Here is a 72,089-nt window from a genome sequence, read left to right on the forward strand (position 1 = left end):
CTGTGTTAGTACAGTACATAGATGATCTTTTAATCGCATCCAAAACAAAAGATGCATGTGTAAGCGACACAGTGGCTTTGCTAAATCATTTGGCAGAAGAAGGACATAAAGTGTCTCCGTCAAAATTGCAGTTTTGTCAGAAAGAAGTGCAATATTTAGGCCATAAAATTGCAAAAGGAATTAGACAAGTCACAGCAGAAAGAATCAGAATGATACAAGGAATGCAACCGCCTAGAACCCAGAGACAGGTAAGAATGTTCTTAGGAATGGTAGGTTATTGTAGACAGTGGATTGGTGGATTTTCATTGATTGCAAAACCATTGCAGAGACTGACAAAAGCAGACATCAGAGATCCAATAGTGTTGATCAAAAATGAAATGGAAGCATTTATACAACTGAAAACAAAAATTGTGTGAAGCACCAGCATTGGGAACGCCTGAATATGAAAAAGAGTTTGTACTATAGTGAGGGAAGGATGTGCTTTGTCAGTATTGATTCAGAGATATGGAAGAATGAGAAAACCAATTGCATATTTCTCAGCTGTTTTGGACCCTGTTGCAGAGGCTTTGCCAGGATGAATGACAGCAGTAGCAGCAATCAGTGTAAGCCTGGAGCAGAGGGAAGGAATTGTGAGGGGATTTCCTGTGAGTTTATGTACCTCATTCAGTAGAGATTCTCCTCACAAGAGCAAAGACCCAATACATGACCAACAGCAGAATGACCAGTTATGAAAAAGTAATTTTGGGAGCTGAAATGTGACAATTGCCAGATGTGTGAATGTTAATCCTTCTACATTACTACCCGACACTATTGAAGCAGAAGAGAACGGTGACCTTGATCATAAATGTTTGGATGTTCTGGAGTACTGCACAAAACCTAGACCAGACATTAGGGACGAGCCATTACCTGAATCAGATTATGTGATGTTTGTAGATGGATCGTGTCTGAGAACAGAGTGGCATTTTGAGTGCTGCTTATGCCGTTTGCACAGTAGCAGAAGTGTTGGAAGCATCTTGTCTGAAAGGAATTCATTCTGCTCAAGTAGCAGAGTTGATTGCTTTGATACGAGCATGTAAACTAGGAAAAGAGGTGAAAGTAACCATAGTGACTGATAGTCAGTATGGTTATGGAGTTGTTCATGATTATGGACAGCTTTGGTCTCAAAGAGGTTATTTAACTTCTGCTGGAACACCCATTCGAAATGCTGAATTTGTGAGAACACTGATTGATATAATTCAGTTACCTGCAAAAATAGCTGTGGTAAAATGTTCAGCACATAAAAAGAATGAGGATTATATTTCTAAAGGAAATAATTATGCGGATGCCATTGCTAAGTATTGCGCGAAAAATCAAATTTCAATCAAGACAAAAGAACATGTTCCGAGTCCTTTAATGCTAACCACTGTAGTTGAGGCATGGCAGGAAGTGAAGCAGATGCAAGAAGAGGCAGAATCAGAAGAAAAAGATATTTGGTTAAAGGCAGGATGTGGACAGCGAGAAGATGAAATCTGGCTTTACAAAGATGAAAGACCAGTAATGCCTGATAGCATGATTTCAGACATGGCACCAATGTACCATGGTCAAGCCCATATTGGAAGAGATGCCATGATTCGTCTTTTTAGACAAACTTGGAATAATCCTAAATTCAGAATGATTGCTGAAAGTTTGTGCCAAAGGTGCCTAGTGCACCAACAATTCAATCTAAACAGAAGAACAGTTGTGAGTTTGGGAACCATAGGACGGGAGGGTGGTCCATTCACAAGAGTACAGATGGATTTTGTAGAATTGCCCCAATGCAATAGGCTTAGATATGTGCTTGTGATAATCTGTATGTTCTCCCAGTGGGTTGAAGCTTTCCCCACCAGGAGGAATGATGGAATAACTGTAGCCAAATTGTTCTTACGAGAAATTATACCACGATTCAGTTTCCCGGTATCCATTGAATCGGACCCCGGACCACATTTTCAAAATGAGTTGATGCAGATGATTTGTGAGGCTCTGGATATTCGCCAGAAAATGCATTGTGCTTACCGACCTGAGGCTTCAGGGGTAGTAGAGCAGGTAAATGGAACCATTAAAAACAGAATTGCAAAGATGTGTTTGGCAACATGACTCAAGTGGCCAGATGCCTTGCCACTTGTTTTGATGACAAAGAAGTATTCCTGACAGGAAAACTGGATTAAGTCCACATGAAATTTTGATGGGCAGGGTTATGAGACAAGCTTATGTACCTGTTAATAAATTGCTAACAATAAATGATGATATCATTTTAGACTACTGCAAGAATCTGTCTGATGTAGTAACTTCTGTGCTCCACCAGGTGGGAACTGAATCAAACTCTAAAGGGAGAAATCCATCTCATGATCTAGTCCCTGGAGACTGGGTTCGAGTGAAAGTACATCGCAGAAGAAACTGTTTGGTACCTCGGTGGCAAAAGCCACAACAGGTAATCCTGGTCAGTACTAGTGAAGTGTGCTGGATTAAAGAGGTGGGTACATGCTAGCCACACCATCCGTTTGCCTGCACCTGAATACCCATACGACGGTGAAAGTACAACTGACTGATTCTGAAGCTGAATCAGAAGAGAATCCAGATACTGAAGATCAAAAGGAACGTCAACATCTGGAAGTATCAGAAGCCAGTTCCGAGTCTGAAGGTGAAGGGGAGATTGTGGAGATACCAGATTCCGAAGATCAACTTGAAGGTCGAGAATCGGTAAAGACAGACACCAGTAAAGATGCAAGAGCAAGCAGAGATAGAATCATTGAAGAAGAAGCTGAGGAAAAATCTGAACACTCTGAAGGCAGGAACGGAAATCCTGAGACTGGGAAAGAGGAAGTGACTCACGAAAAGGATGAGATTCAGAGTACCAGTTATGAAGGTGTTCCTAACAGAGTAACAGAAAAGGCTGAATCAGATGAAGATAAAGACATTGTGAAAATCATAATCAATGACACAGCTGAGGATACAGAAAGTGAAACTGGGGACAGTTCAGATGAAATTGTGTTAAGGAAGAGTCCAAGGAAAAGAGCTTGGAGAGTGGAGCATAACACAATAGAGCCAAAGACCAAGAGAATCCGCAAGTGAAATATTTGGCCTAAAGAAACTGGTGGATTGAGATTTAAGCTTGTAAATAAAGCAAAAGAGATAGAAGAGCAGGTGAATAAGATTACCAGCCAGAAAGAAAATAGAGGTTGTTCAAAGGCCAAAGTGAGTAAGATGACCAAACCAAAAATACAAATCGCCTGAGTGGACTTGTATAGTTCTACCACCCTTTGCTGCTGAGGTTAATAGTAGTCAAGAAGATTTGTACTGCCCAAAAGCAAATGGGAAAAGTGAGTAAAAAGGTCAGCATAAGAGAAAATTGATTGGTATTTAAAGTATATGATATTAAGAAAAAGCCTGTAGTCCTGTGAGACGGATATTGTACATATAGAAGAGGTCGGAGTTGACATAAGGTCGAAGAAAACTTGTTAGAGAAATAACTTATAATATAGATTAAAATAGGTGTCACAAGGTCGAAGAAACACTGTTAGAGAAAATGCCGATAAATAATCATAAAACAAAGTGTTCTATTTTTAGAAAATGGTGTAGATGTTGCCCGATTTGTATGGGATTACTGATATTATGGATAATTTTAGCTATTGTGATTCCTTTCCAGGATAATTTGACAAAATTAAAATCAAATGCAAGTTTGAATAAGCTAAGTGAGAAAGTGGAGGTTCATGATACTCATGTGTATAAACCAGAGTTTCATCAAGATAGGTCTATTAGTGACTATTCGCGAAATATGTTTAAGGTTATTGCTTGAATATATCCACACTATGAATGTTGATGACTTATGTTTGTGTAAAATTGCCTGCATCAGTGTCAGAAGGTGTGATGTATCATCATCTTCCACTTACATATGGAGTAACTTGTAGTGTAATTGCAAGCTTGTTTTATCAGATCGGAAGATTGGAATGTCATTATTCCAACACAGATGAGATTTTTGCTAAGTTAAAGATTGATAATACATGGAACAAAAAGAGACCTGGAAAAGTTGTGAGAATATTTTTTGCAAATGGAATTCTCTCACGACTTTGTTTTTAAACATAATTTGACATGTAAATTAAGAGCAGAGGAAAGGACTTTCCTAGATATGGTTGGAGAGGAGAGTGGCTTATAAGAGAAGTGAAAAAAGTTAAACATGAAAAATCAAAATATTGGACATTTAATGATGAAAATCTGGATGATCAAAATTAATGCGGCCATAAAAATAGATACACCGTTGTTAGGGAAATTTTGTATAAGGAGAGACAATACTGTGTATGACAATTATTTTGTGGGTGCAAGTCAATGCAAAGACCTATAGAATTATAGGGGGTTGGGGATTTAAAGGAGGAAAAGATCCTGTTTTCCCAGGTGTTTATTTTATTTGTGGGAATAGAGCTTACTATAAGCTGCCTGACCACTGGTATGGGACTTATGTGGGCTGGTCTTTCCTAAACATTCTCATGTAGATAGAAGTACTAATGGTAAACATGAGATAGGCAAGGTTCTTAGTAGAAAGAAAAGAGAGTGTATTAGAAATAGGTGATGTTTTTGGAGCACTGATACCAGCAGTGGGAATTGCATTCAATGCAAACAGGAACCATATAGGTAACAACTGTTGCCAGGGCAAGACTGGGAAACCAAAAGCAGGCCTGGGAAACATGCTCCAAGTGGCACTGCTCCCTTAGTCTCCTTGTGGAATCCCCTTCTGTCTATCTGATCACAGAGCTCTACCTTCCCATTCCCTCCTCTTGAAGCCTCACTTTGCCTGTTCCCATTAGTCTCAGGAAGCCGGGAAAGTTATAGGCACCAGGACTCTGAAAACCAACCTCCAAGGGTTCCAGCCCACCGATAAATGTTCAGTGGGAATAAGAGGCCTGTCTAGCCAGATTACTGCTCACTTTGGGTAAAGGGCCCTCTCTACAGTAAAGGGAGAGCAAATGTTACCAAGCCACCAACCCCACATGAAATCACAAATACCACGGATGTGAAATAAAAGATTGAAGGGACTCAAGTGAATAATTTATTAGAAAAATAAATGTTTAAATAATCAGTCCTTTAATAAAAGGGCCTGCTATACCGAGTTTTTATTTATATAAATAAAATGTTTATAAAATATATAACATCAGTTCAAATTTTACTTTCGCCCGTGGTCCTGGATCAGTGAAGCTCCAAATTGCCATGGTGCAAAACAAACTTGTAAAATCAGCAAAGAACACTCAGTTTTGCTTTGATCGCTGCCTCCATAGCTCCTCGAACTGTTGCAACCTAAAATAAAGAGGACAAAATAAGCTACATATTCTTGTATACACCAACATCACAGCTCAAGGGCAGGACAAAACATCCTGTTGTCTAAAATTCCATGAATAAACTAGAGTATCGAAACCATTCTGAGAGATAAGATTCACACCAGTCCTCTTGTAGCTCACAACTTCAGGCAGGAGGAAGATAGCAAGCAATTCTCTTTAGATAACACCAGGTTACAATAATTCATGTAAATTTGAAATTGCTGACCAAAAGTTTAAGTCACATACAATTGCAAACCTTGCTGCATTTCAATTTTCTTCAGCCGTTACACATCTCAAAAGGAGAGCTGTAAAACAGATTTTTCTAGTTCTCCATGTGAAAGAATGCAGCTGCTTTGCACAGCGGGCCACAACCAGAGGTCTCAGAACCATCCATTGGATCAGATTAGCAGAAAGGGACCTCAAATATACCTGCACGGAAGGGCCACCACCCAGTTCCAAAACCATGGACATAAAGGGAGCAGTACATAAAATCTTGATGCCATGAAGGCCCGGAAGGCTTCCTTGGGCGCTCTACTCAAAGTTGTGACTTAAGGGCCAGTATCAATACAGGTATTTTAGGTGGCATTGCTTATTGTGTGGAACTAATTCCAGTTTTCCGCAGAAACAAAAACAGCTGATGGTGGGGTCTTAATTTGCTGTGCAAAGAGCTTCAGATACTGGTAGAAAAGCAGAACTCCAAATATACCTTCTTAAAATCCTTGATGAAAACGAATGTGGGCATTGCTTCTATTCTGTATCTTTCGGCCAACACATGTTGGTAAGACAATTTCAAGATACATTAGTTTAATGGCAAACGCCGTTATAATGCAAATGATATCATGACACTACTTTAAAACATTCTACACACTGAGCCAAGCAAAACGCGACTCCAGGAGTCACTGTGAAACCAATCTATGCCTGCAGACTGCTACAAGTTCAGAATGTTACCCTCATACATTATATTAGGCTAATGGAGGTTGATGCTAATGTATCTTCAAAGTACATGCGTATATAGGCCGGCGTATGAAAATCAAGTTGTTGAGACTACAGAGTCAGCCAATAAAGGGATTCAAATGTTCCGGGTGTAGAATTAGGCAGCACCCTCTCGCCAAGTCAGCCATTTCAACATTCAGACAGTACCACCTGTACAGGGATATTCAATGAAACAAAAGATAAGTGTGCTGTTCAGAAGGTTCTCTCATTACTGCTCTGCTCCATTTGAGAATTCAGAGAAGAATAGTTCTAAACAAAGACAGGGACAATTTTATACTAAAGATCAAACTAAAGCCAATTTACATTGTTACGGCCTGAATAAGATTTCTCTGGCTAAGGGAAAACAAAAGTGCCAATGCCAGGTTAATTAAGTGACTTAACTCTTGTGAGAGGGGAATGTGCTTCGGAAAGTGAGGTCTACTGACCATAGTAACAGCGTTGAGAAGTGCCCATTTCACTTACCGGGTTGTCATCAACATCCACTTTCAGAAATACTACGCCACGGAACTCCGTGCTGAACTTCTGAAGAAAGTATATAAAGAAAAAAACAAAGTTATACACGTCATGGACACTCCACCTGCTAAGAAGCATGTGTCAAGCCACACTACACACTTCATACCTTTGAACATACTAATAAAGCAATTTCATGCTTGACATTCACCATTAAACACCAGCACGAAGTAGGATGCACAGTGAATGAGTAAAGAATTTCAGAATACTAGGAAACAGACATGCAAGAACTAATACAGACTCAAGACTATCCAACATTCAACACTTAACCAGTTCCATCAAAACCAATTCATGACAGTCAGACCACAGTAGAAATGGCCCTTTTCCAAAGGTGCAGCCTCTCAGCCTTTAGTTGTTTGACTTTGGGCGCCCTTAATAGTAGTTGCAATCAATTGAGCCTCCCTGCCCCGCTCCAAGTATGCTCCTCATGTTTGAATTGGCTCTTAAACTGTTACCTGGAGACGACCAAGAACAGTGCACTACTGAAAAGACCACACGAACTGAGACGTGCAAGAAAGCGTAAAGAGTCCAGTCATTTGTCTGCTCTATCTTCCGGTGCTCCCCACTTCCAGAAGAGTAAAGTGATCAAAGGTTTCAGGACGGAAACCAAGTTAATATGCTGACCTGCAAGACACAGGAAAGACTATTGGAAGTACTGAAAAAGTATACAGATATTGCTGCCTTATGGCTACAGCACAGAAGCATGAAGGTTGGCACCAATACACCTTACTATAGCAAGTTTTTGGAGATAGCAAACAAATCCTCAAAATACAGAAGATAAATACAAAACTGTTAATTAGCGTGGGAGGAGGATTTATTTTTATGTATTGCAGAATTCTTACAGCCTTTAGAATGAATGGGTTGCAGTACCTCTCCATCTGTTCAAAACTCATCTACACATCCTTTTAATACACTAACTCACCGCAACTGGTCTAGGACACAGCCACCAAGGAAAGCTGCCATGGGTCTCAAAGGGTTTAAACAAACTGAGGACCTCCGGAGATAACGGAGAACTGTCCTACCAGGATACAAAAAACAAATTCACTTTAATTTAGCCATAAAAGCACAAAGTCATAACCATTCATCACTTAAAAATCTATACAAAAAGTGAATACAAGTTGGATTAAAAAACCTAGTAACTTGCAGTCCTCTAATTACATGAATTATTCACGGGTCAAACGCAGTAAATTCCACAGACTTATTTAGCATAGCAGGTTAATACATATACAGGCATTGTTGAAAATCACAACATTGGTACAATAAACTGCGAATAACTTCCATATTGGGTTAAAACCTTCAAGTTAAAACGTTCGTGATTTTAGTTTACTATTAGCACTTTAAAAAAGATGTTAACAGTTGAATTGAGACTAGCTGGTGCAAATACACCAGGGATATTCTAGAAGTTCTAATCCTCGTTAATGTATAGTCTGAATTGAGAATATTTCTGGGAGATCAAAAAATTATAAAAGTAAAATGAAACCGGATATATCACATGGAAATATCAGAAAGTGAGGGCTCAAATTGGCCAAATGGGAAACAACGTTGCCACCTCACTAATCCTAACCTGAACATGGGGATCAGTATCCCATCTAAAGTGCCATCAACCCACTCTAGTGTTGGCTCCGGGGATGGAGCAGAAGAAATGTAATTGCATTTAAATAGCGCTTTCTACCCCTGACGAGGTGTCAAAGTGCTTTTTTGGTGAGTAGCACGCTACTTAGGAACCCACAAAGGATTAGTGTTTAATTAGTATAGTGAAATAGCAACGTAATTTGAAAGGTGGATATTAGTCAGTTATTTGGATTGAGAAGGATAGTGGAGGGATAGAAGAGGGGGGAAAAAAAAGTTTGCATTTATATAGTGCTTGCTGCCCCTGATGAAGTGTTGAAGTGCTTTTTACGGCAACTAGCACACTACTCCAGAACCCATTAAAGGATTCGTGTTGAAGTGTGAATGTCTCCATACTTCGACAAATCATTCCATTTCATTGCAGTCCTCCCCCAGGGCTCTGGACCTTTCCTTAAATGTGGATTTAACTTCGGATACATCAGTTTTCTATATGGTGGAAAGGTTGAGAAATAAAGGAAAAGAAAAGTTGGTACGCCCAGATTTGAAGTAAGCAAACCAGGGAATGTATGCCATTCTCTAACTTGAGGCAATCATGGATTGCTCTATTCAATGAGGCATGTGGGGTAGCCCAGATAGAATACTACAAAGACAGGGAGACAGCTAGATTGTATCCTCTGCATACTCCATCCATGGCTCAAGTTATATAATATAGGTAGAGCAAGCAAGGGGCACTCCCAGAAGCCACCTAAGCACCATTATTTACACCACCTGCAGGGGGTTTGTATTTGAGTATCCCCAAATGCCTACACCCTAGGCGAGGACCAGGTCACACTTCCTCTTCCAAACTTCTAGGAGAGGGACTACATGTTTTCCCCCCTGCATTTGGGCAAGTTGAAAATGTAACCCACCGAGCCTAAAACGTGGGCCTCACACGAGTGATACAAGGTCCTCAATTACTCCTAGCATCCATACCTACTCCCATATATGAAAAATCCTCAATCTGAGCAACAGGCTGACCATGCAGATGGGCACCCCTCACCTTTACGATTCTGGGCTTGCAAACAATGATAAACATGTTAGTTTGGGTAGTAACCAGGCTCGCTGTCCCCATAAAAGACAAACTTGGAATAAAACATTTAAAAACCACAGGAGTTCTAGATAATAAAAACACATCCCTTGTATAATCCCACTGGGACCCATTCACTGCGACTTAAGGAATCTGATACAGCATTTGAAAGTGATGCACCAAGGCCATTTAAATACAAAATAAACAATGCAGGAGCCAAGACACAGCCCTGCTGCACCCCTCTCCCTAGATTATAGCTATCTGTCCATTCACCTGACTGGCCATTCCACAGACAGATCTTAATGAAGTTCTCTCAAGAACTGCACCAGATTGTCCCTGACCCCAAATTCTGATAAAGCCTCCCGTAGTTTGGGCCAGACTACGCTGTCGAAGACACGAGAGCTCCACGAAGGCCAGGCAGGCAGTACCCTGCCTTGCAACAGTAAATTCACTGACCAGTAGAAGTAAATTTAGGCATTGCCCCATGGTGCTCAGACCCACACTGCACATCCGACCGCATGTCCTTCACCTTGACACATGAGGGGAGGTGCTCTAAAACAACTCACCACCAAAAATTGGCACCATTACAGCAGAACGCCATGTCTGCATGAGGCCCACTTTACAGACAGCATTAAAAGAATTACAAATGAGGGAAAGCACAGATTACTGGTGCACATTTAGATAGGTCCATAGGGATACCATCGGGTCCCTGGGCTTTGTTGGGTAGGCTCTTAATTGCCCCTAAGACTTCAACATGCACAGATTACGTCTACGGGGAAGTCTAACTCTTCGCAATGATTGGTGGCCCTCAAACTATAAAACTATTCAGACTGTCAACCCAGTCTTAGAGGCGGATGGTAAGTGTTCTGCTTGACATATTCAGATCTGGTCTTTTTTGCCTCCATCCAGAAGGCCCTGGTATCTTTCAGCCTACATGCCATTATGAGTTTACCCCGAGATTGGTTGTGCAATTCCTCGTTTCCGTAACAAGGACTCCACTCTACATCTTTGTATTTTACAAAAACCCTAGGAGACTCCTTCAGGCAGTCCGGGCTATGTCAATGCCTTCCTACAGGGCATTATCAAACTACTTGGCCTCCGAGGGATCTGCTGCCAAGTATGCTTCAGTAGCAGTCTACCAACCACCAAGTTTCAGTGTACAAATGAGCTGTCCCTCACTATGCGAATGAGGCAGCAAGGCAGGTATTCACCAGGGTGGAACGGTTTCAACACAATTGATCTGAAAGGTGTTTCTATCCACATTTCAGAAATATTAAATGCAAGCCATGGGACTTTAGCGGTTAGTGAAAGATGACACTTATTTCTCCAGCCTCCTAGATAAGTAAAGGTCTATATTTGCAGAGCTTATGGTCGCCATAAGCACTGGAAACATTTGATGCCCTTTCTACACTGCTGCATTCAAAAGTGGTTTTGTCTGAAAAATGAGGGTCACAGGCTTCATCCACATTGACCAGATCAAATCACAATCAACTGGGTGAGTGCTAAGCCTCACCAGTCCCAAGAAGCGTGGGTGGAGGTAATTCTCTAAACCAGTGTACACGAGATAAGGTCATTTTCCACCCGTCTACCACATTGTGATTGTGTACTAGCCCTTCCTAGCACTCAAGATAGTTAGTCGGGGGGGGGGTTAAGAAAGCTTAATTGGTATGACTGCCACCAGCTGGGTTTCAATAGGCTCACGTTTGCCTGAAATGGGGTCCTTAAGATCCCCATAAAGGGTGTTTCTTTGCCACTGGAGAATACCCCAATCTGCTATCCCCTTAGTAAGCTTTGTAGTGAGTTTATATATTCAGGGTTTTTTTTAAATTGAGCTTAATTCACTCCCTCTTCCATTTGTCCGTCTGGCACCTATGCCACTATTGCTTTTGGATACGTCCCCCGCTGTTGATACTAATGAAGCACCACTAGTTATTCCTCAGATGTCTCTGGCTTGACTGCACATTTAGGCAGTGGCGGCTCCTCCGCTATGGCGAAGGAGCATCACCTCACTTCTTTTGAGCAGTGCAGATTAAAGGAAATATTAAATTATAATTTTGAATCATCATTTTAGGTTTCCTTTGGGGCAGGTGGGGTTGGCCCACACTTAAGTGCACAATAACTTCGGTTGGCCTTCTTGGGCCGCCCAAAACAGTCATGCACACTTTCCCTGTTCTCCATGCATGCTACATTCCAGCCTGCATGGATAACATGCCCAAGCCCCATTCCCTGGTTGAACGTTGAACTAGGATGCTCAACGTGGTTTGTCAGAGGAGCCTGGGTGTTTTTTTCTGTTCCTAGAGCCCCACAAGGAGACCAGGAGCAGAGACTCGGGACCCAGGGACAAGGTAAGTTTATACACATACAATTATTTGCCCCCCTCATCTCGCGAGTTATGCCACCCACCACTACAGTGTCGCTCCAGAAGGAGCCACAGTGATCTTGTGCTCTACCATATTAAACAGAAAACACCGGGAATACAAATTTACTTTTACAGTCCCTGTGGAGGACAAAAGAGTAGAGCGTGTTCCAGCATTATCAGGCATATCTTTTAATAATGTTTAAGAAGCACTGCCCCTCCTAGGCATGGTGAGGGGGGGGGGGGTTGTAGCCCACTATTGTAAGTAGGTAGACTCGTAGGCAGATATGGTTCTTCAAGTCTTCTTTATTAGCATAAGTAGAAGGCAATACAGCGACGCGATCACAGGTACATCCTCCGCCTTCCCTTCCAGTAACCGACTCCCTCCTACTGCATTGTACCAAGCATACATTCCACGCACTCCACACGAGCACACACATACACGCGCCACACACACATACACGCGCCACACACATGAGACACACACGCGCACAACACGATACACAAACCAATACCACACACCCTCCTCCTCAAAAGCTTAAGTTCCCGCAAAAGGAATCAACCTAATTTGAAATCAGAAAACCGGACAGGCAACTTCCTTACTCTATCACCACGGCGCAGGCATTCACCTCCAACACCAACATTAGGGCGAGATGGTCTAACATCATCAACATCTCTAACACCATTTCCAGGCTCACAGTTAGTGCTACAGCTACCTGCATTGCTGGTCAACGCCAACTCTTTTACTAGGCCAAAATCATCACCTAACAAGTAACCACTACAAGACCCACCGTCGGAATGTGCACCTACCACACCACTCCTCTCATTACAAAAACTCAATTGGCGAAAATTCCACCTTTTACCGTCTTCCAATTCAACAGCACTACCAAACACCTTAATTACCCTTAAAGGTTTGGACCATACACTTTCGCCTTTCAATACCTTCCTAGGATTCTTCACCCTAACCATCTGACCAATCTTAACTAAGGGCCAAGCATGTCTATTACCATGATACTGCTGATTACGGTCTTGATACTTCCTAACCTCAGATCTGACTTCTTTATCAATATTCTTAGCATTACATTGCATTTTATCATTTCTCTTCCTCAACCACCAAGGAACCAACCCAGTAAATGGTTTCCTACCTCTCAAGATTTCGAAAGGTGTTTTCCCTGTAGCCGAATGAGGAGTCACACGATAAGCAGTCAACCTCTCTTGCAAAGCCTTCCTCCAGGGTAAACCTGCACTCAATGCCAATTCAACCACCTCCTTAACCACTCTGTTGAAGCGCTCAACTTGGCCGTTACCTTCTGGGTGATATAATGATGATTTAATGTGCTTGATACCCATCACCAGTAAAAACTCTTCCATCTTCTGCGAGACAAATTGGGGACCATTATCCGAAACTAGAATTTCAGGAACACCCTCTCTTGAAAATACATCCTCTAAAAATTCGATAACCACCTCCGTAGTCATCCCACTTACCATTCTTACCTCGGGCCATTTCGAATAATAATCTACTAGTACGATGGCATAACAGTCCATAGATGATAAAGCTGAAAATGGCCCCATGAAGTCGATAGCCACTTTCTGCCACGGATATTCGGGTAGCTCCACCATGGTTAATGGCACACTTAATGGTTTAGCCACTTTATCACTAGTGCCACAAATCCTGCAATCCCTTACTAATCGATCCACCATGGAATCTACACCTGGCCACCAAAACCACTCTTTGACCCTCCTTTTTGAGCTGGACATACCACCATGTCCTAAATGGCTTTTTTCAGCAATGTCTTTCCTTAAACCAACAGGAGGAACAATCCTGTCACCTCTTAGAATAATATCATTGACAATACACAATTCATCCTTAATCTTAGAAAACGCAACACATTCACCACGTAAGTTGGATTCTCTTGGCCAACCCTCAACTATAAAGCGTTTAACCTCTTTCAAAACTACATCATTCTCCATCTCACTCATCCAAGATGCCTCATAAATACTACTAATAGCATCCTGGGTACCTATTAGGAATACATCCTTAGCAGTAAATGCTATTTCACAATCAGTATTGGTTTTAACCTCATTAGAATCCACATTGGGCAGTCTGGATAAACCATCCGCAACCACGTTGTCTTTACCCGGAATGTATTCTATGTCAAAGCTAAACATCTGCAGCTTTGAAGCTAAACGAGCTAATCTTGGAGTTAAATTCTTTCCACCCTCAGGTCTTAAAATATTCACCAATGGTTTGTGATCGGTGCAAATTTTAAACTTCCTCCCCCACACATACATCCGAAATCTCTCAGCTGCCCATGAAGCAGCCAACAATTCTTTTTCTATTACGGAATAATTCCGTTCCGCTTGGGTCAAAGTGCGTGAAGCATACGCTACCACCCATTTTTCAGACTTAACCCGTTGGGAAAACACAGCACCAATTCCATAACCAGACGCATCCACAGATAACACACATTCAGCCGTTGGCAAAAAAGTTTTCAGACAAGGTGTTGTAACTATCTCCTTCTTCACTTTCTCGAAACATGTTTTTGTTGCTCACCCCATGTAAACATTACACCTCTTTTTAGTAATGATCTCAAAGGTTCAACCTTTGAAGCGTAGTTCTCAATGAAACGTGAATAAAACTCTGTTAGTCCAAGAAATGACATCAATTGTTCTCTACTAGTAGGCTCTGGAACACCTAAAATAGCATCTACATGACTAATTTTAGGTCGAATGCCATCCTTAGATATGACATGTCCTAAGTATTCTACTTCAGATTTCCCAAATACACACTTCTCATTTTTAATAGTCAGTCCACTTTTTCTCAATGCATCTAGAACAGCAAATAAACTTTTATCGTGACATTCTTTGTCCTTCCCATATATCAAAATGTTGTCTTGAAACACCTTAGCATTTTCAATACCTTGTAAAACCCTGCACATTTCCCTTTGGAACACCGCAGATGCACTGGCAAGGCCAAATGGCATACGTTTATACCTAAACATTCCTTCTGTGGTAATGAAAGCAGTGCAGTGTTTAGAATCGTCCTCTAACACAATTTGATGGTATGCACTAGTTAAGTCTATCTTGGAGAACCAAGACGAACCACCAACAGAAGATGTGAGTTCCTGCAAGTTTGGAAGAGGAAATGTGTCAACCCAGATGGCTTCATTTAAACATCTTAGGTCCACGCACAGGCGCAAATCGCCATTAGATTTAAGCGAAATCACGACTGGCGAAACCCAATCTGAACTTTCAACTGGTTCAACAATACCATCACTACACAGCTTTTTAAGTATTTCACCCAATTTTTCTCTATAGCTAATGGGAACATTCCTAAGTTTCTGTCGAATGGGACATGCACCGTCTCTTAATATTATTCTGTGCTTAAACCCAACCATTTTACCAATCCCATTAGAAAATACATCGGGAAATTTTTCTTGTAGATTTGAATAAGAATTCTTCTCAACACATTCGTCCTGAATAGAGTAAACAGGACATTCCAGTCTGGGGTCAATTTTCATGCCCAAATCAAAAATGTGTGGCCACCCCAAAATAGTTGCACCTTTGTTGGCCACATAAATCTTACCCTGGCATGAATTACACCCAAAACTTATTTTAGCAATTATGAAACCTTCTAAAGGTATCTTGTGCCCAGTGTAACTACCAGGATGTACATCAGGACCTAATAATGGCCTGTTGGGCCAAAGAGATTTAAACAAGTCCATGCCCATAATGGTATACCACGCACAAGAATCTACCATGACCTTTACTTCTAAACCATCAATATTGACAAGGCATGATGGTAACTTTTTAACCTTTTTTGTCCCTTTAACTGATTCATCATGTATACTGCATACATCACCTACAACGTGGAAAACATCGTCTTGATTTCCCACTTGGACACAATTAATGTCATCTTGCTCATCATCTTGTAAATAATTAACTTTAAAATTCCGACACACTCTAGTAAAGTGTCCCTTTTTTTTACAATTAGTACATATTTTATCGAGGGCAGGACACCACTTATAGTTTGCTAGATGAGTGGAAGACCCACATCTAAAACATGCAAACTTTTTCAGCTCATTACCTTTCTCAAAAAAAAATTCATTGCCCTTTTTATTAGAATAAGATGAATAGTTAGTCATCTTACTATCACTCTTGAATTTAGATTTGTCACCCTTATTTACCACATTAATTGAGGTAGAGTTAATATCATTTTTTTCATTTCTAACCTCACGAATGCATTGATCTGAAATTTCTACACCTCTAGCAACCTCAATAGCATTTTTCAATGAAGTACTCCCAGATGACCATAATTTCTCCTGAATTTTCTTAGATTTGGTCTTCATAAGGATCTGGTCTCGCAAAACCTGATCATACGTCATACTTTCAAATTCGCACGTGACCGCTAAACCCCTCAAGGCTGAAACATATTGGTCAATTGACTCATCACTTTTTTGAGCTCTTGAATAAAACTTAAACCTTTCCATCACTACGTTAATTTTCCTTCCAAATCTCTCCTGCATTTGTTTGACGGCACATTGATAAGCACCCATATCACCAGCATTTTCAATTTTAGGTAAATTTTTGAACTCCCTTAAACCTACAGCACCTAATCTATGTTTAAGCAAAGACACTTTCCTATCTTGAGAAGATTCTTCTTCAGCTAAAACTTCAACATAAGCTTCAAACATATCAAGCCATAAGTCCCATGCAATAGGAGGTTCACCAGACTCCGCTAAAAAAAATGGCGGTGGATGAATCGAAGACATTTCAATTATTATGTAAGTTAATACAGCTTAAAACTGGGAAAAGGAAAAAGAAAAGAAAAAAAAAATTCCTTTGTAAGTACTTTGCGCAAAAAGTTCACCAAAGTCCAAATTAATATGTAATTCTTCTTGTAAATACCTTGTACAAGAAGTTCACCAAAGTTAGTATTGAGTAAAATTGTTCATCAATGTTGCAATTGCAATTTTAAATATAGGTGTTAATACCATCAATGCAGAAATCAACTGGTATGGCTGGCGTTGAAATTGATATGCGTTCAAGAACAATAAAGTTAAAAACGCAGTAAATTATACCCATTCAAAGTTGAAATTGGCATCTAGATCGTAGCTTCGTTGACGTGTTGCTCGTTGCAGCGTTACTTCATTTCCGCGTTGCTTCGTTGACGCGTTGCTACGATGCTAAAATATATACAAAATGGCCGCACGCTATGCGTGATGCGTGAAGATGGTGTCACGTGATGATCATTCAGCGTGATGACAACAATCGGCTACGGAAAGTCAGAAGGTTCAGGATTGAACAATAACAATCCGCACGCGCAGAACGTTCACTCACGAGTCCAATTTGAAAGATGCAAGATAGCGTTGCCGAAGGTAAAATTTCTTAAGCATACCAGCTAGCGTTGCCGAAGGTAGAATTTCTTAAACATACCAGTTTGCTGCACACAAGTCGTTAGACAATCTCTTCATAGTAAAACAAAATTTAGTTGCAAGCAAAAAGTTGAACGATGATAATCCAAACAGAAAAAAAAAATTCACGAAAAATTAATATTCAATGTCGCTGCTGCTGCCAAGAATCCCGCTCGTCGCCATATATTGTAAGTAGGTAGACTCGTAGGCAGATATGGTTCTTCAAGTCTTCTTTATTAGCATGAGTAGAAGGCAATACAGCGACACGATCACAGGTACATCCTCCGCCTTCCCTTCCAGTAACCGACTCCCTCCTACTGCATTCTACCAAGCATACATTCCACGCACTCCACACGAGCACATACATACACGCGCACACACACATACACGCGCCACACACACGAGACACACACGCGCACAACACGATACACAAACCAATACCACACCCACCACTGCCAGGAGCACAGGGTCCAAGGCAAGCAGAAGGGTGTGGGTAGGGAGACCCACTTTATAAAAACGGGGATGGCTCGCTGGTGGGTGTCTGTTATAGCTGTAGCTATGAACCTCGCTCTCGTTGCAGAGCCTCAGTGTGTAAAAAAGTTCCATTTTATATAGGGCCAGTAACACTTCTGGGGAAGTTAAGTATTTATTTAACCACAACTTCAACTGCTTAATGTGTAATTGTGCTCATTTGGAGGCCCAATTTGAACAAATCAAGACTCGTCAGGTTCATATAGTGGGGGTGATGCTACACCTCTAAGAGTAGACACACTTTGAGTAGGCAGGTTACCCATTGGATGAAACAAGAATGTGGCCTAGTCCAGCCGCAGATCACCCTGCCTTTGTCCCCCACTGTGGAGAGACAGGTATGCTTTGAGCACTTGTGGGCAACTCTTCGCTAGCCTTGCAGCGCCATCAAACGTGGAGGATTGTAGGGCTGGTGGTCCTATTTCCAGGGGGCTGGTGATGTCAGAGCTCCACTTCAGATGCAGCAGGGTACAATGCCAGGCCTAGTTGAGGTCCTTTATCAAGAAGGGACCCCACAAAAGCAGTATTAAAGAGGTTCTTACATACCTGAAACACAGGTGCGATCGCTCTGCATGGCCCACACCAAGACGCAGTGAAGTCTATGACGATCAGCTTCGAGTGGGACTTTACGAGGATATCATAAAACTCCGCCTGGAAAAAAATTACAGATGCAGAAAATACACAATCCCTGGGAAGTTCCGAAAATGTCAGTTACCCTTCTAGGTCATCTGGCCAAGAGCCAGGGCTTTAAGTGGGATGAAAAAACTGGGGGGGTCTCTCAAAGGGGCGGGCCAGTGCAATTAGGGGCGTGGCTTTAAAACACTCACACGAAAAATCTGTGCTTAGCATAGTGTGCTGCCCGACTTGTTTTTTGCTGTTTCGGTCATGGCATCCAGATATGTGATACAACAAGTAACATCATACCTACAACAAGTAAGGACTATTTGCTTTGTCAATGGTGATTAGTTGCAGAAGATAAATAAGCTGCAACTATGGCGTGTATATAATAGTGAAAAAGCTTCCAATTTAAGCCCTGGTGACCCTACCACAATGTTGCTGCTCTTGCGTTTCAGAAAGAGAAGGGAAATCCAGAAAGAAAATGACTCTTTAAAGGATTTCCCTTCCTCCACAATGCTCATCTGGCATGACGTCATGCCGTAACTTCTCCACTTAGTGAGAAGTGAGCAGTGTGGGCAGCGCACATCGATGTGCAAGCTGTCTCGGTCTTTATCGGGCTTTGTTTTGCATCCTGTAATTTTTCCCGGACTGCAGTGACAGCAAACTGCCGTCACTGCAATCTGGGGGAAAAAACGGACCGCCTGTGCCAGGGCTCAAAACAGAGCCCGATAGAGACCCGTTTCGAGGCCCCCTGAAAAAAACTGCCGGTGCTCAGACCCCTTGAGACCCGGCCCACTTAAAGCCCTGCCAAGAGCCATGACAGATGCCGCCTCTTACCCTACAGAGGGCTCACTAGCCAAGGTTCATCGTTCGAGCTGCAACTAAGTGATGCCAGGAAATAACCTTGGATTGTTTTACATACGATTTTTAACCCGAGACAGATTGCACCCGCACTCTCTCTGTATCAATTTACACTATCTAGTTCGGATATAAACTAGGCCCTGGTGAAGTTCTCAATATTACGTAATCTTTTACGAATTCACCTAGGGCTAAATTATGGCTTTCCATCATGTGGCGCACTTACACCTGCAGCAAGCTTTGAGCACGAATAACCAGAAAATGATAAATTTCTCAGTATTACGTAAGGAGATTTATTTACGTTAACATAAAGCAGATGATCGTGATGGCAAACGTGTTTACTAAGGAGCAAGGCCAGACCAATTTAACACAAAGCGTCTAGCAGCAGAGGGGAGGTCAGAAAGAGAAACACTTCAAATTGGCCATTGACTGGCAAAATATCGGATGCAATTATCAGCCACACAGGACTATATAAAAAACGCATTAACTTCTAACTTGAACTGTTAATTACAATTATCAACGGCCGTACTCGATTAGACACCAGGTTGGATTATGTAGCCGGGGGTATTGATTTTTAACATTTTAAGTACTGGTACGGAAATTGAATGTTTCCATTGGCTAAAAAGCAATTGTGCCTAAAAGGCAATAGCTAGTTGCTTGCCTGGAGCAGCTGGGTCTAATAGAGATGGGCGAGCCAATATATTAACAGGGAGAGCCGAGCCAAGGGTCTGGCGCTGATCTCAGCACGAGCCGAGCCCTGAATATTTGATATGTAGAGCATGTAACAAGCACCACGTAAAATATGATACCGTCTTATCAAAATTCAAATAGTACATTTCGTCAACATGTGGAAGCTTTAAAATAAATAAGTCACATGACACTGCACCAGTAAGGATTTATTAAGAGTGATAGTTCTCTAGTGGTGCATGTTTAAATACTAATTGATTACAACACTAATACAGGTCACTCGTTATGTAAACCCTGTACTTAATTTACTTACTGGGCCCAGATTATACATCACATCAACCACAGTTTTATCAAATCATAAATAGCTCTTTGTACAACTGTTACTCTGAATCCACTTTTCAAAATGCGATAACGAAGACAGGATCAAAGCGGGGAAAGCCGTGATTTAGTCAGGTTTTCTGACATTACCTTGCAGAAACAAGCCAGTAAATGGGCATCCATCTGTCTCACGTTATATCTTTGCTTTAACCTCCGTGCTGGTTTTTGGAATTTCTGTTTAGCGAGAATTTAGCGTTCTTAACATGAACACCGGTTACATTAAGTCACATTCATTGCATAAACACAGGGGAGATTACGGCTTTGAAGGGAGTCACAGGATGTTGAGCCCACACTGAGGTTCGAACCGGGTCCCCCAGCTCCAGAGTCGGCAGCGCTGGCCCCAAGGCCACATCCTGGGTAGATAGAGGGAGGAAGTGAAGCCGAAGCCACATGAAAACTCGAGATTTCAACCATAGGTACCAGAGCCGGGCTTCAGCTTTCAGTGGCTTGCCAGTCGCAACCTCTACTAATTAATACCAAATTAGAGGAAAAGTGTTTCTCTGACCAGGACTCACTTCAGGGGAAAACCTGGCCGACTGAACAGTAACGTCCCTCTCGCTTTTCATGGATTGTTTTCTGTTTGTACAATCGGGAAACATCATTAACAACGAAGGCAGTACTACGCGTAACGTTTACAACGAGGCACTTACCACGTAAACGTCTTTCCAACGCGTAGCCGTGCCGAAGAAAACAGTGTCATAAGAGAGGAAGCGGAATAAACTTCCGCTTCCTGGCAGAGAAAACAAGTGCAATAGAAAATCTACTTGCGAAGAGTCCAGACAAATGCCGCGGAAACCGACAGCAAATACAAGAAGAGTACTATGCACGCGCTACCCGAGGGGCTTTTAAACCTGCGAGAGTGGGCGGAGCCGCGTCACGGTGCCTTCTGTGGGGGAAGGATTTAGTTTTGTCTTTAAAATAAAAATCAACACTACTTTTTTTCCACCGACCTAGACTTTGGAAATTGAAAAGATAAAACACCCCTTCGTTGTTGACAGGAAGGGCTCCAGAAGGGCACATGTGCTAGCAGATTGAGTGAAGAAAGTTGCTGCCTAGGTGAGAGTGTTTCCAGGCACCTTTTCCAACTGCATTCTGGTACTCGTTGTTTGTCTTTCACCATCATTAATCCAGGCCTTGAAGTCCGGTGGCTTCGGCCCCTCAGAACAGGACACACGCACTTTAAAATGACAGGGCACAATCACAGAATGAAGACAAGCCTTTGCAAGACAATAGGTCCCGCATTTGCGAGAGTTTGAGCTATTGTAAATCAGAAAGCCTTTTATTTATGTGTTTTGAAAACTTGCAAGCGGTACATAAACACCCACTTTATACTTATAGTCCTTCCCTACGAGATGCAAGGCTGGTGTAGGGTTTTGTGAGGGCGCTAGGCCCTCATTCTGTGGAGAGGTGAATGAGACACGGACACAGTGATAGGGGATAGGTAATGGGCCCAGAGCACGTGCGCTCGGCCCCTTTTATTGACCAGGGTCATGTGCTGTATGACGCCTGGTGGTGGGTGGGTGTTAGGTGTATTGTTACAGCAGGAACTCAGACACTAGACCGTGTCTTCCGACAGTACATCCCTCCCAACCTTAGTTAATAAAATTACACTAACTAAAGTCCAACCTGTGGGGAAGAAAATAGAGTTCACACAAAAACTCATAACTAAAATCACGACGACTCCCTCGTAGTCTTCTTTACCGCCGGTCACTTCAATTGCTGGCAATGGTGTCTTTTCCTGCCTTGGCAGACTTGCGGCTTGTAAGTGGGCTGTACAGTCTCTCTCGCTCCGTTTCACATCCTGTGAATGCGTAGAGGTATAAATAGCAGGTCTCGAGTGTGTTACTTTCCACAGGACCGTCTTGGTCAAGGTACTTGGTTCAAACTGGTGTTGGTTCCTGACAGGATCTTCGGCTGCAGGTTATCCCTCTCACGGATACACCTCTCTCGTGGGTGTCACCTCTCACTGGACGACCCGGAGGCCTTTCTGCCAGGCTTCCACTTGACCGGTGGACATGCCGCCTTGCCTCTTCAACATGTTAAAGGACGTCGCTACAGGTCCTCTACTCCGTGTCCAAGTTCCACCTGAAAGGGTGCTGTTGGCGCTGGTTCCGTCTTGTGCGACCTTCAATCATCCAGGATCTTCAGCGCAAGCTTCAACAGTCCGTCTCTCGTTGAGGACCCGCTGCCACCGGTGTCCCTGAGGCCTCTGCCCCTGGATTTCCATTGCCCTTGTGTCCGTTCCATCCCAGAGGTGGGTGTTGCCAACAGACCGGCTTGCTCGCTTCCGTCATTCCTGGATGACTGTCGGGTTCGCACGTGGATGCTTGCTTCCAGTGATGTTACGTGTGTCCTGGTCGTGCGTGTGGACTGTTGTGCACCTCTCACGTCCTCCTTGGTGTTTCCCCTTTTGAGTGTCGTAGTGTCTTGGTCCACACTCTTAGTTCTCTTCTATCCTCTTGTCTTCCTGTCGTCGTGCTGCTTAGACTTCTTCTCCTTCTCCTTTTGTCTTTGGTGTTGGCAGACGTGCCAACAAGACCTCTTCTCCTTTCTTCTTCTTTGGTGGCGTCGTGCTAGTCAGACCTCCTCTCCTTTTCGCAACACAGTCTGGTCACCTTGCTGTCTTCCTCTTCCTGGCCAGACTTCTCCAGGCAGCGTGCACTCTGCCTGCTTCTATCCGGTCTTGTCCTGGTTCACGGACACTGTCTCTTCCCATCTGTGACTGGACCGGGCGTTGCGATCTTCTCTCTCTCGTTAGACGTTATGTGTTGAATTGTGGTTGTTGAAGTTCGTTAGTCGCTGATCGTGGACTGTGTCTTGATGTTCGAACTTCTTGGACCTCTTGCCGGTTCACTCTGCCGAGGCTGGCAGGCTACCTTCTGTTCTCTTGTGGGATACTTGCTGCGCTGTGGTTTGTTGACCCTTGCTTCGGTCACCTCCTTTCGCGACCCCCGGTGGGTCGGCTTTTGGTGCGGCCATCTGGCTGGCCGGCTTCTTGGGTGCGTCACGTCGTGTGACCGTTTGAACTCATCGTGCGACCGTCTGAGGGGTCGGCTTTGTGGGGTGACCATCGGGGTGGTCTTCTGCGTGAGTCCTCACGCTTCGCTATCTTCAGTTTTGTCGCTGTTCGCTCCGTTCCGGTGCTTTAGCGTTGGCGCGCTTTTGTCCGCGCTCTTCTTGTGCTTGTTTGGGTGCGGAGGGTTACGTCATCGCTCCAAGCTTTTTCGTGTTCAGGTCACTCCCGTTACTTCACGGGGTGTGCTTGCTCTCGTCTGGGGACCTTGGAGCAGTGTCGGCGGTCGTCGCGCTTCCTCAGTGTCGCACTTGCTTGGTGGGGAGTCTTGGAACCGCTGTACCTTCATGTGGTGGTGTTCCTTTACACTTCTTCTGGCAGCAGTGACAACATGTGGCCACTAGGCGTCACCGTGCTTTCCGTTGGTGAGGCGTCAGTGCTTCTGGCGGACTGTGCTTCAGCTCCGTCGTCCTTCTGGCGCGTGGAGTTCCTTCACTCCTTGCTCTACCCTGCGCATCGCAGTGCTGTCCTGGTGGGGTTTACTTGCTGTGGTGTGGCGTTCCTGTGCCATCACTTGTCGGTGGCTTGGCGTCTCTCTGACTGTGTGGCGTCAGTGTGCCAGTCTTGCGCAGTAGTGTGTGTCCTGTGGTGCTGGCGTGACGCGTTCCTGCACCCTCACTTGCTGTTACAGTCTTGTGCTGTTGCTTGCTTTGGGTGTGTGCCTTACTGCATGCGCGCTCCGCAGTCTGTTGCCTCTTGACACCTCAGTCCTGTAGCTTGCAGCAGCCTAGAATTGTCTCTGTGCCTCCTCAATATTCTCCAGGTACTCTGCTCTGATCTGCTGCCCTGTACTGAATTGCTGAGTGCATCGTTGGGAGATGGCCACTAGGTGGCAGCACTGTCTCGCCTTTCACTGGCTCCCAGCAGTTTCCTCAGTTCCTGGAGGGGCACTCAGCCACAGGGATCACCGGGGGTCACTTGCGCACACCGGTGAGTGTCCCTTCCTTCTTTTCTATTCACCTTGGGGGGGCATGCATGTGGAGAGGTCAGTTTTGTCCTCAGGACGCCCGGCAGCTCTTCATACGCTGCGCGGGCGGAGGAGGGTCGGCGCTGCCGGGGGCGGGCTCCTTCCAGGGCTTACAGAGGCGGCTGGACGCCTTTGCCGCTAGTCACGGGCGCCTGTGAGCGGGGGAGGGGTTTGCCTCGCTGCCTTCTCTCCCCTATCTCTCTCCCCCGCTACAGCAGCTTCTCCCAGTTGGGGTGGGGGGGTTGCTTCTGTTCGCGGTGGCCTGATCAGCTACGGGCCGCTGGCTGTGTCCTTGTCCCTGTACCCTCCCGTGGCAGCTTCCTTGTACATTCGCTGCGCGGGTGGGCGAAATGTGAGTGCCGTTGCTGGAGCGTGCTCAGCTGTGAGGGAGTTGGGCGTTGCGGCTTCCGTTGACTCCGGCCGCTGTGATCGGCCGCACGCTAGCTTCTTTCCCGGTGTCTTCTCCCCATCCCAGCAGCTTTACTCGCTCACACGCTTCGCGGGGTGGGTGTCCGGGCCGCAGATGCGGGGTGAGCTCCTGCTTGGGCCGTCTCGTGCGCTGGCTCACCTTCTGGCCGGCTGGCCTCGCGGGTCGGCTCCGCTTGTCCTCCACTTGTGCCCTGCAGCTCTTCACACTCTGCAGGCCATTACACCCTACCGCCTCAGCAGCCTCTGTCACAAGCTGCGCTGCGGGGCAGGGATCGTTGCTGGCTGGTCGCGGGTGGACTCCACTGGCCGTGCTTCTCGGGGTCGCTTCTCAACTGCCGGCGGACCTCTTCAACCACGCGGGTGGGCACCGCGTGGTTCCTTCATTTTTCCTTCAGGGCGCTCAGTCATCACCACCACTTATTTGTTCAGGGGCGGTCGCGGTCGACGCGTTTGCGCTTCCCTCGAATCGCTTTGCCTTGGGGCACCCCTTTATGCTCGGCGGCTCTCTTCTGCCACACGGGTAGGCTCCGCAGTGGTCTCCTCACGTTGGGGCAGTCAGTCACGGCCCGGTTTTGGCCACTGCGGTTGGGCTCCGCGCGGCCCTCTCTTTACCCCACGCAGGGGGGGGCAGCTCACGATGTGCTCACGAGGTGCGGGGTCGGCTCCTGGTCACCTCCTCGGTCGTGTCGGCCCGGGGCTTGGCTCGCGCCCCGCGTGCCTCTCAGCGCGTCACGCCGTGTTGCAGGGGGTGCCCCTCCAGGCGGGCAGCTCTCTTCCCCCTTTTCATTAAATTTGGGTAGTGGTACGCATGGGCGCACATACCGACCTCGTCGCCATTGTCGGGTTTTGTGAGGGCGCTAGGCCCTCATTCTGTGGAGAGGTGAATGAGACACGGACACAGTGATAGGGGATAGGTAATGGGCCCAGAGCACGTGCGCTGGGCCCCTTTTATTGACCAGGGTCATGTGCTCTATGACGCCTGGTGGTGGGTGGGTGTTAGGTGTATTGTTACAGCAGGAACTCAGACACTAGACCGTGTCTTTCGACAGTACATCTGGCAGTAACTATGACTCTTTTGCTGTCAGCCTTGCTTCTTCTAAGCAAGGATTAGAAGTACAAAGTGCGTATTTACGCACTGCTTGCAGGTTTTTAAAAACACAAATAAAAAAGCCATTGTCATTTACATTGCCAATAGCTCAAACTCTTGCAAATGTGAGACCTATTGCAATCCAAATGCTTTTTGTTAGTGTACACACACATAGTACCCAACTGTGTCGAATAGTGATGTGTATTTGTCTACATGCTGTAGTCCTAACTATTTGTTTAATATGCCTGGGTCCCCTTTTAGACCTCCAACATACTAGGGCCTTATAAATATGTTAGATGTTTTTGGGCACTATTGTCTTTTTGCACATTTAAATACACCTCTTCTTAGTATAATTCACGAGTGCCACCCCAATGAGTTAGAATGAATGGTTTATATGATTGATAGTTTTTATACTTGAATGAATGTGGATGTGTCCACCCTAAACCTAGGTCTAAAAAATGACTTTGTGCTTCCCTATCCTAGGGAAGTCTGATCTATGAGGAGTGATCCTCTTGATTAACAGAACCGTGACTGAACCACAAGTTTAAATTAAATGATAAATCGGAAAATAAAAGCAAAATGTTGATTATCTATGTGCATTGTATCAAATGTATTATCCATAAGATATTGAGAACTGTTTTTTTATTCACAGCCTATGTGTTTCCTTCCCTGACTATACACTCCTGCCCTGAAGAAGGTGCTGCCTAATAGGGCCAACACCGAAACGCGCGTCAGCGCTACATAATGGACGGCAACTTCTGGGTCCCCATAAAAATCTTTTCCCACTAGTTTAATCCGCTCCGTCCACCCTTAACCTTTGCAACTATTTTACATCTGTTGTTGCAGGCACGGTTGTACTTGTTTGTGAGTGAATTTGAATGAATGAGGAAGTGAATGAGTATTTTGAGTGATGATGTATATATATAAAAAAATGTTTTTCTTTTGGAGTGCTTGGGAATGTGAGGAACGTTTTTGTGTACTGTATCTAATTTCCCTTTATCTTGAATGAAATGTGTCCTTCTCCTAGATGTAATCATTTTTATATGAACTATGTATCAACAGTATTTCTAATTAAAAATCATCGCACTGTGAAAAGACAAATCATCTTTTAAGAAAAAAATAAAAATATCATGTACTAAAAAAAGAGGAATGGTGAAGTCTATGGCTCTGGTTTTCATGTTCACCCCATTTGTTTACTGATTGGATCCTGTAATAGGACCCCTTATATCTGTGTGGCAGGGTTAATCTTGTTCTATTTTATATGCGTAGTCCTAACTATAATCTGAGCACCTATCTTGCACATTTCTTTTTCCATCATTCTGCTTGGCATTGTATCCTAAAACAAAAAAACCTTCGTGCTGGTTTTCGGAATTTCTATTTAGCGAAAATTTAGAGTTCTTCAGGTCGCTCACAAATGACATTGAATCTCACATCAGATCACAACAATTACAACACTCTGTCAGAATGTGTGTTTTTGTGCCCCACATAGACTTTTGAAGATCTGTATAAATGCTACAACACAATATTAATTGAATTACAGCTTACGATGATTCAATCCAGGGCCCGTCCTAGGATATGTGGGGCCTCGGGCAGAATAGGAACTTGTGAGACCCCTATAATTTGCATAAGATTTAACCTCACAGGAAATGACATCATAGGAAGTAATATCAATTGACCATTATTTATATGGCATTGATAAAGCTGCTTTGCAAGAAGCTGGTTACCTAGTTTGGCTATCAGTAAAATGGTTAAAATAGTATTAATAATCCTAATTAAATATGTGCATGGATATTAAATCTCTATTAAGTAGAAATACATTAAACAAATTAAACTCGCGTATTGTTCTACTGAATGGGTTGAATGAAAATGATATGCTAATCAGGCATTCTGCCACTTAGAGATGTCCAAAGGAGAGGTGTAGACTTTACTAATGTGGAGAAAGGACAGTTTTAAAGTTTTTCCAAATGATTGGAGTTACACCATAGGTCAAGAGGGCGATAGTTCCATTCACGCAGAAAGGAGAAGAATCTGCCTCCAATCAGGGCCATCTAAATTTTAGGATGGCACAGGAGTTTGGTTGGCGTAGAGTTTGGGGTTCTGGAATGAACTTAAGGAGTGCTGTAGAAAGAGAGTACCTTTACAACGACAAATGGATACCGCCATGCAGATAGAGGGTTTCGGACCAAAAACCCAGCAGACAGCAGAAAGACGAGAAAAAATGGCACAGCAATTGAGCCATCTCAGATGAGAAGCCTAGCACAATTCTGAATGATTTGAAGGGTACTGAACGCAAAAAGGCAGAAAGCCCCCCAAAAAAGGGCATTTGCATGATCTAGTGAGAAGATTATTGACAGTACAACAGCCTCACGGCTGTGAGAGGGCAGAAAAGGGATGATTTTCTGTTGCTTATGGACGTAGTAAAGGCAAGAGGATGAAGCATAGTTAATGTGTTTTGAAAAAAGAGAAGATGCTGGAAAATGAATCCAAGATTTTTTTGGTGACTCCGCTGATGGGGGCGATTGACCCACTTCCACCAGCACCAAAGAGAACACCCTATGGTATAAGAACCTTTAAAAAGAGTACCCTTGATTTGTCACTATAGGGTTTTAATTAATTTTTCTTTATTCAGAAATCAACTGCTAGCATGCATGTACAAACATATTCTTTGGCAGAGACCTGATTGCCACTGATAAAATTCATTTTAGGGTATATGCACAATATATCAGCAAGATACCAAGGGACTGTATGAGTGAGGCTAACTGGGTATGATAAAGATTAAACAGCAGAGACCCAATAAAATCTACAAGTCAGAGGGTTAGTATGTAACAGAAATAGGTGGCGCATAGGTTTTTTCCAGAGAGGATAGAGCTAAGCCACATCAGGTGAATATCGTCAATTCTAGGTCGTACTATTTATAGCACTGGCTGGGAACCAGTATCAAAAGTGGCACTAAAGTTTAGCAATATTACGGCTCCTCTAACGCCATGATCAAGAGTCAGCCACAAATCATCTGACACAGCATAAAACGCTACTTCAAACCCCTAGAGTTGTCAGAAGCCAACTGGCACGATGTCAATTAGAAAATTTCTTTTTATGAAAGAAATTTGGAAGTTGAATTCTTTTTTCTAGGATGTTCAAGAAAGGTGCAACAACGTATGCCCGAAGATGCTGATAAAGTTTGAGCCAGCAGAAGATTTTTAGAGCATTTTTGCCCCCCCTTCAGACTCTTACTTTTTTGCTTCAGGTTTCTCTTGCTGGTTCTGCCTATCTAACTTCCACTCTCCCATCCTTTGTCCCTTCGCCCAACCTCTTACCATCTTTGGGTGGTTCTGCTCTCTTCTATCCTCCTCTCACCATTACTTCTTTTTCCACTCGGTTTATATTCCCTTGCTGGTTCTGTCTCTCTCATATCCACATGTCTTATCCATTTGCTCCCCTTCATCTCTCTCCCAGCCTCATAACTTCTTTCCTTGCTTTACTTCATTTACAGCCATCTCTCCCCTGCTATCCTCTCAGATCATCTTATCTTTTCTTGTTGATTCTGGCCCTCCTAAAGCCACCTCCCCCTCAATGCTCTACTCTTTTTCTCATCTTTCTCTCAGACTCTTACCTTACCTTGTGTATTCTGTTCCTCTTTTACCCATCTCTCCTATGCCCCCAGGATTGTCCTGTTTTCTACTGATTTTGTCTCTTATAGCCACAGAAGAGCTACTGGAAGAATATAAGCGCCCCTCGATAGCGACACTAGCATCCTGTTGGACTTGGCCCTTTTGGCAGGTTTACCCCAAAACTTTTGCATTCTCCTAGCCTTTTTCTGTGACCTGGTGTTGGTGATTTTAGGCCTCTGAGCCCTTTAGCACTGTGGTCCAGTGTAAAGTGTGTGCGCTCCCTGTGTATGTGTGGTGAGATGGGCCTGCCCTCCCATAGGAAGGAATAGGGGATAAGTGTGTCCATGGTAATCCCTTGTATGAGGGAGTGCAGGGTCGAGTTTAGTATGTATGAATTCATGAGGATAAATGCTACGCAATGGTGTGCACAGATTGTTGGTGACTGGTGGAGTAATGACACTTTTAAAAGTTGGCATTTCTGTACATCCATACCTAAATCAGCACACACATTAGTAATAAAAATGGGAGAGAAACCCCTAACCTTGTGTAGGGACATTGATGCAGCCTCCCAATATAAGCATAGCAGCTATATTATAGACCACCTTTCTAGCTTAATGCAACCGTACTTTGATTTTAATTTGTGGCCTCAGGACAAGACCACGTTTCTGAGATTCAGGTTTTTTGATCTCTCTTTTAAGGCTTTTGATGGTTCATGGAAACTAAAAGGCTGCACTGACAGCTCATGTAGGATATTCAAGTTAATCAAAGAGTCCATTGCACATAATGTGCCTATACCCAGCCCTACTAGACATGCCAAAAAGATTTGAAGCCAAAGTTTAATGCTGAGGGCATAAGAACACTACCCAAAGTTGTATTATTGTGCTTTAAAGGTGATTCTTTAAAAGTGGTGGGTAACCTTGTAAAGTTTGTGAGGCAGACGGTTAAGCTCTGGAAGAAAAATACTTAACTTTGTGTTTATTGTTGTTTTTTTTTAAATGCATCGATTTTTAATTGTGCTTTTGAATCAGTATTTAGTGGTGTCTTTTATGTAACATAATTATGATTATATTTTTATGTAAACGTTAAACAATAAAGTATTCTCTCTCCTCAATGCTGTACACTCACTTCATCTCTCTGCCTGACTCTTAGATTACCCATTGATTCTGGCCTTCTTAAATGCACATTTCTCTAGTCCCTTTCTCTCCCCCTTTACTTACATTCTCTGCTGGTTCTGCCTCTCTGACCATCTCTCATCCATGTTCTACCCTTCATCTTTCACTTCAGCCTTGTACCTTTTTTTGCTCATCAGTCCACTTTAAATTCACCTATCCCCTTTAAATCCACCTCTCCCTTTCACCTCTGGCTTCTTACCTTGTCTCACTGTTTCTGAATCTCTACCATCCATTCCCCTCTTCCATGCTCTACACTTCACCTCACCTCACCTTTCCCCAACTCTGATGTTTCTCTGTGATTCTGCTCCTCTTCCATTCCCCTCTCTCCACCCTGTTGCACTCTTCATCTCTCCCCAGCCTCTAATTGTTTCTCACTTGTTCTGCCCCTGTAACAGCTACTTCTCCCCTGCGTCCCTACCTAGCTTCTTACCTGATCCTGCCCTCTTACATCCACCTCTCACCCTTCCCTCTACCTGCCACTAAAGTTCTCCTGAAGATTCTGCTTTTTTTATATCTGTTGCACCCATGCATGCACTCTCTTGCACCTTTTACTTTTCTCCCCAGCCTCAACTTTTTTGTTGCTGGTTCTGCACTCTTTGGATCCACCTCTTCCCTCCATGTTCTTACTCTTCATGTTTCATCTCTCTCTCTTCCGCCTCTACCCTCCTCTTGCTGGTTTTGACCCTATGACATTTACCTCTCCTCTCCATGTGCTGATCGTTGCCACTTTTCTCCAGAGTCTCCTATCTTATTTTGCTTTTTCTGCTTTACATTCACCTCTACCCTTCCACCGTCCCACTCTCAACAGTCTTTTTACCAGTGGCGGCTGGTGCCTGAGGGCACTAGTGCACCGCTGCAAAGTATCAACAGGCGTACAAAGAAGCTACTTTCAAAGCTTTGTAAGACAAAAGGTATAAACATCCAAACTAACAGCCAGTTTGCATTTTTACTTTCCTCAGTGCTTAGCTCCTTCCGCACCCTTCACACATTCACAAGCCAAAGAGAAAAAGTGCATGCTCTCTGAAAAGCACACCTGCAAAATAGAGGAGCATGCTTTGGTGGTGATGCATTTGTAGCCATGTCACCCCAAGTCCTATTAGAAGCCATGATAGAGTGGGGCTGTAGAAGGGTCAGCCCCATATCAAATCCAGTCTTCTGATAGGGCTGTCAGAAAACTCATGTGCAGAGACACAGACTCCAGTACTGAGTGTAAAAGAAGGGAAGAGCTGGTATCTAGAAAACCATATCAGTTCTCTTTCGGTAAGTTGGACTGTCCGCTGCCTTGTTTTCACCACTAGCCAGGTTTCTGTTTCCACACTAAAGCCTCGGCATGCTGTACAGGTGGTCATACATTGTAGCAGCTTTCTTAGCCTGCGATCAGCACTATGTGAAAAATCTTTGAGCCTGCAATCACCTATGATCATACAGTGTCACATTCCTGAGAAGACTTTCACAGCATGTTGGCTTTTTGAGTGTCCAATAACTTAGCTTTACTGCACCTGTAAATAAAGATGTATTCTCTAAGTAGCAACCATGATTGTACATTGAGTTTATTTAAAAAGCTAGAACAATGGATCAATGTGGTGTGTTGGGACTTTCTCCCATGTACCTTCTGTGTTGCATTATTTCCTATTTCCGAAATTGACTCCTTCCCTGCGGTGCGAATTTAGCCGCGGTGCAGGGACTGAATTAGGGGGCGTAACCCCTTGTGTGCTCAGGACGGCCCGCCCATCCTATGTCACGCTGGGCCTGTGCGCAGGATGGCCAGGGGCCATCCAAACTCTGCCCACTAATTAATTCTCCAGAGCAGGCGCGTAATCCACACCTTGCTGGGGAATCAGTGGCGTTCGGACAGCCCCAGGACGTAAGTGGTTAAACATAAATTTATATATTGTGCAAAACAGTGCGAGCCCTCGATGTAAATCCGACATATAAAAATTTGATTGAACTATTTTAAAATGAAAATGTCTCCCCTTGAGTAGGAACACATTTCAAAGGGTAGGAAGACTTCAAGTGCAAAGAAAAGTAAATGGAACAATAACTTTTTTATTTAGCACTTAATATCACACATTTAACAGTACTAAGCTCTGCAAATATGTTTTATTGATTGCCAACTAAAACTTATGACTTATTGACCATTGCAATTTAAATTTAAATACGTTCAATTCCCTAAATAAACCTGCATTCTGAAGTAAGTTGAAATGTTAAATTCCTGGATGATTCCCATGTCTAATGTAGACAATATACTTTGAGTCCAGATGGAGATAACTTTTAGTATCCTCTTTGGTCCCAAGTATGGCAGAAATAGTTGCACAAAGAATTTTCACCCGATTTAGCAGTAATGTTTACATTAGGACCCACATGCAAATGGCACTTGCTCCTGTTTTGTCCTGTAGGAAGGAAGGAGACAATGCATGTAGGGTACACATGGAGTTATAATGGTGTACCAGGATCTTAGAGAGTAGATTAGACTACAGTATGCAATAAGCAGAGGTGATTACTGAGGGAGAAGGTTGCAGACAGGAAACTGTATTGATTGAAAGGGTAAAATGGACCACATGAGAAAGTAGGAATTACAGAAGGAAGAAGGGAAAAGACAGGAGTGCAGTTCTTATATGAGAATGAGGAATGAGGCACTTGGAAGTGGTGCAGACTGGATAGAATAGATCACCGAATTGGGTTCTTGACCACATTTTATGTAAACTGAGCCACAAATACTATCTTCTGCCACTTTTCAAAGTATTCTTGGGGAGGTTGAAACCCCCAAAGAACTAGGAAGGGTGAGGCTTGCATGGTACACCATAAATTATTGTATGTTTTATTGAGTTCCTCTGCATTTTAAAGTTCACCAGTCTCCTCGCCTCTTACCATTTTGCATGGAATTATCCCCCCTGACATCATTGACTTTTGCATGCAATGCCCTTCACCCAATCTCTCTACCAGCTTGTCTGCATTAATTCTGCCCATTACATCTTTCTTGCTTCTTCCCCAATTACCCTTCCCCCGAGCCCAGTGGGCTGAGAAAAATGGGTGGGTCTCTAAAAGGGGTGTGGACTATGTAATTAAGGGCATAGTTTAAACACAATCTAAATTTCTGTACTTCCCTTAGTGTTCCAACTGACTGGTACTTTTGTTCCTTTCTGTGCTTTCTGTGATTGAATCCAAAATATAACACAACAACTGACATACACCTAAAAACAGCCAAGATTATTGGTTTTGTCAACGGTTGTTAGCTGTTTAAGCTAAATGAGTAACAATAACAATTATTTTACTTTCACCTTGTCACTGTTTGGATCAATGAGTAGCTCCTTCACACACATTTGCACAGAATCAGTACAGGTATACGGGACCATTGCTGTTTTTGCTCTGCAGAGGGGCCATGTATTGAATGATCATGTATTCTGAACACCTTTTTGACTCACAAAAAGCTACAGTGTGAAACTTGTACTGCCTGCAATCTCAATTCCATAGTGCTCAACTGTAGCCTGTTATAAACACCTGGAGGCGACTCAGTACAAAGTGTGCATCATCCAAGACTAATATGCTGTGAAATGAAATACAGAAACACACATCCTGGAAACAGTTAGCACTCTTGGGGAATTCCAGATAAGTAAAGCATGTGAAATATAAACAGGAACCAAATCGCTTCCATGGATTACCCTAACAGCAGGGCCACTGGAATTATGCAACAAGAGAGGGCTAAATTATGTGGCAGGCTGAGTAAAATATGTGGTGAGAAAAGGCAAATTATGCGGCATAATGCTGCACATTTTGAAATAGTTTTACTTCTTTTTTTGTCATTTTTGAACTTGGTAACACTGTCTGAGAATTGGTTGTACCCCATTGGTACCAATTTAACACCAACATTTAGCAATGGAAAAACAAAAAGTTCACTATTCCAGCTTTGAAAAGGGCCTTCAAACACGCGGCAACACGTTTTGCTGCCTTTTTAGTAACCTCTGAACCGTTTGAGCTAGAAACAAAAATGTTTTTTCGTTAAAATCTGTAGATTATGCGGCCGATGATGGATTATGTGCAAATGTATATTTATGAAAAATCACCACCACTGATAATCGCATAATTCCAGTGCCCCTGCCTAACATACAGTTTCAGACTGGGACAGAAAATAGGCCCCAGTACCAAAATAAAAGGGGTTGAAGAACCGAGCCTTAATGGCCTGGCGGCGCAGGGTACGCCTTAAATCTCCGAGTTCACCTGCCTTGTCGGACAGAGACACGAGACACTCTGTTAGGCGTAGAAAAACAGGTTTATTAGCTGCAGCTAAGCACAGTTGTCCCAGAAGTACAGAGTAGGTTCTCAGGAGACTGCCACTTTATTCCATGGCGCACAATCTTTTATAGCACACATATTTACAATGTATACTCCCAATGCATACAAAGCTAACCAATAGGAAAAGTTGGAAAACAAGCAATAAAGTGTCCCAAATACGCCCTTCTTCAGACCCTGTGTGTCACCCCTCCCCACAAGTTAATCAGTGCTAGTGCCTACAATCCAATTTGCAGGTGGCAGGACGTATTTGTGTGTCTCAAAGGATAGTTATGTCACAAGAGAATACAAGGAGAGAATAGCGAAGGCCAGTCGGATAAGATAAAGTAAGGAAAGAATAGGGGAAGCCAAACAATCAGTTGAGACAGGGGTCAATCAACCTACACATGGATTAGTGGACTCGACCAGACCCTGACATCGGTTTCGTAAACAAGGTCAGGGAGTTACTTTTTACCAGAAGAGACACGTAGCAGCTGGAAAAGGCAAAAACACTCAGTTCGCCTTGCTGCCTGAGTGAGGGCAACACAAAATGGCGACGGGACACAAAATGGTGGCCGAATACGGGATGAAGTCGGAAACCAAAGAACCTCAGACCCTCCTTTTGCCATTACTCAGGCAAAACACAAAGGACTCAAGTTAATCTGAGTCGATGTCAAAGGCCATGAGGTTGTCGAGCTGTTGCTGCAACATCATTTTAATGTTCTCTGTTTTCTGTGACACAGGCCTTGGGACACAAATGGTGGCACAAAGACCACAGATGGCAGGGCCACACTGTAAACAAAGACAACAAGAGAAAATGAAGGCCAAAACCATTCCAAGGAAGGTTAATACCTTCCATCCCCATGTGGACAGTTGTCCCCAAAACCATCCTATCACAGACCAATCTCCTATGTCCTGGTGAATAGACTCGGAAATTACATGCAATTTAGAGATGGCTTGGTATACCGTAGGGGCATTATCAGGAATATAAATGCAGCAACTAGACCCAATCAATTTACAGACTCCTCCACGATCTGCAAGGTTCTGCAAAGTCAAAAGGCGGTCCGCCTGAAGTTCGGCTGTTAGATTACTGAAGGCTCCAGAAGTCACATTTATGGTAGCCTCAAAAACACAAACTAACTGTCTAATGTTTCTGCTATTGGCCATTGGGCCCCAGAAAGGAAGAAACCCTTTGATAGTCACCTCCTTCTTGTCCTGCTGTGTCTTTGGAATCGATAACCCCTCTGCCATATCTTTTTCGGTGATGACCTGAAGGAGCAGTGTATGTCGGAGGGAGAAGAAAAGTCACATAACATGTTCCTGAAAAGTAGGTGGGAAGCCACGTGTAGGCTGTCGTGACAAACAAAATATGTGCCTTGAGATGGCACTAACGGTGAAGAAATCTGGGGTGAATAGATGTATGTATGGGAACAAACACTCTTTTCTTGTTGAGTTTTTATATTTTGACCATTTATCTGTAGACATAAATTACCTCGATGAGGTACAGTCCAAATTGGTGGAGATCTCCTTCGTCTAGCCTTATCTGTGAGGCTAGTAACGTAAAAAAGTCACGTTCCAACCATCATATGCTCGTTTCTCATCAACGGGAATCTTACCAATTTCAGCAATTGTAGCCATGGCCACTATTCCCTTTATCAAAGAACTATGACTAAAATCTGCTCCACCACCATATGGATCACCAGGAGGATATCGAAGTTGATTCTGGTATACATTGGAAAACATGGCCAAATAGGCCCAAGTGGAACCTTCATGAGAAAATGGAAGGACTAAATATGGCATCAGTGTTATGGGGCATGAGTCCACAAACCCAACAGTCAGTAGTATTGACTACCAGTTGATGCTGATGCAACAGCTGGATGAATGAATTGTTGCAGTATTCTGTTCTCCTAATTTGTGCTCTGGGAGTGTATGGAACTGATGCGGGGAGGCAGAAGTAGTAAAGGGCTAAGAAACAGAAGTAGGAACAGGTGCTTGTTGCATAGTGTGAACAACCCAACCCACACAAGCCAATAAAAAACATAAACATATTCAAATGCACAAAGTTACGCCACATGGACTAGACAACAATTTCTTATATTTACTTTTCATTTCTTGCTTTTTATCATTCTTTTCCAATTTAATATCCATTCTCTAAAGCGTTGCTCACGGTAATCTTCCTAGATCACTTAGTTGTGGTTATTAGCTGTCCTATGACACTGCAAGTCCTGCAGACCTACTGTCACTACTCAGGTCACAGCCTAAGACTCATACCGTGACCCTGCAACTTGATGGATAGTGAAAAGAAATGTCTCTCAAAAATATAACCAGAAAACAAAAGAGAAAAAGTTCAATTGTTCCTAATCAGTCTAGGTCTTAGGTTGTACCGGGTCTTGCCAGGTACCGTTTGCCCTCGAAGCAAAGTCTCTGAGTTTGTTGTGTTCAAACGCAAATGTGATGGTACAGCTTCTTGCAACACGTCGCCGTCTTCTTTTTCAGACCTTGTCCGATCCAGACGTGCACTACTGAAAGGTACCAACCATGGGACCCTTTCGCTCTCACTATCACCTACACCCTTGCGGACCCACTGGTCAAAAGGCTAAGGCAAAGGTACCCTTTTGCAGTGCACGCCATGGATCCAATTCTTCTTTCCGACGACCTTTACTGCTGTACGTGTTACTAAAAGAACTTGCTGAGGCTGCCCCCAACGAGGTTCCAAATTCTTTTTCCTCTGAAAATTCTTCAGGCAAACCCAGTCTCCGGGTTGGATGAAATGACCTAGATGTGCGGAGGCCTCCGGCAAAGCGTTTTGAACCTGTTGGTGAAGAACATGCAATTTAGTGGTGAGGTCATGTAAGTAGTCAATCAACATAGGATTCAGAGTACTTTTTAGGTCGAGGGACTCCCCAGACGTTAGCTGGGTGCCCAAAAACGATCTCGTATGGGCTGAGTCCTAAACAAGAGCTGTTCTTGTGGATAAAAGTGCCAAAGGTAAAGCATCGGTCCAAGCAAGACCCATGCTGGCCTGAATCTTTCTAAACAAAAGGATTCTATCAGTATGTGATGGTGACTAATTTTTAATATTTTTTTCTAAATGTTTAAGCTTGAGAGTGCCATTATGGCACTCTACCAAACCTGCTGACTGAGGGTGGTTTTCCGCAAGGAATTTCTGCCTAATACCAAGACCTGCACACACCTTCTGCATAATTTGGCCTACAAATTCACTTCCATTGTCCCTCTAGACAATTTGCGGCTAACCAAACCTTGGGAAGAATTCCTTCAAAAGGACTTTGGCAGTGGACAAAGCAGTATTGTCCTTTAGGGGGTAGGCCTCTATCCATCTGGAAAAGGCACACACCACCTTCAGATCATACTTAAGGTTATTACAACGTTCCGTATGAATGTAATCAATTTGTAATACCTCAAAAGGATACGTAGGGGGAGCAAAATGACCTGCCAGTGTTGGGGTTCCCTTTCCTGGATTATGCATCAAATAAACAATACAATGTTTCACCACATTTTCCGCACATTTTGGGATTCCTTCATTCTGCCATACTGGAGCCAGAAGTTTGCATATCCCTTTTGCACTGATGTGGGCTGGACCATGCGCCATAGTAACTACAGGCAGTACATATGCGTCTGGTAACAGCCAACGCTGATGTTCTGACAATTATCGTCCAACACCCTGTCGGGTCCAACATTCCCGTACTTTCTCTCCACTTACTCAATTCCTTCTCTGTAGCCTCTTCTTGAATCATTCTCACACTTTCTATTGTGTCCTCACACATTCCTCCTTCTCTGACCCATCTTGCAGGGCCTGCAACAAACATGCGACTTGTAGCATCTCTTGCTGTTTCTTTCGCTACCTCGTCTGCAAAAGCATTCCCGCGACCCACATCATCAGTGATCCTTTTATGTGTACTACACTTCACTATTGCTATTTGGGTATGCAAAGCAAGTGATTCGAGAAGGTCAGTTACCAACTGACCATGCTGTATTTTAGTCCAATGGGAAGTAAAGAGTCCTCTTTCCTTCCACAAACGACCGAAACTATGAGCCACGCCAAAGGCATATTGGCCATCGGTGTAAGCATTCACTCTCTTTCCCTTAGCCAACACACACGCTCTCGTCAGGGCAATCAGCTCAGCTGCTTGGGCTGAATTCTGTCTAATGCGTGCTGTCTCCACTACTGTATACAAGGTGGTAACAGCATAGGCCACAGTCGTCTCGCCATTGGGAAGCTTGAAACAAGACCCATCCACCAATAGGATCCCATCCGGGTCCACGTGTGGTGTATCTTTTAAGTCTATTCTGCCTTTAGTTTCCTCCTCTGTACGGAGAAAACAATCATGTTGTTCTTGGGTGTCTTTCTCTTCTGGAATGGGTAACAGTGTTGCTGGATTCAAAGTATTACACCACTTGATGTGTATATGACTAGCCAAGAGCGTCAGCTCGTACCCAGACAAGCGGGCACTCGTGAGATGTTGTGTTTTCGTTCTGTTCAAAAGAGTATCCACTGCATGTGGTACCATAACAACAAGAGTGTTATCCAGTACCAATCCAGCAGATTGACGAATGGAGATCGCTGCTGCTGCTGTAGCTTTGAGACAACTAGGCAATGCCTTTTCTACTGGATCCAATGTAGCCGAAAAATAGGCACATGGCCGCTGTTTGTCTCCAAATTGTTGCGTTAAAACTGACAATGCGCAACCTTCTCTTTTATGAATGTAGAGTGTGAAAGGCTTAATGTAATCCAGAGTACCTAGCACAGGGGCAGAACACAAGGCAGCACGTAAGTCAGAAAAACTCTTCTGACATTCGTTAGTCCAAGGAAGAGGTTGGGGTGTGTCTTTCAGAGTAAGTGCCAACAGAGGTTTAGCCAACAAAGAAAAATTTGGAATCCACTGTCTACAATAAGAGGTAATGCCCAGAAAGGCACACACCTCCCTTTGTGTGGATAGCACAGACATTTGTACGATTGCTTGAATACGTTCTGGGTTCAATCGCCTTCCCTCCTTTGACAAGAGATGACCTAAGTAGGTAACCTCTTTGTGGCAATATTGTAGTTTAGAGGGTGACACCTTGTGATGCAAGTCAGACAAATGACGCAACAACGAAACAGTCACATTCTTACAAACATCCTCTGAATCAGCAGCAACTAACAAATCATCCACATACTGAATAAGAGTAGTACCTGGGGGCAAAGTAAAAGCATCGAGCTGAGATTTCAAAGCCTGACTATAAATGAAGGGACTCTCACAATAGCCTTGAGGTGCACGTTTGAATCGGAAACTTCGGCCTCCGAGAGAGAAGCCAAAAATATCCCTACTCTCCTCAGCAATAGGAATGCTGAGGAAAGCATTTTTGAGATCAATAACTGAGAACCAGGCAGCTGAAGCAGGTATCATTGTGAGCAAGGCAGTAATATCTGGAACAACAGGAAACTGTGGGACAACAATTTTGTTGACCTCCCGAAGATCTATCACAAAACGATATACAGGAGGCTGAGAAGGATCAGTGCATTTAAGAACAGGTAGAAAAGGACTATTGCAAACATTTCCTCTTGTTTCTTCGACCACACCCTTCTGAACTAAATCATAGATGATAGCCAACAAAGCTCTTTCTCCATCGTTGGAAATTTTATACTGAGGAATGCGTGGTAATTTAACATTAGGCTTGACAGTGACCATGTAAGGTGGAATTTGGAGCAGACCAACATCATTCGGACTTGTAGCCCAAAGTGTAGCAGGAAGAGAGTGCAATTTGGGTGGGAGTTGGTCCTTAGACAAATACATAGGAGAAACCAATTTCTCACCTACAGTAAGATGTACACCAGAGGGGGAACAATACAATGTTGCATGTAGACGTTTCAATAAGTCCAAACCCAACAAATTCTCACTGCAACCAGTCGTTAAAATGAGCGGAGCCTCCAAATCATAAGGACCAATTGAAAGAGGCAAAGGGCAAGAAACCGGGTTACTAACTGGAGCGCCAGAGAATCCTGCAGAAACGTTTGTTAAGCCATACAGAGGTGCCCCAGGGAGTTTGGATTGAATGATAGAACTTCTCATCGCACCAGTATCCCAAAGAAATGGCTCTGAAACACCCAATGCAACAACTTCAACATAAGGCTCATTCTGATCCACTGGAACCGATACAACTCCCTTGCTTTGTCCATGGCTGTCCTAGCTAGTGTGAAAATCCGGATTCTCGCTTTCAACACAATAGTCGTCATTGTAATATTGCGCAGACTGAGTATTCTGCTGGTCAAAATAATTCATAGAATTCTGAGGGGGAAAGGAACGCTGTCCCTGGGACAACGCACCTCACCCACTACCTCTGGGTGCTGATTGAAAACCACCACGGCCTCGCGGCCCTGGGAATCCACCATTATGCTGCAATAAAACCGGACAGCTATTCTTAAAATGACCTTCCTCTTTACAATAGGCACATTGATTAGGACCTAGCAAAGGTCGCGGAACAAAAGGCTCAGGCTTTTGTAACAACCTCTGGAACTGTGGAGGCTGTTGGCGCTGAGCAGAACAAGGGGGATACGCCTGTTGCAAAAGATCCTTCGTTTTCAATTCTTTAGTCTTTTTCTCCATTTTATCCTTTTCCTCCTTATCCCTATTCTTGTAATACTGAGCAGTGGCCAATATCTGGCCAGACGAAGAAACAGCCCACGAACTTTCGGAGTCTTTCAATTTATGCGATAATTCTGGAAGTAAATTAAAGACAAATTTATCCACGAATATTTGCTTTCCACCCTCAGTACTCATATTCTGACCACTGTGGTCGATGAACGTCTCCTCGAAACGGGTAAAGAAATCGGTGACACTCATCTTTCTTCTGTTTACACACAGCTAACGTATCCCAGTTAACACGTAAGGCAGGCATCATCGTTTTCATTAAAGTGATGATCCTACTGGGCAATTGTGCAATCAAATCATCTGGTTTAGCAACACCTACTTGTGCTGCATTCGCAGCAGTTATAGCAGCCCAATTACCACCTAAAGCTTGGTTGTGGTACTCCCTACGAATCCGAGCCCATAACGCTTGTGGGACTACATTTCCCATCAGCATATCACTATTGGCCAAATTCATGATACACACATCAACAGTCTGGGACAGCTCTTTATAATACCCAGCGGGATTTTCACGAGGGTCCGGTAAAGACTATTTAAGCACCAAAACTTCAGATCGTTTCCAGGGGACATGTACCCATATACGCTGGAAATGAGCAGGGACACGCAGAATATTGCCTGCCTGTGGAACCTCTTCCCTCCATACTGGAGGAGCTTCCCTCATAGGATAATGTTTAATTTTCTGTCTAACTGCAGGATCAGGTTCAAGAACAGTCTGAGAAGAAAATAAAGACCAGAAAGTGACAAGTGTCCTTACCGCGTCCTCAACTTCAGATTCCACAATAAGTCCTTTATCAAATTTAGCCTGCACGTCTAACAAACCCTGGAAGCTTAACCCAAATGCATATCCTCCCATCCTTTGACAAGATTGTCACACATAACATTAAAAACATATCTCTGCGTGGGCGCATTCCACTGGAGAAAGGTGCTCATGATATTGTGCACACTATATTGTGGACCACTCATGATCCATTTGTGAGCAAGAGAGTCCAACGTAACTCGCTCGTCAGAACCTGGAAGTTGACTATGGGATTGCCTTCGAGACAGAGTAGGAGTCAGATTAAAAGACCCAAAGAAGGGGGAGAAAAGACCAGAACAAGCATTTACAATGCAATGGTTTTGCCTTTGTTAAAGTTAGAGCTATTGGCATTGCTCTTGACACTCTGAAGCTCCACTCTGCATTCTGAAGCTCCACTCTGCACTCTGAAGCTCCACTCTGAAGCTCCACTCTGAAGCTGCACTCTGAAGCTGCACTCTGAAGCTGCACTCTGAAGCTCCACTCTGAAGCTCCACTCTGAAGCTCCACTCTGAAGCTCCACTCTGAATCTGAACTCTGAAGCTCCACTCTGAATCTGCACTCTGAAGCTCCACGCTGCACTCTGAAGCTCCACTCTGAATCTGAACTCTGAATCTGCACTCTGAATCTGCACTCTGCACTCTGAATCTGCACTCTGAATCTCCACTCTGCACTCTGAATCTGCACTCTGAATCTCCACTCTGCACTCTGAATCTCCACTCTGCACTCTGAAGCTCCACTCTGCACTCTGAAGCTCCACTCTGCACTCTGAAGCTCCACTCTGCACTCTGAAGCTCCACTCTGAATCTGAACTCTGAAGCTCCACTCTGAATCTGCACTCTGCACTCTGAATCTGCACTCTGAATCTCCACTCTGCACTCTGAATCTGCACTCTGAATCTCCACTCTGCACTCTGAAGCTCCACTCTGCACTCTGAAGCTCCACTCTGCACTCTGAAGCTGCACTCTGAAGCTCCACTCTGCACTCTGAAGCTCCACTCTGAATCTGAAGTCTGAAGCTCCACTCTGAATCTGCACTCTGCACTCTGAATCTCCACTCTGAATCTGCACTCTGCACTCTGAATCTGCACTCTGAATCTCCACTCTGCACTCTGAATCTGCACTCTGAATCTCCACTCTGCACTCTGAATCTCCACTCTGCACTCTGAAGCTCCACTCTGCACTCTGAAGCTCCACTCTGCACTCTGAAGCTCCACTCTGAATCTCCACTCTGCACTCTGAAGCTCCACTCTGAATCTCCACTCTGCACTCTGAATCTCCACTCTGCACTCTGAAGCTCCACTCTGCACTCTGAAGCTCCACTCTGCACTCTGAAGCTCCACTCTGCACTCTGAAGCTCCACTCTGCACTCTGAAGCTGCACTCTGAAGCTCCACACTGCACTCTGAAGCTCCACTCTGAATCTGAACTCTGAAGCTCCACTCTGAATCTGCACTCTGCACTCTGAAGCTCCACTCTGAATCTGCACTCTGCACTCTGAATCTGCACTCTGAATCTCCACTCTGCACTCTGAATCTGCACTCTGAATCTCCACTCTGAATCTGCACTCTGAATCTCCACTCTGCACTCTGAATCTGCACTCTGCACTCTGAATCTCCACTCTGCACTCTGAATCTGCACTCTGCACTCTGAATCTCCACTCTGCACTCTGAATCTGCACTCTGCACTCTGAAGCTCCACTCTGCACTCTGAAGCTCCACTCTGAATCTCCACTCTGCACTCTGAAGCTCCACTCTGAATCTCCACTCTGCACTCTGAAGCTCCACTCTGAAGCTCCACTCTGCACTCTGAAGCTCCACTCTGAAGCTCCACTCTGCACTCTGAAGCTCCACTCTGAAGCTCCACTCTGAAGCTCCAATCTGCACTCTGAAGCTCCACTCTGAAGCTCCACTCTGAAGCTCCACTCTGAAGCTCCACTCTGAATCTCCACTCTGAAGCTCCACTCTGAAGCTCCACTCTGAAGCTCCACTCTGAAGCTCCACTCTGCACTCTGAAGCTCCACTCTGAATCTGCACTCTGAAGCTCCACTCTGAATCTGCACTCTGAAGCTCCACTCTGAAGCTCCACTCTGAAGCTCCACTCTGAATCTCCACTCTGAAGCTCCACTCTGAAGCTCCACTCTGCACTCTGAAGCTCCACTCTGATGCTCCACTCTGAATCTCCACTCTGAAGCTCCACTCTGAAGCTCCACTCTGCACTCTGAAGCTCCACTCTGAAGCTCCACTCTGAAGCTCCACTCTGAAGCTCCACTCTGAAGCTCCACTCTGAAGCTCCACTCTGCACTCTGAAGCTCCACTCTGAAGCTCCACTCTGAAGCTCCACTCTGAAGCTCCACTCTGAAGCTCCACTCTGAAGCTCCACTCTGAAGCTCCACTCTGCACTCTGAATCTGCACTCTGAATCTCCACTCTGCACTCTGAATCTGCACTCTGAATCTGCACTCTGAATCTCCACTCTGAATCTCCACTCTGAATCTCCACTCTGCACTCTGAATCTGCACTCTGCACTCTGAATCTCCACTCTGCACTCTGAATCTGCACTCTGCACTCTGAATCTGCACTCTGCACTCTGAAGCTCCACTCTGCACTCTGAAGCTCCACTCTGCACTCTGAAGCTCCACTCTGCACTCTGAAGCTCCACTCTGCACTCTGAAGCTCCACTCTGCACTCTGAAGCTCCACTCTGCACTCTGAAGCTCCACTCTGAATCTCCACTCTGCACTCTGAAGCTCCACTCTGAATCTCCACTCTGCACTCTGAAGCTCCACTCTGAATCTCCACTCTGCACTCTGAAGCTCCACTCTGAATCTCCACTCTGCACTCTGAAGCTCCACTCTGAAGCTCCACTCTGCACTCTGAAGCTCCACTCTGAAGCTCCACTCTGAAGCTCCAATCTGCACTCTGAAGCTCCACTCTGAAGCTCCACTCTGAAGCTCCACTCTGAAGCTCCACTCTGAATCTGAACTCTGAAGCTCCACTCTGAATCTGCACTCTGAAGCTCCACGCTGCACTCTGAAGCTCCACTCTGAATCTGAACTCTGAATCTGCACTCTGAATCTGCACTCTGCACTCTGAATCTGCACTCTGAATCTCCACTCTGCACTCTGAATCTCCACTCTGAAGCTCCACTCTGCACTCTGAAGCTCCACTCTGCACTCTGAAGCTCCACTCTGCACTCTGAAGCTCCACTCTGAATCTGAACTCTGAAGCTCCACTCTGAATCTGCACTCTGCACTCTGAATCTGCACTCTGAATCTCCACTCTGCACTCTGAATCTGCACTCTGAATCTCCACTCTGCACTCTGAAGCTCCACTCTGCACTCTGAAGCTCCACTCTGCACTCTGAAGCTGCACTCTGAAGCTCCACTCTGCACTCTGAAGCTCCACTCTGAATCTGAAGTCTGAAGCTCCACTCTGAATCTGCACTCTGCACTCTGAAGCTCCACTCTGAATCTGCACTCTGCACTCTGAATCTGCACTCTGAATCTGCACTCTGAATCTCCACTCTGCACTCTGAATCTGCACTCTGAATCTGCACTCTGCACTCTGAATCTCCACTCTGCACTCTGAAGCTCCACTCTGCACTCTGAAGCTCCACTCTGCACTCTGAAGCTCCACTCTGAATCTCCACTCTGCACTCTGAAGCTCCACTCTGAATCTCCACTCTGCACTCTGAATCTCCACTCTGCACTCTGAAGCTCCACTCTGCACTCTGAAGCTCCACTCTGCACTCTGAAGCTCCACTCTGCACTCTGAAGCTCCACTCTGCACTCTGAAGCTGCACTCTGAAGCTCCACACTGCACTCTGAAGCTCCACTCTGAATCTGAACTCTGAAGCTCCACTCTGAATCTGCACTCTGCACTCTGAAGCTCCACTCTGAATCTGCACTCTGCACTCTGAATCTGCACTCTGAATCTCCACTCTGCACTCTGAATCTGCACTCTGAATCTCCACTCTGAATCTGCACTCTGAATCTCCACTCTGCACTCTGAATCTGCACTCTGCACTCTGAATCTCCACTCTGCACTCTGAATCTGCACTCTGCACTCTGAATCTCCACTCTGCACTCTGAATCTGCACTCTGCACTCTGAAGCTCCACTCTGCACTCTGAAGCTCCACTCTGAATCTCCACTCTGCACTCTGAAGCTCCACTCTGAATCTCCACTCTGCACTCTGAAGCTCCACTCTGAAGCTCCACTCTGCACTCTGAAGCTCCACTCTGAAGCTCCACTCTGCACTCTGAAGCTCCACTCTGAAGCTCCACTCTGAAGCTCCAATCTGCACTCTGAAGCTCCACTCTGAAGCTCCACTCTGAAGCTCCACTCTGAAGCTCCACTCTGAATCTCCACTCTGAAGCTCCACTCTGAAGCTCCACTCTGAAGCTCCACTCTGAAGCTCCACTCTGAAGCTCCACTCTGCACTCTGAAGCTCCACTCTGAATCTGCACTCTGAAGCTCCACTCTGAATCTGCACTCTGAAGCTCCACTCTGAATCTGCACTCTGAAGCTCCACTCTGCACTCTGAAGCTCCACTCTGAAGCTCCACTCTGAATCTCCACTCTGAAGCTCCACTCTGAAGCTCCACTCTGCACTCTGAAGCTCCACTCTGACGCTCCACTCTGAATCTCCACTCTGAAGCTCCACTCTGAAGCTCCACTCTGCACTCTGAAGCTCCACTCTGAAGCTCCACTCTGAAGCTCCACTCTGCACTCTGAAGCTCCACTCTGACGCTCCACTCTGAATCTCCACTCTGAAGCTCCACTCTGAAGCTCCACTCTGCACTCTGAAGCTCCACTCTGAAGCTCCACTCTGAAGCTCCACTCTGAAGCTCCACTCTGAAGCTCCACTCTGCACTCTGAAGCTCCACTCTGAAGCTCCACTCTGCACTCTGAATCTGCACTCTGAATCTCCACTCTGTACTCTGAATCTGCACTCTGAATCTGCACTCTGAATCTCCACTCTGAATCTCCACTCTGAATCTCCACTCTGCACTCTGAATCTGCACTCTGCACTCTGAATCTCCACTCTGCACTCTGAATCTGCACTCTGCACTCTGAATCTGCACTCTGCACTCTGAAGCTCCACTCTGCACTCTGAAGCTCCCCTCTGCACTCTGAAGCTCCACTCTGCACTCTGAAGCTCCACTCTGCACTCTGAAGCTCCACTCTGCACTCTGAAGCTCCACTCTGCACTCTGAAGCTCCACTCTGCACTCTGAAGCTCCACTCTGCACTCTGAAGCTCCACTCTGAATCTCCACTCTGCACTCTGAAGCTCCACTCTGAATCTCCACTCTGCACTCTGAAGCTCCACTCTGAATCTCCACTCTGCACTCTGAAGCTCCACTCTGAATCTCCACTCTGCACTCTGAAGCTCCACTCTGAATCTCCACTCTGCACTCTGAAGCTCCACTCTGAAGCTCCACTCTGAAGCTCCAATCTGCACTCTGAAGCTCCACTCTGAAGCTCCACTCTGAAGCTCCACTCTGAAGCTCCACTCTGAAGCTCCACTCCGAAGCTCCACTCTGAAGCTCCACTCTGAAGCTCCACTCTGAAGCTCCACTCTGAAGCTCCACTCTGAAGCTCCCCTCTGCACTCTGAAGCTCCACTCTGAAGCTCCACTCTGAAGCTCCACTCTGCACTCTGAAGCTCCACTCTGAAGCTCCACTCTGAAGCTCCACTCTGAAGCTCCACTCTGAAGCTCCACTCTGCACTCTGAAGCTCCACTCTGAATCTGCACTCTGAAGCTCCACTCTGCACTCTGAAGCTCCACTCTGAAGCTCCACTCTGAAGCTCCACTCTGCACTCTGAAGCTCCACTCTGAAGCTCCACTCTGAAGCTCCACTCTGAAGCTCCACTCTGAAGCTCCACTCTGAAGCTCCACTCTGCACTCTGAAGCTCACATACACAGCTCGGTAAAACAATAAAACACACACACAATACCTCAGAAGCAGACTCTGCTGTGGGGGAGGGGGATAAGATTTAAAGTCGTTTATAAAGTAATCCTTCAAAGATAGCGGAGCAGGAACTGCCGTCTCATACTTGCAAAAAAAAAAAAATGAACAAAAGAACAACATTTCAAAAAGTGAATCAACAAAAAAAGCTGCCTTGAAGGTCACCTTTTGATCTCGCGCACACGGCCCGGTCTTTGCGGGTCATCCCGGCAGGACGGGCACTTCAAAGGGCGAACCTGCTTCAAATGCACTAATTACCGAGGGACATTGCCTGCCTTCCAAAGTGAAATTTATTAAGGAGACCCGCGCCCGAGGATTACAGAGGCGTAAATCACCCCGAAAGGACAGCTCGCTCCGGCAATTTCCAATTTAAGGGGCCGGGGATGTGTCCGGGCTTCAGAAGTGCCACTTTCCGCCCCAACCTCGTGTTTTACTGAATACCATGTCTGGAGTGGGCAGCCCTTTAAAAAGCTTAATTGTGCTTTTGTTCCTTGCAGAGCAGCCCGTGTGCGTGTGGCTGCTTCTTCCAGCGCCTCGAGGCGGGGAGCGCAGTGAACAGTGCAGCACAAGGGACGTGTGCAGTGTCCACCTAACGTGAGTGCAATAATGAACCACTTATTTCTGCTCTTGTGCGACATGCACAAACGAGAGAGGCTGAGCCGGCCGGACACCCAGGCCGGCCGGCCGGACATGCAGCGAGCGGTCTGCAGGGAGGGGGGGGGGGCAAGGAGGGGGCAGGGCCCCGCCGTGATTGAACCTGTGCACTGAAACACTTTGATGTCACCCCTCCCTCCCCGGATTCCTGGCAGCAGTGTGACCCGCACGTATCCACCCTGACCCCCACGGCCAGGTGCGGGGGGGCGGGGAGACACGGAGAGCGGGAGAGGGGGTGGGAACCGGCAAACAAGAATTTCACAAAGCAAGCACTCACCTGGACTTCTTCCGGGTGCCTTCAATGCCGGGACAGATTCGGGGGCGTTCCCGGCGTCGCGTGACGTCGGCAAAAGCCAAAGAATCTCGGGAACGACCCCGTGTCTGGTCCGGCATTGACGGACAGGCCCCTCGTCCAATGGCTAGGCTCCATTTATGGAGCCAGCCAATGAATGACGAGGGCCGACCCAAACCCACACACAGTACACATTAGGTTTGACAGTAAAATAGGAGACAAGGTATTAAGCACAGCAAGAGAGGGGCTGGCAGTTACAAGACAAACCGAGGGTAAAGGAGACTGAGTTACAGAAGTCGTGGCAAAGGAGGCGGGGGTGGCAATACTGAAAGGGGCAATCGTGGAAGAGCCGGACCAACTGGCTGAACAACAGGTTGCTGGACAAGTGGTAACAATGGGGGTGCATTAGCACCTGGTACATAGGGCAGAGGCAATCTCAACAAATGGACATTAAGGGATCTTCGTCAAGATCCTTACTCTGTGGAGAAGTAGGCAACAAAGAGTAACATCTGTCTATTGCCATACGATGCTGTCTTTCTGAGACCTCAATCGCCTGATCAATCTCATTTTCTTTAAACTTCTGGGCAGCCTGTATAATCGTCATACCTTTCGCTTTCTTATCTCTTTTTGCCTGCTTAATTTCTCTCTGTTTGGCTTCCTTACGCCAGAGGCAGAAAGAGTCAAACATTGCAGGCGGGGCTTTTCTTTTGAACAAAATTGCTTCTAGATTGTCTAATATATCAGGCTCAAAGCTACCATTTTGTGGCCACTGCAGAGCACCATCTTTCTTCGTGCAACGGATCCACGCCTCGTTAAAGGCAATGGGGCCAACACCATGTTTCGAATAGAGCTCATAAGTAGGAGTTCCAAATGGAGGAATCTGACAAGAGTACTCCAGCCGTGAATCCCTATCGCAACTAAGACAACAAAACTTCCTAAACTTACTAAAACCAGGCATCTTTAATTCACTGGTCCGTATACAAACTTCAAGGGGTTAAAGCAAATAACACAGCACAAACGTACTCACCCCTTGGCTTCGGCTATTGCAATGGTCGAATAACAAACCCAAAAAGCAAAACAAAGAAGTGGGCGCTACCCACGAATACTTAACTAAGTGTTCTCTCACGCCAATAGAGCTCCTTCTAACGTCTCGCAATACCAATCATCACCAAATGGGCCAAGGCAGGGCAGCAGTCGTCAGCCGCCGTCAGAAAGGAGTAGCCGCGCTGCAAGACCTTTGGTCCACTTCGACATACAGGGGTCGTTTGACGTGGTTCGCGAATCCTCCGGAATTTTCTTGCGAGGCTCCTCACGACCCTTGGGTTGAACCGCTACCACTGAAGCTGCCCCATGTTGGGCACCAGTTAAAGAACTGGGCCTTATGGGCCTGGCGGCGCAGGGTACGCCTTAAATCTCCGAGTTCACCTGCCTTGTTAGACGGAGACACGAGACACTCTGTCAGGCATAGAAAAACAGGTTTATTAGCTGCAGCTAAGCACAGTTGTCCCAGAAGTACAGAGTAGGTTCTCAGGAGACTGCCACTTTATTCTGTGGCGCACAATCTTTTAAAGCACACATTTTTACAACGTATACCCCCAATACATACAAAGCTGACCAATAGGAAAAGTTGGAAAACAAGCTATCAAGTGTCCCAAATATACCCTTCTTCAGACCCTGTGTGTCACCCCTCCCCACAAGTTAATCCGTGCTAGTGCCTACAATCCAATTTGCAGGTGGCAGGATGTATTTGTGTGCCTCAAAAGATAGTTATTTAACAAGAAAATACAAGGAGAGAAAAGCGAAGGCCAGTCGGATAAGATAAAGTAAGGAAAGAATAGGGGAAGCCAAACAATCAGTCGAGACAGGGATCAATCAACCTAGACATGGATTAGTGGACTTGACCAGACCCGGACATCGGTTTTGTAAACAAGGGCAGGGAGTTACTTTCTAACAGAAGAGACACGTAGCAGCTGGAAAAGGCAAAAACACTCCGTTCGCCTTGCTGCCTGAGTGAGGGCAACACAAAATGGCGACAGGACACAAAATGGCGGCCGAATACGGGACGAAGTCGGAAACCAAAGAACCTCAGGGTCCCCAATTAGTGAATTAGGTTGCTAGAAAAGTGTCCTATGTTTGCATACTAGGACAGTTTTTAACTTGTAAAGACATGCTATATAAGTTTTTTGTAAAGTATAGAAGACTGCATTGATATGAGTTTGCTGCAAGGCATGTTTGCTTTAATATCATGAAAATCAATAGTAAAAACCGGCTCACCTGACCAAAAAGCAGTACAACAAATAGCCAAACAAACCGCCTACAAACTGACCTGACAGCAGGGCTTGAAGTGGGATGAAAAAACGTGGGGGTCTTTCAAAGGGGCATGGCCTATGTAATTAGGGACGTGGCTTAAAAACATGGAAACTATAAATCTGTGTTTAGCATAGCGTGCTGCCCGAATAGTATTTTGCTGCTTTTGTCCATTCATCTAGATAAATAATACAACAAGTAACATTACACCTACAACAAGCCAGGACTATTGGCTTTGTCAGTGGTCATTAGTTGCATAAGATGAATCGGCAACAACTCTGGCTTCAATGTACATAATTCTGAAAAAGCTTCAGTGCTGAAATAATTAGACTGTGAAAGAACCATAACGAGTCTCTTTCAAGTTACATTAAAGGCAGTGTAGGGTGCTACCGCTGCAGATTTGAGATTTTTTTACCCACCCAGAGGGTGAGGGTAAAAATGGAGAGCCAGATAGGAACACCTCTCAGGATCTGGCGTACTTAAAGCCCTGCCTGACTGATTAGACCGTCGAGGATCGTAATAAATAACATGCGATCTATGTAACATCTAGCACAGAATAAGTTCGGTTATCAAAGGTATATGTTAGGATGATATTCACGAAACGTTGCCACATTAACATGGCGCCCAAGCTGAGAAACAGATAGCAGACAATAGGACTTTAGTCCGTTTTCAATCCTCATTACCCCGCAACACAGCTGAGCTCGCGGAGTTTTAATGGCGATCGAGCATACTTAAAGCTGACACACTGAGCGAAGGGCAACTGTTACCGGACATGGAGTAAAGATTTGGCACTTCAGGTACGCTATTATCCTAATCACCAGTATCGTTTCTCGGCCTTTTCAAGCGCCGAAACCACAGAGTAGTAAAGAACTTATATTTATTTATTTTTTCGTTTTCACCGAACAGATTCAAAATAGCGGTGAAGACAAGGTAAGGGTCCCTTGACCACTGGTCATAGTATTATAGTTAGTACTCGTTTCCTTTAGGGTTGTAGAGCAGTCTAAACAGATGTTATCTATCTTTTTCATTTCAGAGATTTCTGATCATATATCACAGGTAGGTCCTTGGAGTCCATGGTATTTAACTAGAGTGTTACAGTTAGGTTCGGCAGGGTATTAACATAGGACATTTTTGTCATTATTGTTCTTATAGAGATCCTTACAGGGCACGAGTGTCTGACGCGACACACACAACACCAACCTTTTGACAACAGGTATGACGATAAATAACAGAGCAACACACCCCCATGTACCACTTCAAATTAGATTCTTACATATATTCTATGTTTTTCTTTACAGAGTCGCCCCTGATGAAGGCACAGAGGTGCCGAAATGCATAGGGCTCTTTTGTGAATCAATGATTATTGAATTGAATTGCCAAAGTATTGAAAATGATACAAATGTAAATAAGAAACAATGTTTTCACAAATGTTAATGAAATCAATGATTTTTGTTATGCACAATGTAAATAACAAACACGAAAGAGTATGATATGAAAGAAATGATAATTGCAAAATAAAAGCAATAACATTTGCATAAAATACGAGTGTCACTAGTATTTAAAGGTGCGGAGCACCAAGTGAACAGTGCACGACCAGGTGGGTCCAAAAACCCATCATAACCTAGCAGTATCCCACAGGAGTGACTACCCTGAATGATCGTAGCACCATTGGATAAACGGAATATTATTGATCCTAAAAAACAGGAGTGCTCTTCACGAACCCTATTTTTCTACATTGATTAGACCGTCAGGCACAGCCTGACTGCCCTATAGGCAGTCTGACCTTTCTAATGTATTATACATTCATTTTGCAGCTCCTTGATCAATGTTTTTGCAGGCAAAGTTAAGGACATGAATATATAGGGCCCGATAGAGTTTGTTTTCAATGTCCATTTTAATTTACTACCGGGTCTGAGACTTGAGTGACCTAACACACTTAAGACTTGTTCCATCCACTTTTACATGATGATTCTGTTCCTCTGCCTGCACCTCTTGTCTCACTGCCATACCCACACCTATCTGCTCCACCTCACTTTATTCCGGTTGCTTCCCCCTTTTATTCACCTTTCTTCTCCCATTACCTTCATCCTAGGTGAGCTGAGCTGTTTTCATTGTGATGTACCATCATTCTGTCTTTTGCTGTGTGCCCTGCAGGATATTCTGCTTTTCATTCATACAGGGGCAGGGCACACTTCACACTCAAGGGCACTTTAATTACCTTTCTAATGGCTGCCATCAACATGCAGATGCAGCCATTAGGCCCACAGGGTGGGGGGGGGGGGGCAGCAGGGGAGATTGATTAAAGAAAAGAAAAAATATAAACTCTTAGGGGGCCCCCTAGGCCTCAAAACTCAGGAGTCTGCAGATGTGCTAGGCCCCATGATTGCGAGCAGGCTTGGGGCCCTGGGCAGCTGCCCACGCTGCCCAGTGTCGGCCCTGATTCAATCATAGTGGCCTCAATGTCCCGCCCAATTTCCATCCCACACAGTAATGACAAAAACACACTAAGCATGCCAGGCAAAAAGTAGGCCTGGGCAGTAAATTCCATTCCGCTTGAGAAATTTGGATAATTTTGCGTTCTGCGGAGAACGCGGAATTGCCAAACATTCTGCGATCCACAGCTTTGCGGAATTTGTTGCTTATTCAAGCTTTCAAAATACGTGTTCGTGAGATATTTCCCCCCGAGCACGCAAACAGCATTCGCGAACAGGAAAAAAGCATTGCGAACGGGCAAAACAATCAATTCAGCTTGTTTGCAGAACTCTGTTTGCTCGCAGGTATTTTTTTTCATTTTGCGGAGCTTTGCGGAGCGCAAATTCCGCCCACCCCTAGCAAGTAGTGCTAATATGTGTCTGGCAGAGTTGGACCATTCTTAGCAAACATATTCAATAGCTCCTTAGATTCAAACTCAGAGTTCTGGTATTTAGAGGACAAACTGTCCTGTCAAAGAATAAGCATCATGTGCACAATACAGATGAAAATCAGCCACATATCACTGTGGGTAATTCCTCATAGCAAGCTTTCACAGAGCAACCACAAGGAATTGTAATTCTATTTTTAAACCACATTCACTTGCCGGGAATGTGTAGTATTTCACTGAGGTTGGCTCATGCAGCTCCTAAAAAACGTTGTTTGACTTGGCAACAACAAGCAACCCAAATTGTTCAGATAAAGACTGAACAAAGACACTTAACAATAGTCCATAAAACCTTAGATAGATGAAAGGGTTCCAAAACATACTAAACGGGAAGGAAATGCAAGCGCAGTAAACTACTGCATTAGCAGTAAGGTTCAGCCAGAGCGTGACGAAAAATAAAGCAATAAAACAAAACGCGCCCGAAAAGTAAAGAATGGGCAAGGCTTAGTAAGAGTAAGTTGTGATACTCAAAATGGTGAGCTATTCTCCAGCACACTGTAGTGCAATAGCAGTGTTAGATTAACGTTCATACCAGCAAGGAATGTGGAATGATGACTTAATTCAGAAAAACCAAATCCAAATAGGAGCGTAAAAGCATGCACATGTTAAATACACTTTTTTGAAATCTGAAGAGACTTTATCATATTATACATGTTTTTTTGTGCGAATTACAAAACCCACTTTCAGGCATCGGCTCCTACCTGGGTTCTAAGGTTCGTGCCAGACTGTTAGCTCTGTTCACAGGGTTCACGGTTCAATCCCCGGCTCCGGGGGCAGCTCAGCTCAGGAACCATGTGACTCGGGGCAATAGCTTACTTAATTTCCACGACGGCACCCAGAGCCTTAAAACCCGTAAGGGTGAGTAGTTTGCGCTTTACAAATACGCATTCACATTTTTATTTACCCTAGGCCGGTAAGCCACCTGATCAATGCAGCTCCTACAGGCCTATATCCCTATTACATATGGAAGGTAAAATTCTGGCTCAAGTCCTGGTGGGCCACCTTGTGGGGTCGATCACGACATTGATACACCCCGACCAGTCGGGATTCATGCCGCACTGGGGCACCAGGCTAAACCTCAGACGCCTATATTGCTTGATGAATTTGACCAAATCCCACCCGGGGAGGAAGCGGCGTTGCGGTCGTTGGACGCACGGATGGCGTTCAACAGCATTGAATGGCACTACTTTTTTGCAGTTCTGGACAGATTCGAATTTGGCCCTCGGTTCCAATCCTGGTTCAAGTTGTTGTACAAGAGTCTACTGGCTAGGGTTCAGGTGAATGGTTCGGTCTCCTGCTCTTTCGCCCTACACAGGGGGACAAGACAAGGATGCCCATTGTCTCCCATACAATTAGTGCTGGCGTTGGAACCGCTCGTAGCATGGGTAAGAGGGGACCCGGTGGTGTCCGGAATCACAGGGGGAAAACAGTGGGAAGAGCGAATATCCTTGTACGCGGACGATGTCCTGTTGTATCAACATGGCCTTAGTTTACTATTAGCAGGTTACTACAAATATTCCAACTATTCTGGGGCTACGCAGGGTACCAAATCTATTGGGATAAGTCGCTTCTTTTTATTCCTTTCAATGGGCTGGCACCTGCTCTCCCTGGAGGGATACAGCTCCAGTTTAACCCCTTCGATGCTGATGACGAGCTGAGCTCGTCATCAGCCACGGGTGACGTGTGCGGATGACGAGCTGAGCTCGTCATGTAACGCGGTTATTCGAAAACAGCCGCACAGCGCAAAAATAACCGCAGCAGCGATGCGGTTAAGGACAGTTTCAAATTCTTAGGTACAGCTAACAGCTGGATTTCTGAGAGGTTGTCAGAGGCAAGGCCCCTTTCTCCACCACTCTGCAAACACGCTTCCAGACGCACTACTGGTTGGGGGGAAGTAGTCCACTTCAGTTCTGAGGCCCTCAGGAGTAAAGTGGAATTCATTCCTCAACCGGAAGCGTACCAGGAGGCGCATTTGCAGAGGGGTGGAGAAAGGGGTCTTGCCTTCAAGTACTCTCAGCAATCCAGCTCTCTAGGATTTACTGGAGGTAACAAGAGGGCTTGTTGGCCCACAAAGGTCTCCAGCATTCAAGGGGATTTCATTGCCCAACCATCATTGCATCAGGGGCTGCGTTTGCAGAGTGGTGGTGAAGGGAGGGTGGCCTCTGGTGACTGCCCTTTATATATATTTTTTCTATGGGATGGTGACTGCGCAGCCCCCCTCTCCTGATGCCAATTTCAGCCCTTGGGGACCCATTCCCTGGGGCCAGGCCTTTATTTATGATTTTTTTAAGAGAGAGAGGGGTGGTAATGCAGCCCTCCTACCCAGGCCTATTTGGGCCCCGAGGACCCCATCTTGCGGGGCCAGGCCTTAATTTATTATTATTTTTTTTTAATTTGGAGGGGGCCTACACGGAGCAAAATTGCTCCAGGGACCCCATCCCCGGGGCATGGCCACCTTGTTGGTGACCGTGTGCGGGAGGTGGCATTGCGTTTGAACAGAGGTAGCTGCTGACATGGCTTGGCGGGAGATAGCAAACTGCAATGTCCAGAGGCTATGCACCCCAGGACACTGTCAGAGCCGGGGGTGGCAGTCCCTAGGGCCATCTACAGCTACACTAGTGGGGGTCAGGTGGCCCCCCATACCATTAAGCCCCAGGATGTGGCAGTCCCCAGGGGTGCATGAGGGGGTGCAGTCCCCCTTGCATTATTTCTAAAATAGCTCCAGGAAGGTGGCAGTTCCCGGGCTGCGGGGGCCGCATGGCCCCCTGCATTTGTGTATCAGAAGATGGCTGCCAACCTTTCCTGGTTTGAAGTGTTGGCAGCCAATCAGATCTCAGTCATTAGATCAGGAGGGGTTACCAGTCCACCGCGGCCACAGTTTACATCTGAGAAATCTTCAAACTTCTCAGCAACTATTGAACGGTTTTACACCATTTAACAAAAAGAGTGCTTTCTCGACCAAGAGCTACCTTTTTCCAAATTTGGTGTCATTCCATTCTGCAGTTTGGGCTGTAGCTGTGTCTAAAGTTCTCTATGGAAATTAACATGGAGAAAAAGCATTTGTGACCCCCCTTTTTCTCGACCCCTGGTTGATAGATCACCCTGAAACTTTCAAGACAGCAGTTGAAGTGACTTGCATATTAATTTTGAAAATCTCGCAAGGATTCATCAAATGATGCTATTGGCAAATGAAAAAACGCTCTTCCTATGGAAACTACATACTAACTTTCCTAACATGCATACATACACAATTAAATAGTGTACAAACACAGACTCAATTGTTGCTGTACTTGAAGCTAATGTTATTTATTTATTTTTTATTAGATTTTTTATTCAATATTTCAATAGTGAAGCATGTCTAGGTAAAATAGTTATGATATTTACATATTGTGATAGATTAATAAAACAGGGACCCATAAATATCTAATCAAATAACTTAGAGGTAAATAATGCAGCGACCTATAAACATACTAAGCATAAAGTTTTATATATATATATATATATATATATATATATATATATATATATATATATATATATATATATATATATCTGTGTGTGTGTAATTAATACATTTCTGAAGCAGACCTAAAGAACATCTATATATTTTAAAACTATATTTGTTAGAAATGGGTGTCTCTAGTTGGCAGTGGCTTGCACCCTGTCCAAATAGGAACCCTTCCTTCTAGTTAGGATAGGGGATTACACGCCTAAAATAATCCATGCTCACCCTCTTGGTAGCTTGGAACGAGCAGTCAGGCTAATCTCAGAGGCAATGTATAAAATATTTGTACATAACACACAGTAACAGCGAAAACACTACAAATGGACACCACACCAGTTTAAAAAAATAAGGTATCTTTACCTAAACCAAACAAGACCAAAACAACAAAAACAGAGGAGGTGAGGCACCAGAAAACAAAGTAATGCATCAGTTCCTTACATGCAGGATAAGTGATGCATAAATTTCTTGCTCCCAGGAGAGGTGATGCATTGGTTCCTTACTGTTATGCAGGGGAGGTTATGTGTCAGCTCCTTACTGTGAGAGGATACGATGCATCAGTTTCTTACTGAATGAGGAGGTGATGCGTTGTTTCTCCAGACACACAACCTTGGTTCCTTACTGAAGCCCAGCGTCGATGCAGACTAGGAGCACAGGTGTAATGAATGGAAAATTCAGATGCTGAGGGTCGATGCAGCAGCAAAACAGGCACTGTATTGATTCTCACAGCCACAGAGGGTGATACCTTCAGAAGCACAGCATGGCCTGTGTCGGAGTCAAGATGGTAGTCTCGTATTTCGGAGACATGGTGCACTGATCTTGGGCTGTGGCAGTTTCTTCGGCCACAGGCAGGCGCTCCATTGATTTCTTTGGCTGCATGGTGGCAGTGCATGGGAACTTCTCCTGCATGGCGATGCTGTATCAGAAAAACAGCCGCTGGAAGGGCGATGCATGCATTTTCAGCAGCAAAACAGAAGCAGCAAAGAGGTTAAAAAAAATTAGGAGGTAAACTGCAAAAAGTCAGAGCTAAATCTGAAAAAAGGGCGAGGTCAAACACAACCCCCCACCAGCCTAAAGCCAGGGAAGACCCATCCATACCTTAATGCAATTCCCCGATTAGAGCAATAGAACATGGACCCTGGCCCAAAACAGAAGGGTGACATTCCAGTTCTATGCCTTTCTGAACCCAGATGCATCCCTCTATCCATATTCTCAGGGCCCACTAAGTTAACCATGGTTAACCCTTCTCCTCACCTGTGGATCCCATCTGTGCAGCACCTAGCCTTACTTTGCGCGCAGAGTTCTCTCCAGTAGGCAGACAATACAATCAAGGACAACACAGAGGTGTAGACCAGTCCACTCACGGAGTGTGACTCCTACACCCCCCAACCCCCGGACATCTGTTAGGCCTGGGTGGTAAATTCTGTTCCGCTCGCAGAATCTGGGCAATTTCACGTTCTCTGAGGTACACCGGATTGCCCAAAATTCTGTGTTCCACGACTTTGCGAGATGTTTTGCTTGTTTGCGTTCTCAAAGTGCATGTTTGCGAGATATTTCCCCCCGAGCACGCAAACAACGATTGCGAACAGGAAAAAAGCATCGCAAACAAGCAATTCTGCGTGTTCGGAGATTTTTTACCATTTCGTGGAGATTTGCGTAACGCTATTACGCAAATTCCGCCCACCCCTAATCTATCCACCAGAAACGAAAGCCACCGTGGACAGAGACAGCTGGGTTAGGAGAGCCATGCCCCTGGCTGTTCTGGATGAAGATAATAATCGGGTCCAAGGCCATTTGGGTTACCCCATTATTATAATGTCCTGGCTGTTCTGGGCTCTATTATTTCTGGTGTCTGAAAGTGGAGGGTTGTACCCCAGGTGCTTGGCACCCTCCCTCCCGCCAGGTAAGAAATGGCATCCTGAAACTGGGCCACCAGTCAGCCTCTGTACCCTGAAGCTGGAAGGAACACTAGGGTGGGCTCTCCCACACCCTGTCCTCCCATCTGGGATACAGTACTCTCCACTGTGGAAAGGAACCCCCAGACTCCAGAACTGTCAGGGCACGTGTAGTAAGTGTCTTGCACATTTCTACCACCATTTCAGGAGTGCTATCCTGCAACTGGTCTCCCAGCATAGGGTCAGTACCCTTAGGCTGGACAGGAGTAAAACTTCCCTCCCACCTGGGGCTCTGCCCCATCCCACACAGAGTGGTTTCCCAGGAGACAAAACAGTAGAGACACTACTAGTAGTTGCCATTCTCTCTAGATCAGAGTGACACCCTAAACCTGGCCCTACAAACCAGGACCTGTACCCTGAGGCTTAATCTTTGCCTGGCAAGCCAGGACTTCCTTTGGAGCAACCCTACCCTCAAGGAAACACCTTTCTCATGTGTTTGAGGGTCTGCCTGGTGCAGGTCTCCAGCCTCCTGTTCATCTGACAGTGTATGAAGATTCCCCCGGCCAGAAGTGAGCTCACCAGAGTCAGTCCTGGAATGCTCTGACCTTAGAACTGGCAACCTCTGACCCACTGGGGACTGTATCCCCCTCACCCCTTTCTCTGGACTTCTGTACCCTCCCACCCGGAGTGGTACTGCCAGACACCAGCACTAGTGGGACTTTTCTGACAGCCACCCACCAGCTTTCCTGATTCAAGAGGGTCCCCCTAAGGAGATTCACTCCCAGTACAGACTAGGCCCCCTCCTGGTGCTCCCTCTTGGAACCCTTCAGGTCCTGTGTTTTAGGCAACCTGGGCCTCAGCCCACTCCCAACCCATCTCCTCTGAAGCAGGACATGGGTCCCCCGCACCCATCCCACTCTACTGGGACCTATCTGGGCCACTGCAAATCTCACCAACCTCAGTTGATTTGGTGGAAAACCTGAGCCACCACCCAAAGGATCACTCCCAAAAGGACTACCTCCAGTGCAAGCTCACTGGGATCAGAGATCTCACATTGCATCCGGTGTCGTAATAGTTCTGGAAAACTGTGACTGAATATATGCTCCCCAGCAATCAAATTATTCAGCTCCACACGTTAACCACACTACCCTCGACCTCACCATCCAGTCACTTGGAAATGTACTCCACATCACCCTCCTGAGCCAGTAACTGACTGTTCCTGCCACTCAACCCAAACTCTTCTGGGGTGCCTCCATACTTCCGTACCAGGGCTTCTACCATGGGGGAACCCCTCTCCTTGTCACTCACACCTAGAGCCAATATAGCATCCCTTCAACCACTAGGACTCCCCATGCCAGTTCCCCCACTCCACCTAAAGGACCCTGCACACCTCTGGAGCTACCTCTCAAACCTGAACCCCCTGGTGTATTTTATCACCCTGTGGTAGCGGGGCAGCGGAGGAGCGAAGTAGGTAAACGGCCTTTCAACCACGAGATAACTAGTACGTTTCAGACGTGGCGATACCACCCCCTGCCCTCCGCTGCAAAAGACTATAGAATAGGAGTCTTGACTTTTTCCTCTCATTACTCGCCCACTAAGGTTAGAGTTTTTTCACCATTAGAAAATTCCGCTAACTGGTTGACAAGGAATTAGGATTGGGTGTGCCTTTTAGGGGGTACACACCATCCAGTTCCCTGTTTTTTACGGTCCTGATGAAAACCTGGTATTTCCCATTTTTGGTTGAAACATGTAGACCAGCACACATATAGAGATACTTTTGGCCTTAATTACCCTCACAGTATCTCGCCTCACCCTTTTAATATTGTCCAGTTACTTGTAAATAAAATGTATCTTCCCACTAAGTTAAAACAGGACAATTTTTAACACAATTTTTGCACCCACAACCTGCTCCACTGTATTTCACGTGTTGTAGCACACCCTGGTGACACTAGGCCGCCAGGGTGGACCCCAATGATGAAGCATGTCACCACTAGGCTGGCGAGTGAGGGGGTTTTTAACAAAAGGATGAATTCTTTCCTTTTGTCAGCCAACCACCCCATTAGGAACTCTTTTGATCCTCTAATGGCACCAAGGTTAAGTGTATTTGCATTTCTTCCTCAGTACTGGAATTTACACTTTTGCTGCCACCATTTGAACTGAACTCAGCCTCTATGGCTTCCAAGTCCAGTTCCAAGTCTCATTCTTAGCTCGTTATTCAAAAGCATCTTTTTCTCCTCCATTTTGAGTCAAGCAAGTTCCAACTGGAACTTCTTTTCTTCCCACCTATCTGCAGTCCCTCTGGGGACAGATACGGAGAGGGAAGACTGCTGCCACCTCTGGAAGTGATGGAGCGAGGTGGAAAAAACACAACATTTTTTGTACCCCTCGTGACATTAATGTCCCATAACATAACAGTTACTAATAGTGTGATGTGTTTGATTAATCGACTTTAGAGTAAAATGCATTCACAAACATATGGGGAGCACTAATCTTGCTTGCATGGAGTGAAATAATTATTTAATATATGTTGTCATTGTGATGTGAATTAATGCGCAGCTTAAGTTGAAATAAAACGCAATTTAAATGTGCTTATTTTAAACGTTTTGTGCTAAAAGGGTCGTTTATGTAAGTATAAAATGCATTTATGCGGCTTCCTCGCTAGGTAACAACTAATGGGAAATATTAGAATGGTGGGAGGTAAACAGAATGGGTTTTATTACTATAATTAACATGGATTTTTGTTTGTTTTTATGATAGTCTCTAGTGAGAAAATGGCCGCTCTGAGCTACTGCGAGTGGGTACTGGTCTGCGCAGGCGCGTCAAAGATTTCTGCCAGCGTGAGTGAGCTGACTATGCTTGAGGGAGAGTTCAAGGCTACCTTACCCGGAACCTAGGATGGGTTCCAAGCATGAATGATCGGATGCCCAAACCATGGGAAAAGAGAGCAATATTGCTAAAGTGTGATGCGCCTAGGCCACGAACGGTCTTAAACAAAAGACTTTTATATTTCCGCTGAGTCATGTGAAAAAACAAATGCGGTAATGGTAAGGAAGTGCTCATCTACCCCAAATTTGTCCAATCGGAGTTCAGATTGGAGATGTTAGTTACTTTTTAAATAGACTAAGTTAGAGTGTATAAAAACCCCTGATTTTGGCTAGAAGGGGTTGCCTTTTCGATTTCCTCTGGAGATGCTGCCGGACTGAATATCGATTGCTTGGAACGTAAGAACTTTAACTTTTGACGGTTTGTTATCCTTTGCAGGTCTGTTAGGATAAGATGAGGGTGTTAGCTAGGGATGATAGGAGAGAATGAACATGGAACTATCTGTTCTTTGCTAAACTTCTAAATAAATGTCTATTTTCTGAACTTTAAAATAAATGATCATTTTGAAAATAAAGTTATTTGAATTCTTCTTGAATAAAGAAATAAATTAATGCTAAATGTCTGACATACTAACGTTTGCCTTGAACAATAATTAGATAAATGAAGAACATAAAAGCTGGTCTTTGATTCTTCCTACGCCTAATTTTTGTTCTAGCAGATCCATTGCCATTATGGTGGTGTGTCTGAATAAATAATGTTTAAAATGAAACCATGGTAAAATGCTTTACATTGCAGGGGTAAAAAAATAGTTTGATAGGTTTAGACACTCCGCCAATGTTATAGTAGGACTCCTGGGTTGTTGGCCAGATCTTTGAAGCTGAATTATATGAACAGAGTAAGTATGCAGTGTAATGGGCCCCACTGTTGAATGTTAAGTGTGTTTCTGAGGCTTTAGAGAAATGGCCATGGCAATTTAGAGTTTATTTCTGGAGTCCCGCTGTAGCAGTTATATCTTGGTAGCAGAGTAGTGGTTGCTAAGGAAATTAGCTAGGGTTATATATAAAGTGCTACATACAATTTGATGTACAGAATTATGAACTAACATCTGTTGAGTCCGTATTCTGTTATATGGGGTTTTTAAAAGGCTTCCAAGTGTTGTGTGAAGCCAGTGCCTCTGTCTGCAGACGGAGGAAGTGTGGCAAGGTAAAGTCACACAGTGCATTAGTCTGTTTCAAAGAAGTAGTATTGTCATATACTGCAGTGGTATCGTTGTATATCACTGTTTAGGGATCTTAGGTGTGAAAGTATAAATGTATAGCAAAGGCAGTCTATGAAATCTCAGCTTTCAAGCGTAGGGATCATTGCGTATCCTGACTAAAACTTATTGCTGAAGAAATTAGTAGGTCTTAACCTGAGCTTGATTGAAGGGTAAAAAGGAGCAGCATCTCTTTTTGCTAACAGTAGAGGAATTCTGTGGTGGGTTAGATAGACGCGCTGCCTACTGGTAAAACAGAGTTCATGTATATGTGAATAGGGTTTTCTGTATGAACATGTGTAAATGTAATTGCAATACGCGTTCAAGCGAAACTCTGGGATTGTCTCTAAGGAGGTGGAAAAGATCTCTGTATGTGCTTTCCTAGAGAAGCGAGTTCGTTATTGCCTGATAGAAGGGTAAAGCCAGTAGTGTTGTTTTATCAACAAGTCTAAAAATTCTGAGGAGATAAGCGTCGTCTACTCCGGTTACAGAATACTTGTGTGATTGAAAATTCTATCACTTTATTAGCGAAACAGATTAGTGGAATTGTTTTGTGTAAGTTACTAATTGATTTTGTAAAATCTCTTGTAAATACGGTGTAACGGGGTCAGGAAGGGAGGCCGGGAGGACTGGTGGACCCCTGATTGTACTTCCCCTTCTACCCTACAGACTGGAACAACGAGGGATGATTGGGAGCTTCAGCAGGACACGAGCGAAGAAGCGTCCCCGGGTTCCTTTAAGTGGGCGTGTGGTGACGAAGACGAGTTCCCGCTTACTAATGACGTATACAATCCTGGATGGATGAATACGGGGGAAGTCCTCTACACGCCGTGTGACGACACCGGAATAGCGAGGACCGGACCAGGCGAGGAGAGGAAAACGGAGACGCGAGACGAGGCAGGAGGAAGCGAAAGACCCGACAGTGGAGGAAAGCCAGGAGGCCAACGACCCTACGTTCCGCCGTGCCATATTCCCGAGGGAGGAGTATGGCTTAGCCAGGTACGGCGGCGTTTGGCGGGCTGGCTGGGGAGGAAAAGTGCCCCTGTAGATAGTGTATAGTTACGCTCGTGTGTGTCTGTCCTCCGTATTTCCCAACCCCCTCTTCCCGTTTCCCGTTCCTATTACCTTATTCCTTACCCCTACTCCGCATGACTCTCCACCCTCACCTGAGCACAATAGACTGGCTGTAGTAAAACGGGTGCTCCTTCACAAACACCGGGTCCCCTTTGGGTGATAACTGATAGGAAACCAGCGGCTAACGGCCTCCCTCTGTCCTTCTTCTCTCCCCATAATCGGGTTCCTGAGACCCGACGCCAGTGAAAGACGACCCCGGAGAAAGGGCAGCGACCAGGGACGAAAAGGCAGCGAAGACCACCACCACGGACAACCTAGACTTTGCGAGGGAGAGACTAACCTACAGAACACGTCGAACTATAAAAATAAAGCCCAGTTTAAAAAAGTATTCTAGTCAGCCTATCACTGCTGCGGCTCCCGTTCCAACCCTTGAGTCTGTCCTTAGCACCCCTCCCACGCCTTCTTGAAAAATCCTTGTAAAGGAGGGGTCAGTCGGCGCTGCAGAAGCCGGAGAGCTGGTGACGCCAAAAGAGCCGCGCTGGGATTGGTTCACGTGACCAAGTCAGAGTAGGAGCTGATAGGTTCATCACGAAAAAGCAGCAAAGGGATTGGTTAAGCACTTTGAAAGGCGTACCGTGTTCTAATTGGTGCGTTAGTGTGCACCGCGCTGCTATAGGTTGGTGTACGGAACAGCAAACAGGGAAGTGCGCGATCTTTGGTAAGACAGAGAATTATCAGAGAGATGTCTTATTATTACGAAGAAGAGAAGAAGAAACCTTCATGGTTTAAGAAATTAAAGAATGCTTTTTCAAAAGACAAAGAAATTGTGACTAGAGAGGGAAAATTACTTCCTCCACCGAAAACGCCAGCTTCTTACATGTTATCAAAATATGGTCACCATACCTGTGTTTGGTTAGAAAACTGGGCAAGATATACTCAAGATGATGGGGTATTAGCCTTTCCTGAGGAAGGATCACTTGATGCAGCAGTTTTGAGGAATTTGAGAGACAAAATGATGAAGCTTGAGCCGAGACCGAGAACGACTCAATTTGAGGCTTTAGTTGAATGGGAAGATGAGATGCATAAGCAAGAGAGTGAGAGGCTATGTAGACATATCAGACCGAGAGGTAGAGGTCTAAATTTATGGGAAACTCATGAAAGCAGAATGTGTAGATGGAGAGACAGTAATATGTGTGATGGTATGTATCCAGTTAGATTGGTGGATGAATAAGAGGGTCGGAAATATACAGAAAAGGAAAAGAATACAGAAACAGTGAATCAAAATTATGGTCACAGTGTATCAGAAGATATTGTTTTAGAAGAAATATTAAATAGGAGACCGCCACCATATCAGCTCCAGTAATGAATGAAAGTAATGATGAAACCCCAAGACCATATTCAAGTTTGAGAGATGTGCCAGACAGAGTAGAGGTTAGATATACACCAAATACACCTGTTGCAGAAGCTAGAATTGCAGGTACTCCTGTATCGAGAAATGAACCACACAGAAGTGTGCAAAATAGTGAAAGTAGGAATAATGTGCAACCAAATATTTCTGATTATGAACGTTTTATACATGAATTGATTCAGAACCTTACTAAAAATATGGAAGCAGTGACTGTCCCTGTAACTATAGGACCGGTAATACCAGTGTTTGAAAATCAGAAAATAAAAGAACCAAGCTTGACAATACCGTTACAACAGAGTTTGCAAAAAGCAAGAGAGGATATTTATCCTGATTTGTCAGAAATAAAGCGAATAGTTAATGTGAATCCACCCGAGTTAACTTTTAACCAAAGCTCATTATTCAGATACTTGATGGGTGCGGAATCTGACTCCGCAACACCAGAGAAAAGCCTGGATAAAATAAGTTCAATACAAACTCCTGTAGGACCATCAGACAGAGAGTTGAGTGAGTGGATTAAAACTCTGAAATTAAAAGAGAATGAATCGAGAATATTGGATGTAGCCAAGTTAAAGGTAGATTATGGATGAATTGATGATTGGAACAATTGGTACAGAAAGACTGAAAACGTATCAGGATGATGAACTTATGTTTTTGTGCAAAAGCATTACATGGAGAGCTAAATCAGTAAATGATCAACTGGAGGAATTAGCAAATGAATTAGGAGTGGAATTTTCAAATTCAAATCATTGCAGAAATCACATAGAGTGGATTTTGCAGAAAGAGACATTGAAAACATGAATACTGCAGGGAGGTTGTTGCAGATAAAAGAGCTAATTGTACTATTGCGAAGAAGGGGAGTTGTAAGTAAATGGAGATATAAGTGGGCAAAGAAGAAGGCAGAAAATAGTGACAAATCCACATTAGCTTTTCCGGTCAGGGAAAAAGAGGCAGTAACAGCTGAGTTTCCTATGAGAAAGATACCTGGAGGAGGATATGTGCATGTTCCTTGGAGAAGGCAGGATATATTGTCATTTACTAATGATTTCCCAAGATTAAGAGAAAAACCAGTAGAATGGTATCGTCAAGTAGGCAGATTTGTGAAAGTGTCAAAAGTTCTGTGGATTGATTTAGATGGATTGTTTGGCATAGTAGTGCCAGCAGATTTATGGACAGAATGCAAAATAGCTATAGATTGGCCGAGAGAAGAATTTCCCAGAGACAAAGTTACAGGAGCTCTATCACCGGACATGATGCGGAAATATGATCAGGTAATAGTATGGTTGAAAAATAAAATACCACCAAAAGAAACTGATTGGGTAAAAATAGACAGAACTACACAGGAACCAAAAGAATCAGTACATTCCTTCTATGAAAGATTGTTGTTAGTCTTTAAACAGTATAGTGGTTATGAGGAATTAAATGAAAAAGATACGAGTCACTTCATATACCGATTTGTGTATGGATGAATACCAGAAATTGGAGACATAATTTGTCACAACATGATAGGATGGCAGTCAGGTACTGTTGAGGTTTTGAGAAAAGCGAAATATTGCAGTGAAGAAATTGATGCCAAACAGAAAAAGCTAAAAGAAAAAGCCATGTGGGCACAAGTAAAGGTAGCGGAGCAGCAAGTAGTGCAAATGGAAAATAAGAATGCAGGGAATCAAGGGAATTTTAAGGGTAAACCAAAGATGGTGGGAAATATAGATGATTTAAACAAGCAACCTTGTTTTAATTGCAGCAAGTTAGGGCACTGGAAGAACGAGTTTAAGTGTCCGCCGAAAGTTAATGCGGAAAATAATTCATTGAATTCTCAGGTGCAGTTTGAGATAAAGCCACAACAGCAGATAGCAAAGTCAGGTGCCACAACCGCCACTGCCAGACAGTGTAAACCAGCAGAGATACAGTGCAGAGACAGAATTCAGTGGAGGTGAACAGGTAAAAAGACTGCAAAGAGTGAATGTGTGTCCTCAGTATTGGTTACAAGAAGAGGGTGGCAGTGAGTCGGATGAAAGTTTATGACAGTGCCTGAGAGAGGGAGAAGAGTGTGTGCTTGGAGCCACCCTTGAGGTAGATCAGTCTGGTCCATTTGTGAACGGAAAGGTGAATGATGTGGAAATAACTTTCTTAGTGGACACTGTTGCTACCCGTTCTACTGTAAGATCAATGGAAATTCCAAATCTTCCTCTCTCGGGAGAGTCCATCCAAGTTGTAAGTGTAGCAAATAGACAAATACAAACCCCTTTGACAGAACCAGTTGAAGTAGAAATTGGAAATTACAAAGAGATGCATCAATTTGTGGTGTGTGACAGTAGCCCTGTTAATCTTTTAGGTAGGGATATACTGTGTAAAATAAACTGCCATATATTGCTCGCCAGATGGCATAGAATTACAAACCCCCAATGAAGACAGTTTATACAAAATGACTATGCTTTTGATTGAGGCTGAACAGAGCAAGCTATTTCCTGTTTTTGATCGAGAGAAGATTCCTGTTGAATTGAAAGAAGCAGTGAAAGAAATAGTATGGGATTTTATTGGAAAAATATAGGATTGATGAAAGTTGTTGATCATGTAAAGGTTACAGTGAAAGAAGGAGCAAGTTACCCAAATATACCTCAGTATAAGATGACTGCAGAAATAATTGAGGGAATTACACCTGTGATTGACAAAATGATTGGGAAGGGAATTCTTAGAGAGATAGAAAGCAGTCCTTGTAATTCACTGATAATGGGATTGAAAAAGCCAAACGGAACATTTAGAATTGTTCAAGACCTTGGAAAAGTTAATAAAATTGTTGTCCCATGTTGCCCAATTGTCCCAAATCCAGCAGTGATTTTGTACCAAATCCCTCATGATGCAGAATGGTACAGTGATTGATCTATGCAATGCGTTCTTTACTGTTCCATTGCATGTAGAAAGTCAGCCAATTTTTGCATTCAGATTCCAAAATCATATCCTAGCATGGTGTAGAATTCCACAAGGGTAAACTGAGAGTCCATCAATTTTTAATCAGTTGCTAAAGAAATCATTGGAGAGTCTAAGTATGCCTGGAGAGACTTTGTTAGTACAGTACATAGATGATCTTTTAATCGCATCCAAAACAAAAGATGCATGTGTAAGCGACACAGTGGCATTGCTAAATCATTTGGCAGAAAAAGGACATAAAGTGTCTCCATCAAAATTGCAGTTTTGTCAGAAAGAAGTGCAATATTTAGGCCATAAAATTGCAAAAGGAATTGGACAAGTCACGGCAGAAAGAATCAGAATGATACAAGGAATGCAACCGCCTAGAACCCAGAGACAGGTAAGAATGTTCTTAGGAATGGTAGGCTATTGTAGACAGTGGATTAGTGGATTTTCATTGATTGCAAAACCATTGCAGAGACTGACAAAAGCAGACATCAGAGATCCAATAGTGTTGACCAAAAATGAAATGGAAGCATTTATACAACTGAAAACAAAAATTGTGTGAATCACCAGCATTGGGAATGCCTGATTATGAAAAAGAGTTTATACTGTAGTGAGGGAGAAGGATGTGCTTTGTCAGTATTGATTCAGAGACATTAAAGAATGAGAAAACCAATTGCATATTTCTCAGCTGTTTTGGACCCTGTTGCAAAGGCTTTGCCAGGATGCATGACAGCAGTAGCAGCAACCAGTGTAAGCCTGGAGCAGAGGGAAGGAATTGTGATGGGATTTCCTGTGAGAGTTTATGTACCTCATTCAGTAGAGATTCTCCTCACAAGAGCAAAGACCCAATTCATGACCAACAGCAGAATGACCCGTTATGAAAAGGTAATTTTGGGAGCTGAAAATGTGACAAATGCCAGATGTGTGAATGTTAATCCTTCTACATTACTACCTGACACTATTGAAGCAGGAGAGAAAGGTGACCTTGATCATAAATGTTTGGATGTTCTTGAGTACTGCACAAAACCTAGACCCGACATCAGAGACGAGCCATTACCTGAATCAGATTATGTGATGTTTGTAGATGGATCGTGTCTGAGAACAGAGAGTGGTATATTTTGAGTGCTGCTTATGCCATTTGCACAGTAGCAGAAGTGTTGGAAGCATCTTGTCTGAAAGGAATTCATTCTGCTCAAGTAGCGGAGTTGTTTGCTTTGATACAAGCATGTGAACTAGGAAAAGAGGTGAAAGTAACCATAGTGACTGATAGTCAGTATGGTTATGGAGTTGTTCATGATTATGGACAGCTTTGGTCTCAAAGAGGTTATTTAACTTCTGCTGGAACACCCATTCGAAATGCTGAATTTGTGAGAACACTGATTGATATAATTCAGTTACCTGCAAAAATAGCTGTGGTAAAATGTTCAGCACATAAAAAAAATGAGGATTATATTTCTAAAGGAAATAATTGTGGATGCCATTGCTAAGTATTGCGCGAAAAATCAAATTTCAATCAATCGAGACAAAACAAAAGAACATGTTCAGAGTCCTTTAATGCTAACCACTGTAGTTGAGACATGGCAGGAAGTGAAGCAGATGCAAGAAGAGGCAGAATCAGAAGAAAAAGATATTTGGTTAAAGGCAGGATATGGACAGCGAGAAGAAGATGAAATCTGGCTTTACAAAGATGAAAGACCAGTAATGCCTGATAGCATGATTTCAGACATGGCGCGAATGTACCATGGTCAAGCCCATATTGGAAGAGATGCAATGTTTTGTATTTTTAGGCAAACTTGGTACAATCCTAAATTCAGAAGGATTGCTGAAAGTTTGTGCCAAAGGTGCCTAGTGCGCCAACAATTCAATCCAAACAGAAGAACGGTTGTGAGTTTGGGAACCATAGGACGGGAGGGTGGTCCATTCACAAGAGTACAGATGGATTTTGTAGAATTGCCCCCATGCAATAGGCTTAGATATGTACTTGTGATAATCTGTTTGTTCTTCCGGTGGGTTGAAGCTTTCCCCACCAGGAGGAATGATGGAATAACTGTAGCCAAATTGTTCTTACGAGAAATTATACCACGATTCAGTTTCCCGGTATCCATTGAATCGGACCGCGGACCACATTTTCAAAATGAGTGGATGCAGATGATTTGGGAGGCTCTGGATATTCGCCAGAAACTGCATTGTGCTTACCGACCTGAGGCTTCAAGGGTAGCAGAGCAGGTAAATGGAACCATTAAAAACAGAATTGCAAAGATGTGTTTGGCAACATAACTCAAGTGGCCAGATGCCTTGCCACTTGTTTTGATGACACAGACGTATTCCTGACAGGAAAACTGGATTAGTCCACATGAAATTTTGATGGGCAGGGTAATGAGACAAGCTTATGTACCGGTTAACAAATTGCTAACAATAAATGATGATATATTAGACTACTGCAAAAATCTGTCTGATGTAGTAACTTCTGTGCTCCTCCAGGTGGGAACTGAATCAAACTCTAAAGAGAAAAATCCATCTCATGATCTAGTGCCTGGAGACTGGGTTCGAGTGAAAGTATATCGCCGAAGAAACTGTTTGGCACCTCGGTGGCAAAAGCCACAACAGGTAATCCTGGTCAGTACTAGTGAAGTGTGCTGGATTAAAGAGGTGGGTACATGCTAGCCACACCATCCGTTTGCCTGCACCCGAATACCCATACGACGGTGAAAGTACAACTGACTGATTCTGAAGCTGAATCAGAAGAG

General features: G+C 44.4%; 1 protein-coding gene across 1 annotated transcript; it reads right to left on the minus strand.

Moving 5' to 3' along the window:
* Positions 1-5,238: 5,238 nt before the first annotated feature.
* On the minus strand, positions 5,239-42,397 carry LOC147727612 (thioredoxin-like). The gene is made up of 5 exons (XM_086963655.1): positions 42,299-42,397; positions 18,304-18,408; positions 6,778-6,836; positions 6,028-6,094; positions 5,239-5,301 (listed from the first exon to the last, which is right to left on the minus strand). Exons 1-5 carry the CDS (start codon positions 42,395-42,397, stop codon positions 5,239-5,241), a joined length of 393 nt encoding a protein of 130 aa, XP_086819781.1.
* Between the last annotated feature and the right edge of the window lie 29,692 nt (positions 42,398-72,089).

Source organism: Lissotriton vulgaris, chromosome 3_1 (assembly GCF_964263255.1).
Source record: "Lissotriton vulgaris chromosome 3_1, aLisVul1.2, whole genome shotgun sequence".
In the NCBI taxonomy this organism is placed as follows: Eukaryota; Metazoa; Chordata; class Amphibia; order Caudata; family Salamandridae; genus Lissotriton; species Lissotriton vulgaris.

What these genes read in the sequence shown, in the direction of transcription:
- LOC147727612 (XM_086963655.1), bottom strand. Translation starts at nt 42,397, where the DNA reads ATGGGAGGATATGCATTTGGGTTAAGCTTCCAGGGTTTGTTAGACGTG. An exon ending in CGATCGCACCTGTGTTTCAG is followed by an intron (nt 6,837 to 18,303) that starts GTATGTAAGAAC and finishes TACTTTCTTCAG; the next exon opens with AAGTTCAGCACGGAGTTCCG. An exon ending in TCATCAAGGATTTTAAGAAG is followed by an intron (nt 5,302 to 6,027) that starts GTATATTTGGAG and finishes TCTTTATTTTAG; the next exon opens with GTTGCAACAGTTCGAGGAGC.